The 70,594-nt window shown below is 48.8% G+C and overlaps 1 protein-coding gene and 1 long non-coding RNA gene across 5 annotated transcripts; one reads left to right on the forward strand and one right to left on the reverse strand.

Moving 5' to 3' along the window:
• Positions 1-1,164: 1,164 nt before the first annotated feature.
• On the reverse strand, positions 1,165-34,130 carry LOC142030379 (uncharacterized). 2 transcript variants are annotated; one of them, XR_012650176.1, is made up of 4 exons: positions 33,959-34,130; positions 10,268-10,926; positions 3,337-3,419; positions 1,165-2,012 (listed from the first exon to the last, which is right to left on the reverse strand). It is a non-coding gene; the product is annotated as an uncharacterized LOC142030379 (long non-coding RNA). The 2 variants fall into 2 exon arrangements; XR_012650175.1 differs by having other exon boundaries at positions 1,165-3,419.
• A 2,242-nt stretch (positions 34,131-36,372) lies between these two features.
• Positions 36,373-42,986, forward strand: EMX2 (empty spiracles homeobox 2). 3 transcript variants are annotated; one of them, XM_075026995.1, is made up of 4 exons: positions 36,373-36,557; positions 37,359-37,839; positions 39,849-40,033; positions 42,748-42,986. In XM_075026995.1, exons 2-4 carry the CDS (start codon positions 37,449-37,451, stop codon positions 42,913-42,915), a joined length of 744 nt encoding a protein of 247 aa, XP_074883096.1. In that variant the 5' UTR covers positions 36,373-36,557; positions 37,359-37,448; the 3' UTR covers positions 42,916-42,986. The 3 variants fall into 3 exon arrangements, with proteins under 3 accessions (XP_074883096.1, XP_074883097.1, XP_074883095.1); XM_075026994.1 differs by lacking the exon at positions 36,373-36,557 and having other exon boundaries at positions 37,128-37,839; XM_075026996.1 differs by lacking the exons at positions 36,373-36,557; positions 39,849-40,033 and having other exon boundaries at positions 37,113-37,839; positions 42,748-42,980.
• Positions 42,987-70,594: the final 27,608 nt, after the last annotated feature.

Genomic DNA, 70,594 nt, shown 5'->3' on the forward strand with positions numbered 1-70,594 from the left:
ACCCTGCTCAGCCAGGAAAGCCTGGTTGTGTCGGGTATAAGTCTAACGTAAGAGCCCAAGAGTCTGCAAGCTTCATTTCCATTCAATGCAGGGGCTAGTGCTTGATCACCCCACCGAGAGATGCTCTTGAATCCCAGCCTCGCACAGCAGCTCTCCTGGCCACGTCCAAACCGTGCTCTGGCCATACCCTTGTATTAAATCCAGGCATCCCAAACGCCTGCCTCTGCCCCTTGTACATCTTTGCTGTACCCCAGTGAACCCCGGTGCACACAGAGCAGGGGCAGACCCCTGCCTGGATGGCTGGAGGTCCAGAGCCGCTCCACGCGTGCCCACGTGCCCCTGGGATTCAGCTCCAAGGAAAACACTTACTGTCTCCACAGGGAGTCCCTTCCCTAAAAGATGGAGAGAAACGGTTTTGCTTTTCTGCTTCCTGAGGGCTGTGGAAAGACTCGAATGAGCCATGCTCCGAAGCATTTGAAACAAGAACTGGTTTTTAATCCAGATTTGCTTTCGGCAGGGACAGCTCTGCACCCACAATTACCAGCCAGCAAGATTTTTGTGACGTTAAGAGTACATCCAGCAAGGCTCAGGGGTATCAATGGCACATTTAAATGACTTCTATGAGTTGGAACTCTTTGGTATTTTCAGTCCCACCATTTTTAAGCACAAAAAGGAGACTGGATTTTACTTAAAAGGCCTTTACTCCAATGGCTCTGTGTGCTAGCAGCCTCTGGGATCCCTTTTGCCCCCTGAGTATTACAAAGGGATTCAGTTTGGGACCATAGCCCATGTCAGGGATGTGTCTGGGAAACAGAACTCACCCTGTTTCACCTTGAGCATGACACAGGGTTTTTTGCATTAATGCCATGCCCAAAAGAGTGGATTCTCCCCAAAGCCCCATTGGCAATAGGCTATTGGCGTCAGCTGATCTGAAAATACGCTCCCGTTACCTACCAAACCTAACTGCCCTCTTCCTGTTGGACTGTGAATTGCTGCATGCCCATGTGTTCTTCCTCTTGATGCACGGGAACATTTTCTTCATTGCGCTCCAGTCAAATGCCTACAGGACTCTTGCACTGAAATCCCAAAGAAACCTGCCCTCATGGATCATCTTCTTAACTTTTTTTGCAGGGCTGTACAAGCAATAACTCATCAGAGGGAAGTAAGAGGTGCTTGAAAGTAAAAGAGTCATCCAAGAGTACAGAGTAAGTCAGTAGCAGAGCCCACATGCTGGCTTGAAAGCTCCTTCAACATTTTTATTATTTTCATAATATCATATATTAACAGTTACTTAGGAAGAAGTTTATGAGTGTTAATATTCATAAGGTTAATACAAAAATAATCATTTCATCAAGTAATGCAGTTGGCTTGATAATGTTAAGGAATTCCTAAGACTGACTGTCAGCATCCATAAAGCTATAAAACCCCTAAGTTTACCAAGGCTCACGTGCCAGGACTGCTGCGTGGTGTTACCATGCCACTGGAGCAGTTCTCATTCTGCCATAACAGCTATTACTTCATCACTGCTGCCTTCCCCTTCCTCCTGCCCATCTAAAAGTGACAACCCCTGCTAGGTCCCTAAAGACCTTGGCCATAATCAGCCCATAGCCTGGAGGGAGGGCAGAGGCAGACGCCTCCGTGCAAGTGCTGACCTGAAGGTATTTCCCTTGACAGCCTATAAGACATTTCACCAGCTTGCCAGGAGGATCCACTGACCCACAGGACCAAACCTTGTTGGAGAGGGAAGTTTTTCAGAGTTCTGGAAAGAATATACATCAATGAAACCGCAAGCAAGAATTCACAACTTTTCCTTTGAAGTATCACAAAAATGTGTCCTAAGGGTGAGATGCTCCTTTGCCTGATGCTCCACCCTTCTGAAAAGATTTCACTCAAAAGTACAGATTTCAACAAAGAGGTTTTGCCCAACTCAGATCTTTTCCATCTGGTGTGGTCTGTGCAGGATCCATTAATGTTTTAACCTTCTTGGCTATTAGCCCATTGAAGTGATCTGCCTAGGATAAAAGAAAATGGTGAGCTTTTCCCCTTCTGGCATCCTCACACTCTTCTATTTTTTAGTAATAATCCTGTTTACAGCAGACAGATTCCTAAGCAGCTACTATGTGTTAGACATAGCCAAAAAATTAGCCCTAGGCAAAAAATTGCCTTGAAATATATTTCAGTAGAAACGTATTTTTTATTGAACTCAAAAGCTTCTAAAAAAATACCTGCTTTCCTCTACTTGGGGGGTAGGGATCACTTTGGGAAAAAAATTAATTTCAGCTAAAATATTTTTTTGTTTTCTGCTAAAAAAAAAAAATCTGGATTTGGCCAAAAGAGAAATATATTTTCAACAGAATGTTAGTGAGCTCTCCTGTACATGGATAAGTAATGAAAGGATGGCGCATGGCCCAAACAGTGTGCAATCGAAGTGATCTTTAGGCATTTTTAAAGCATTAGCTACCACAGAAGTCAGCATTGATTCAAGCTCCCTTTTATCTTTTCTTTTTTCTATGCCTTCAGCCCCCAGCTAAAGGATTATTGTGGACGATTCAGGGTAGAGGAAGGAGAGGTACGGCTCACTGGGGTTTGGCAGTGGCCTCCACCGTTGCCCCGAGAAGAGCTTTTGTGGAATGTCACATTCCTGCAGGAGATTAAGAACAACCAGGCAGGAGATGGGGTCGAGCCCTCCCCGCCTTCTCCTCGAGACTTCAAGGCTCATGTGAAGGCTCGTGGTCTTCCTTCTGTCTTCTGCAAAGACGCCAGCTTTGGGTCTGAGTTCAGCACGTGGACCTCTCCAAGATCTGGAAACGTGAGGATCCTGTGTTTTGGCTGGGTCTCTCCCTGTTTAAAACTTCCTGTCACTGCCTTTGGTAAATTGTAATCGATGTAGATTTTACAGACCACAGGGAATCGTGCAGCTACCCAGTACTTTTCACCAGAGGCTCTCAAAGTACATCACAAATAAATAGACAAGTTTTACAATAACTTCATATTCCAGGTTTTCTAGATAGTGGGAAAGCTGACGTCCAAGTGGCTTTCCCACAGCCACACAACAAAACTGCACCAGCTTATGAACAGAACTTACAAGTCTCAATTCCAGCTCTAGTTTCATCTCTCAAGCAAGATTTGTTATTTCTGCACTTCTTATTCATGCAAGGTTCCCATCGCTGCTAGCCAGAGATAGACACGATCATTTACACCGCTGCACTTTTTTTTTCCTCAAAACTTCTCCCCCTCTTTAACGTGAATAAATTAAAAGCATAAATTTGAGCAATCAGAAGAGAAGCTGCGTGAGGGCAACCAAGAGCGACAGGTTCAAACACCAACTGCACTTACCAAATCAGCGCTAGCTGCTCCTGAGCGGGTGCATCGCCTCTGAGAGCTCCCTTGGAGGTCACCTGCAGGCACTCGCCTCCTTCCTATGTAATATAAATATATAGGTATGTATACCTATATGCATTTGGTTATTTTTATCACTAACTGCCACAGGGTATTTGCTGAGTGATGGCTACTGCCATGTTGATGGTAAAGCTGAGAAGAGCAGCAAGAATGGTGGAAAACAATAGGCTGCATCTGGAAAAAAAGGCGACAAATCCAGTCCTGGTCAAAGCAGATGTAATTTGGAGTGAGAGGAGCAAAGCTGAGCCCTTTCACAGCAAAGCTGAGCCCTTTCACAGCAAAGCTGAGCCCTTTCACAGCAAAGCCATTTTGTTGGTGGTGTTTGGGTGGTGTCCTGAATTCCTGCCCTGCCGTGGCAGGACGAGGTCCAAGGCCAGCTGCTTATTAATAATACTTATTAATTAATAGTAACAATAGCGCTAGTGGAAAATTTCAGGTCCCATGCTCACCATTCACTGCCAAGCTAGTCACTTCCCAAAATTACTTCTAAAATTAGAAACAAACAGGGACCTTCTAAAGGCAATAAACAGCATTTTAATTGGACTAAAACCTATAAATCTGTCAGCAACTCGTTACTCTGGCTCCCTTGTGTGATCAGCAGCTTAGAACGCCCTTCTGGGTCTTTCCCAGAGGGTAACGATGCGATCTGATGTCATCGCAACAAAGGTGTGATTGAACAAGGTGGCATGGCATAGCAGCTCGGGGCTGGGCTGCTGGGACCAGTGCACCCAACTGGGTGTGCTGGAGGGAGGGTGATCCTCCAGCCCAGGGTGGACATCATCAACAGGGCAGGAGGGAGACTTGTGCTGCAGACCTCTGTGTGGCCTGTGAATTTATCAACATGAACTAATTACCCTAGGTACCTCTCAAATCAGGGCCACATGAAACGTGTGATACAATGCATTTCCCTTTGTTAAACCAGCATATCTTCATCACTGGTTTTTGTGTGATGAAAGACTTTTAAAGTAAATCCCACTTGGCTCAAAAAGATGCCAAGTATTAACATCATGATGCAGGAGATCCCATTCAGAGAACGAGTACTGATGCCCTGGTAGCATCGCCCCTGGCAAGAACATGCTTATAGGAAGAAAGAGCAAATACAGTAGCTGGTATTTCAGATACCCCAGTCGTTTGGAGGGAAGGGGGAGGTGGCAGCCTTGTGGCAAAGGGCAGGACCTGGACCTTCAGGTTTTTCTCCAGTTCAAGAAGAATTCGTGCCCTGATCCCTAACGGGGAGTGTGTGATGGACAGAGATGTGTCCCAGGCGACGCAGGGCTGCCTCTGCGGTCAAGGCTGCAGCACTCTTGGGCTTAGGTGACCTTCAGGGACCCGAATGGCCTTAATGTATCATCCAGCAGAAACAAAACTGCACCAGAGACAAAATCAGCCCTACAGTCAGCAAGTGGGGGAATGAGGATAGGACACCCAGGTGACCACATTTCTTCCTGCCCCTTCATGCAAGACTAGCTTCAGGGTGAAAAATAAAAATATTGCTCTAAAAAAGGGCTTGAGGGAAGGGAAAGAAAGAGCTATTTTTAGTACCACCTTGAGAAGAAATCATAAAAACTTGCAGACGGTTATTATTAAGTGAAAAACACAAGATGCTCACAATGCAAGAACAGAGTGTTCTTCCCTCACGAGGAGGACATGAACGTCGTACGGGCAGGGCTTCTGAAGCTGTGGGAATAATCCCCAGGTCTGAGAGGACCTGCAGATGGTCTGCGACTCCACGCTGTCATGTGAGACACCTTCGTTCACCACCATCTCCCTGGAGACATCTGCCCAGTCCTCCACGGTGGGGGCTTACAGGGAGCATGAGCATCCTAAGTGGATTTGGGAAACAGGTGAGTGGTGACCAGTATCACCCAGAACCACCCTCTGGATGCCCAAAGTACCAAGACCTGAGGCACGGATGCGGTGGGGCTGAAGAGGACAAGACAGAGCAGTATCTTCCTTGTCCCCTTCCCTCTCGCATGTGGCTTGGGTAGGACTTAGGAGGCTTCTTGTCCCCAGTAGCAGAGGGCGCGATCGCGTCCCAACTAGTGCGAGCATTTCACGTAAACAGGGAACATGACAAATGAGAGTCGGCATAGCAGTAACTGTTCAGTGCCATTTAGCCTTCCCCAAATAAATACCAGGAATCAGCAATAAATACACATTAGAAAAAAATATATATATGCACACACACACCATACATATACACTCTCTAAATGTATATAATGCTATCTCCCCTAAGAAGAAATTGCTGGCAGCCTTTCAGCAAGCTACCCTTAACTGCTGGTGATAAGCAGGTACTGCCTTTCTTGAGGTGTGTGGTGCTTTGCAAATATGTCCAAGCCGTTCTTGTGGAGTGATTACTCTTAAAATGCTTCAGACATCTTTCTACCCGGATAAAATATTACCACAAACTTCACATGCCAAGGGTAGGGAAGAGTAGTCAATGCCACCACTGTAACAGCTGTGGTGATTTTAGCTCTAGAAATAAAGAACTGCCTATTAAAATAAAAAGTCTGGCTTAAATAATCATGAGATTTTAAAAGAAATCATACATGCAAGACTTTCTCCTTTTTTGTTGTTGTTCTGGTTTTGGCCTTATTTGCATCTGCAAGTATTTTCTCTATTTTTCCTGCTACTGTGGCCATTAGTGCAGTTTCCAAAAGCTCAGAATTTCCAAAACACACACAAAAAAGGAGGGTAATATTGTCATTCTCTCCCACCCCTTAACTCTCAGACCTTTATAAAATAACCTAGTATCCATCCCAGGAGACCTGGGATAAAATCGGGAGCCAGCAAGATTGCAGTTTTCCTTTGGATGGCAGTGAGCACCCCAAGGAGCCACTCAGTCCGCTGCAGGACGGATCAGGCCCACCTTCCCTATGGAAAACCTAAAGGAAGAGAAAACGGAACAGGACATGCTGGGAAAGATCTTGTAGAGGAGGCTTCCCCACCCTGTCGATCCTTTAGAGACTCATTTTTCTTTCCCATTTCAGGAATTGGGGGGGGGGGGGGCAGAAGCTGGACAAGTTCTGTAGCTGCTCCAGGTCCCACCATGGTGCCGGGATTTCCAGGACAGCCCGACTGCTGCTTCCCGGGAGAGGGGCTGCTCCGGAGGTGGAGGAGCTCCTGGTGGGCTGCAAGAGCTCACGTGGGGGCTGGCGAGTCAGGCGGTGGGAGAAGAGGAGCCAGGCCACCTCCATCCCTGGATCCCAGGAAGGGTGGGGGTGTGGGTGAACTGTTCAGCCTTTAAAACACAAACCTGAAGGGAGGAGGGAACGACCCCTTTCTGCTAGAGCAAAACTGGGAAAAATCATCGTATAATCTCAAGGACACTAGAAATAATCCGCGGTAGCTATAGATCCTTGCTACCGTTTACGCTTTGCTCACTTTTTATTGCTTTAATTTTCACTCTTGAAAGAAAAAAAAAAAATCGCTACACGAAACTGAGTATTTTACTCTACACTATCTTGCTTTGAGGCTTTCACACAGTGCAGGAGGAGATGGCCTTTTTCGTGCTTCCCAGCAGGCACGCAGCATCACCCATCACAACCCCGGGACGTGCTGGGGGGGGGACGGGGTAACGTCCACCAAGCTGGGGCCGTTCGCACCGCTGCGAAGCTGATCTCTAACTGCAGAGGTGCTCAATGCCTGGCTCGAAAGAAAAATAATAATAAATTTCAGCAGCGTGCCTGTGAAAACAGCTGATTCTCTGGACTGTTAAAATATCCTGTATTTATAAACAAAAGAGGGTTTTAGTTTTTCTTGTCCTAGAAAAACACGCTGGAACATTTCACCACCGTTTTCTTTCACTTTAATTAGCAAGGAAAGGGGGAATGTCAAAGAGCAATTATACAAAATATATACTGTGCTGATTAGGGATTTCTTTTCTGTAGCGTGGAGAAGGCAGCTTGAGGTTCACATCAAATCTCTCTCCCCCTCTAATGAGATATGCCTTATCCAACCCAGAAAGATACAATTAACTCAGGAAAGAATGCAGCCACTTTCTCAGGGGAAAAAAAATAGAGGGGAGGAAGGAAGAATTCATGTTAAAATGTGATGTATGAAGGGCTGATCCTGCAGACTTTGAGTATGAACCTGACTCAAAGAAACAACCTGGTCAGCTCCAGAGCTTTAAACGAGCCCACAGCCTAACGAGGCCCAGTCCTGGCCCCAAACACTTGTGGGATCCAGCCTGAAACCAGTTTTCCTTCCCCGCTGGAAGGGCTGAGCCCATTTGCCTCCCCTCGCCCAGGCGACTGTCATTTTGGGACAGGGAAATCGAAGGATGACGAGTCTGGGGGTCAGGCTGGGGGGGCTTAAAAGCACCCTAAAGGCGCCCACCACTGCGGGCTGTGCTCTCGGAGGGCTGCGGAGCCGGGATCGGTCCCCGCTGACCGGCCAGTCCCGGTCGGACCTTGGCCACCGCACTCCCCACGGGGATGTATGAGCGTGGGGAGCACCGCCACCCGGCCTCGCTGCTCATTCCTATTACGTCGGGGTGTTTGGTTGGGTTTTTTTCCCTGACGTTTGTTATTATTTTTGCTTGAAGAGAGGCAAGCCATCCCCCTCCTCCCCTTAACCCCCCGTCCCCTCTGCGCAGCCCAGGGCTGAAGCTCCTCCGAATCCCGACGTATAGCGGGGGTCACGGGGAGGAAAAAAAAAAAAAAAAAACCACCAAAAAAAAAAAAACCCAACCCAGGAACATAAATTGGACCCAGAAGGGCAGATGCAGACTGAACAGGAAGCGCTGGCCCGGGGCGAAATGAAACAGCTGTTGCCATTGTTCTGCCTTCGCAAACTCCGCACGGCTCGGGCTCCGGGAGCAGATGTTAGCAATTACCGCACATGAAAAGAAGGGCACAGGATTAGGCAAGTGACGAAAAAGCGAGGGGACCGCTAGATTTATCACTGGTGGAGCGAGGCAGCCCCTCTCCGGAGGGTTTTGGCAGCCCCCGGCGGGATGGGGGGCAGCGCTGGGACCCCAAGGCAAAGCCACCCCACTACCATCACCTCCCCAAAAAAACATCCTGGGAAAAGCCAGGGCCGCCTGGGGATGCTTTTCCCAGGGGATGGGTTTTTTTGCAAAGGAGGTGGAGGGGAATGGAGCTGGCGGCAGGGGGTCCCTTCCCGGGGATCCCACCCAGAGTGGGCTGGGGGGGAACCGGGAGAGCCGGGCTAAGCCAAGGGCCGCGTTTTGTCTCTTCGTCTCTTTGTACGAGCCGGCAAAAAAAAAAAAAAAAAGCAAAGGAGACACAAGTTTTACATTCCTCGTGAAATTTCTTCGGCTCTTCCATATAATCAGAGTTGTAAAATAAAAAAAAAATAAAATAAAATAAAGCCCTCGCAGCTTTCTTTTTTCAAGGAGTGGTGAGTATAAGAAAGGTTTGTCAGAAGGTAAAGCATGTGTTTGCCATCTTAGCTCCTGATATGGAAACCATATGCTTAAATACACCACCAAACATACTCAATATAACACTCTTTTTTATTAAAGGTGGTTTTATAAAAGCTATCCACCTTCCATCCACTGGTGACTCCCAAAGAGGTCACATATTCCTCACTGCAACTATCAATACATATTTGGGGTAAATTAAACTCCAAATAGACTGTTTCTGATTATTATTGCGAAGGGAGCAAGAGGCCATCTTATTTTCCCTCACTGATAAATTAAAAGAACTGTAATGGGTGATTTCTGCAACCTGTAAAAGGGCAATACCATCTGTGACTCATTTAGTGTTGCTTTAAAGAAAATTTATTTGATTAATTCGGGCAGAGTATAGCAAGAATATAGATTTATTTTTTCTTTAACTCTGCTGCTAAAGAGAAAGAAGCAGCGGCAGAAGAAAACTCTGACCCAGAATAAACATTTGGGGAATGAAAAATGCCTAAAGTCTTATTAGAAGCGCAGAGGCTGCTGCCTTGCTATTGAGATAGCTGGGGTTTGCCCTGCCAACTAGAAGACCTCAACAGGAGACGCCTCTAACAGGGCCCATGTCACGGAAGAAAGAATAGGCCAGACGCAAAACATGAAAAAAATGCAGAACTGAGATTTGGGCTGCTCCATTCCTCCTCTCTTTTGGAGTCAAAAGGAGCCAGCCAGCCATCCCACTGAAGCGACACTTGCGAAGATGCACGCAAGATTATTTCCTTCAGGTTGCACAGCCAGGAACAGCACCCTTCTGTCAAATGGGCTGTTAGTCAATGCAGCATCTGAAAACACCAACGCAGAAGAGTAGGGAGAAAGAAGAGGGAGAAAGGATGGCAATTTCCCATTCTTCAAACCTTGGGTGATGGGAGCAGCCACAACGTTACCACCTTTGTCTGGCCTGCCGAGCAGGAAGTGGAGAAAAGATCAAAAGCAAGTGGAAATCAAAAGGATTAAGACACTGAAATTCTTCTGTTTTGCCACAGGCTGTCACCCTAGCTCCACGTATCGCTCAGCCAGACAGGAATACTCTCTGCAAAGCAAAGAGAAATACCTCCAGAAGTCCAGAAGTTTGCTCCTCCCGAAATTTAATTGGCCTGCAGGTTACCCACAACCTCAACTCCCCTGCTTGCAATTTGGAGAATAATATTAAATAGTAACGATAATAAATATTAATAGATTAATCTTTATAAGCGATGCCAAATTCTACGGGGCCTGGGCTTGGCAAGAGTGGCCTGCCTCAGATGTGGAGTATCTAATGACATCTTTACTGTTGCAGGGTTTGCACATAGCAGACGGCGATGTCGTTTGCACTTTGACACAGGCTAAGTTACTTACAACTGTTGATATAACCAGAGGCTCGCTTTGGGCCAGCCTGGGCCCTGGCCAAACCTTGTTTAAATCAAAGGATTCATTTGCCTTAACGTCTCTGGACTGCTTTTCACTCACCCTGGGAAGAGGCAGGAGACAGGCAGTGTTCCAACCCGCTCAGCTGAAGAGTAAAGCACCGGGGCTGATCTACCGAAATTGTGAAGGAACTTTTCATTGACTTCAGTGAGCCATACCGCAGCACCTTAAAAGACTGGTGCTCTGCTTGGTTATTTGTACTTCATGACCCCATACCATTCCTTGTTCTTCTCTTCTGGGCTATCCTAAAGTCACCCATTTTGTTTTATAGAGGTCGGAGTCTGAGATCTCTGCTCAGTTCTCAAATCCATAGAGAAGGGTGTTAAACTGCTTAACCCCTCTGCAATCAATGGGCCTTATATACCTGTACCGCTCCAAGGATCTGGGCCCAATAGAGTTAGGTACCTCTGAGGATCTGGATCTTCCTTCCAAGTTGTGACTCGTCCAATTGCATTTTTGTCACCACTAACATCAACCCTGGGACCATCCCATGGGAAGGTCTCCATCACCCGTATCTAGCATGTGCCGCCTCTTCCTCTGCTGCACTCTTCATGAGTCGGTTGGACTGGATCCCTAAAGGTACTCGAGTGGCTCACTCCCCTTTGAAGATCTTGGACGAAACCACCCTTTCCAGATGGAAAGAGGATAAGGACGGTGCCAGTTTCATAACTTGCTGTGGAAAACATAGATGGACCTTCAAGCTGTAAATGAGAAGAGAGGAAAACGTGTGAATTTTTTCAGGGCATTTTGGGAACAAAGCAGTAAGGGTTTCTAAAACGTGATAATGCAATGTTTGCTTTTCTGAGAAAAGGGCAGAAACCTGAGAAATACTCATCAGGATGGTTTATTGTTGAAGGTCTATTTTGTTAAAATACTGCTTGTCACATATGTTGGTTTTCCTGGTTATTAGTAGCTTAATTTGTGCCTAGTTGACTAACAACCGGAGCCATCCTAACTTATCCAAATATCCTTATTTGACTTAACGGTCAAATCTTCACAAATCTCTGGCCTTGCTGTAATTTAGGCAAAGAAATATTTGATGATCCCATCATGCCCTTCAGTTCCTTTTGCCACAGAGGAACTTCAATGTCAGGCCTGAAGCTGCTCAAACCATTCAGCTCTGGTTTTCATACACAGGCTCTTCAGGTTTGTTTTGTTTTTCTCACTGGCTCTTTAGTCTGAACTGGTCTGGTTTTGTCAAGTGGAAGTTGGGGGATAGGGAGCTGGGATTGTTACTGGACATGTTTCTCTAAACCTGATATTTAAAAAGGGGGTCCGTTGGTGCAGGAGAAAACAATACTTTTCATAGTGCTCAGCTAACCAGGCTTTTCCAAAGTAACACTGGAGCTACAAAAAAAAAAAAAAAAAGGAATTAAATTTGACTTTTTGGTAAATTGCTTTCATTTGGGAACTACATATTGTTAAGTATGTACATGGTACCAGTACAGGCTCCTGACCTGTTAGACAACTATGATGTGTATTTCTTTGTGCTATTGCATCACAGCACACCCAGGGAAACCTCCTGTCTAATTTTTGCCCAGTGCTGTTGATGTCTGAATTTGCAGGTGAAGGAGTGGCTTGGGGAATTAAGTCTTAGTATTTTCCTTTCTCTTCACCTCTCTCTCCTTTCTTCTATTTGCTTTATTTTGTTTTCTGCTATGGAGCCTTTAGTCAAATATCCCACATACACACTCATCACTTGGACAGCTGTAAGCACAACACATGGGCATGTCTGGGCACTGCATTAATATATCTTGTTGTTGTCTCTCTGTAGATTATCCTCTGTTACTGTAATTCATAACTCCAGCCCTTTGTGTACATGCTTCCATTCTGAAAATGTAATATCATTGCTAATTAAACAGTGTTTTAAGAAGTCAGCTGATAGCTCCTCGCAGCATCTAGGAATTAACCTCACCTGGGAGCAAGCTGCTGGTTGAGGCTCAAGTGAAGCTTAGATAAAGGCGGGGAAAGGAAAAGACATCAAAGAACTAGTCACCACCAAAACCTCATCCTCCACAAATTCTAGGTGTGGAAATGTTTTTCAGCCATAGGGATCCTCCCTCCACTGGATTTCCAAATAACTATAATCACCAGAACTCCCTCTTTCACCTCCCCCTGGCCTGATTATCTCATTTTTCTCATTTGACCTTGCTTGTTATGAGCAATACGTTCATGTCCTCCACGCTTTACTACCTTGATCCCAAAAAAGGCTTAATTTGGTTCAGAGGGTGCTAATTTAGCAATGCAGGGCTTAGGGACAGCATTGTCCCAGTGGTCTGCTTTTACCCGTGACCAAGGTTTTGCTCCTAATCTAAAAGGTCTCCTCGGGATTTGTTTCGTGTGTCTTTTCCTAGAGCTCCCTCAGAGACCATGGGTCGATACTGGTGTCTGCAGAGGACAGGGTTGTCTTGGTAGCTGACCAGTGCTTGAAACTCATGTCAGCTTTGAGAATCTAATGTTCAGCAGCCTCCAGTTATTTTTTTCCCCACAATTAAATATGCTTCTTAGCAGAAGGCATGGAATAAACAAAGAAATCACAACCTGAATTAGGCGCTCTCTGAGGAGCCTCCTGTCAAAATCCAGACACCAAAATCACTAATCATTCTGGCCATAACTTTCAGGATGTTGACTGAGCATGTATTCTGTGATAAAGAGTACAGTATGGATATACAGCTGAGATAAGGAGATGATTTAATCCTGAAACAGATAAGAGGGGTAGATTTCAAGGGCTACAAAGGGAATTCATCCAGCTCTGAGGGTGGAACAATATCACTCCTGAGTATTATTAATGCACCTCGATTCTTTGTTCTTTCACCTTTTTTTTTTCCTTTTTTTTTGTCCACAATCCTTAATAATATGTTTGGAAACTTATTAAACTTACAAATCAAGACTTGGGGTTAAAGGCAACTCTGTCTAACTATCTTATTATTTATAAAAAGATTATCATTAAACATCTTGCAGAGGAATTCTGAACCAGTGCAGAATCTGAACAAAAGTGCAGAAAAAATGGCTAATGTGTCTACTTTTTAATTAAATGTAAATATAATTTGTAAGGCTTATGGGTTTTAAACAGAGAAAATTTACTCTGCATAATTTCCTTTCTGGTTAACCTTATAGACAGACGTGTAAGTAGGGTTATTCAGAAGAATTTTGTAACTATTAAGCCAGTCACCGCCTCCGGATCCATTGTCACAGATGACTTCGACGCATCCAAGGTTTCATTCACCTGAAGTTTCTAATTTACAATGACAACATAGCGGTTTCAAGCATTAAAATTAACCTTGTTAAATGACCTAGTTTACAGCTTGTTTGGGATGTCAGTAGATTTTTCATCTTTATTACTGCAGACAGGTAACAAAGCTCTTACCCGTACATACCTCATCAGAACGGCTCTAACACACAAAAGTGAATTCTTGGTTATTTTAATGTGACAAGTAAATATAAACCAGTTACAAATACAAAGGCAGGATAAATATGCCTGACAATACAGCAATGCCTAAATTACTGCCAGCTTAGTATTAAAAGTTCTGTCGTGGTTTCTGGTTCAAAGAGTCCCATAAAAATCAGAGTTAATTTAAAACTTAGCCATCCATGGGAATATTTCTCATTCGCACAAAACGGGCTCTCTTGTACAGGTCTGTTTACGTGTTTCAGCTATGGAGCAATTTTCAGTTTCAGTTCGGGAAAGTACCCATATTCAGGCCAGAAAAGTAATTAAGCACGTGCTTAGCTATGTGCTTTAGTTAGGCATGTGCCCATAACTTGTCATCACTTCACCTGTCGCAGCTTTTTGAGCGGGTTACTTTATTACTTGCATTGGTTTTTTTAAAAGGCAACTAATTCCTAACAAGACTGTGATACCAGGTTAGGGTAGATTAAATGCTGTAGCACACTACTGGTTGTTGTACCAGATCATGGTCCAGCCAGTATGAAGAATCCACTAAGCATCACTGCCCAGAGAGACTTGAAAGTCCTGACCCACCTATGGAAAGCCGTGGAAATCTTTCCCTAATTTCATCAGGACAGTCACCCACAGGCAAGAGGAAGGAAGGAAGGTATGCCACCAGCAGGCTGATGGTCCCCAAACCTACAGAGGCACTGTAGGAGATCAAATGCAAAGGACTACCAAGCTGATCTACAGGTTTGCAGGCTGGTTGTCTGGTGAGCACGGACCCAGCGGCACCCCGGGGACAATACCCTCCAGCACGGGCAGGTTTCTCCGAACAATGGAAGTAATGGAAGAAATTTTTTTTTTTTTTTTTTAATTATTATTTTTCCAGTAATGGAAGAAATTCTTTGATCAACGCTGTCAGAAATGAAGGGTGCTTTCACCAAATGGAGAGAGCAAAATAGCTGTTCCCAACCCATATTCAGTCATGCAATTACTGTCCAAAGGCACCTCTGGAGATCTCCAGCCTAAGCTCCTGCTCAAAGTAGGGTCAACGCTGAATTTAGACCAGGTTGCTCAGGGCTTTGCTCCTCTGAGTCCTGAGAACCTCCAAGGATGGGGATTTCACAACCTTTCTGGTCCACCGCCCAGCACCTTTGTGCCGCAGGTACCACCGTTCTCCTCTAAGAGCAGCAGGACAGATCCCGGCCAAACCTTCAGGCAGTTTGGGCCCGGCTTTCGGTTGCCTGCTATCCTACAGCTGCCTGCTGTTACCATCTACTTCCACAGCTTTTCCCAAAGCCCTGCTGCTGCTGCTGCTGCTGCTTACACGTAGCTCCCAGCTCACCCTCCAGAGCCCTCCAGAAGCCAAATAGTTCCTAAGTAGGAACTGCTGGCCCTTCCCTTTCCCACACCAGAGAGACCTTTCCTGGCGCGCCGTCATACGGCTAACACATGCTGTGTCTACACTGCCAGCAAGCTGTGATCCAGAGCGCTGCTCCCAGCTTGATCCCGGTGGCGGGGAAGCGGCTGGAGTATGTCTCGGGTCCCCGCAGCCCACCTGCCGGGTTTCCTTCCCACCCGCCGTGGGGTGGGAAGGGGCAGAAGGTGCAGGCTCGCGTCCAGCCCCGGCGCAGAGCAGGGTGCGACCGAGGCGCATACCCAGACCGAAAAGCAGGAAACCTTTCCTACGTTGCGCATTTTACTGTAGCCTCCGTGCCCAGAAAGAGGACAGGGCTGGCACCAGATTAGTCAGAGAAGGAGGAAGGGAGGTCTGGCAGGGATGAATGCTTGTGGCCCTCTCTCTTCTCTCCAAATATCTCGTGCTGCTCCTTCTCCTAACCTAACGAGCTGGGGCTCCAGGCAATGGTTTTGGACGTCTTTCCCCGAGACCAGTGTCTTTCACAACGGGATGTTTCCTCCTCAGCCCGCACCCAGTAGTAAGCCAGGTCCTCCAGGCTTGGTGCACCCTTGCCCAACTGGAACTTAACCCATGGGGGGAAACCAGGACCCACCAGCCTGGCTGAGCTCTCCAAGGGCTGTGCTCCAGCCCTCCCCATGGCATGAGGGACTCCGCAGTGGGTCCTCTTTCTCTGGACCTCCTTCTACCAGGGGAAGAAAGGAAAATCTCTGTCCCAGGTTGCAGCGAATTCTTGAAGAAGCCCTTTCCCATATCCTCCCCTCTGAAGGAGGCAAGCAGGATCCCGCCGTGAGGAGTCACCGATAGTCTCTGTCAGGCTCGTGGAGGCTCTGCCGCAAAAGAAAACACCTTTTCTCTGCAAGGAGCTGGGAGCCAGGACACAGAAAGGCATGTTCCCGGCTGCGTGTCTGGAGAGACCAGCAGGGCTGTGAGGAGGAGGAGGAGGAGGGTGTGGGAGAGACGGAGGCTAGCCTGTGATCTGGGTGTGAAAGAATCCACAGTTGAGCAGGATCAATAAAACGGTGCCGAGGCTTGCGACGAAGGGAGCAGAGAATAGGATGGTGGAGAGTAAAAGAGAAGGAGCCCCCCTACGGCTCCTGAGAAGAGAGGGGTAGGTAAAAAGGGAGCTCCGATACCACCAGGCCCACAGGAGACTCAATGGGTTGTCTCATTATTATGGTGAACAGAGAGAGCTCATGAGCTGGGAAAGATAGGAAGCTTTTATTTATTTTTTCTTTTTAAAGAGCGCAGCCTCTAGGAGGGTTTTTGCAGCTCAAACGCTTTTATTTTGTGCCAATTACTTATACAGGGTCTGCATTATTCCCGTAATCAGTCTAAATGAAAGTCAAACATGAAAGATTCCTAACAATGAGCTAATTGGAATGCCATTACCATTTAGATTTAATAAGGTATTTGTAATAATAAACTTGCCTCAGTCTATAGAGCTGTCTTATTCCTGCTCAGATCTTGCAAGAGTGTAAGAGTTGACATTTGTCATTCGTTCTGCAGGACATTGGATATAACCTTCAAAATGTTTTAGTCTTGCAGTGCTTAGTAAATGTCAGGGACGGAAACAAAATCTATAGCCTGCTATTGTTCTGGCTGTGTCGAGCTCAGAATTAGCAGGAATTGTGTTAAAACTCAACAGCAGATTATATCCCACATATCTTTCTTTATTTGCAGTCCAAACATCTTGTGGTTTAGAATGAGTCACTCAATGTCCTCTTATGTAGCTGCATTCATTATTTGCATTGAGGTCTTGCGGAGGAACTTCAGTCTGGTTCCAGCGCTGCTAGGTACTACACAAGCACAGAGGGTCTTTGCCTTGCATAGCTTAAGATCTAAGCAATTAAGTCAACGCGAGCTCTATCTTGAAGCCAAGATGTCCCATCCACAGAGGTAAAAGCTAATTAGAGCTCCATGCGTACTTACTTTTGAGAACAGTTCACAAAAAAAAAAAAAAAAAAATTCTTGCTTTACCTTTATGGGCGAGCTGTTTTCACATAAAGCATATGTGGGCTCAAAGACCTGGTCTCACTGTGCAGCCGGGGAAGTTTTATTCAACTGTAGTTCATACCACAAAAGCGAGGCGTAATCTTGGTGGGTATTTCCTCTATTATGAAGGCAAAGAGCTTGGTATGAGCACTTTGTGCAGGCTGAGGGAATTCCCCTAGGAACAGACTGAAAAGGCAGAGGTCAAGCAGGTGTGTGTGTACATGTAGGAAGCAGAAAGATAAAGCTGAATCAGCCAAAAAGCCAACAAAGACCTAAGGCAGCACGGATGATACAGAAAACAGGGTGCTGGAGGCATTCTTTAAAATCAATATATTGCTTCTCCCTCCCTCTTCTCACCCCAGAAAGATGCTCCAGAAATTTCTCCTCCTAAAGAGATCCGACAAGCAACCGAAGGGGCAACGGAATGCTTAATTCCTGTCTTAATGGAAAAAAAGAAACCCCACCAAATTTCCTAGTGGCGTATCTCGGCATGAAGCAGCCTTACCTATCCGATAAACTGTGCTGCCATTAGCTGCAGATGAATTATGTTCTGCTGACACTCTGTGGTCCCAGCAGCTAGTCCTGAATGATCTGACTCAACAGAAAACTTTGCACAATGGCTCAAATAAACGTCAAATCATTGGAAACTGGCAAAGATCATGGAAATTTGGAATGTTCCTTTTTGAGGACAGTCTTTTAATGCAATCTGACACTGGGGATTCAGCTGAACATTCATAACGTCCAGGAAATTCTAGGCACAGTTGGTAAAATGACCAATGCTCTTATAAACCTACTTTTTTGCTCAAAACTGTACGTACTTCACGCCAAAAGGTTTTTCAGAAACACAGGCCAACAATCAATGGCCTTAAGTTAACCATATGCCTGAGCACTGTGCTGGATTGCTGGAGAAGGGCAGGGAAGCATGAAAATCAATAGCTTCCCTGGATATTTTCACAGAAGACAGTTTGTCTAAGAGTTAAAATGTGAGCCTAAAATTCAGACATTCTTGCTCTTGATCGTCTGGTTAAACTAGCTCGTCTTTTTCTGATTCACTTCGCATATTAGAAAAAATGATGCTTGCTACTTAGATCACAGCAAAGTTGTGAAGCTTAATTTTTTGAGAGGTGTTTTGGGATCCTTGTATGAAAAGTGCTATAAATATATACATTCTTAGTAGTATTTAATTTACTTCCTTTACAATTCCTTTGAGCCAGCACATGTTGCCAAAAATGCAATATTCTCTAAGATGTCTTTTATTCTTATATCTGTCTGGAGTCCAGGACATATCCCAGCCTAATAAAGCATCCGATATTGATGCATCCGCATACAGTGTGTATATATATAGCTAATACGATCAGACGCTTTTTTTTTTCCCCCCCTGCAGGAACCCAGGCTTGCTCAATGTACAAGATGGACGTGCTTAGCAAATGAGGCAGCTGTTCAATTTTTATTTTTATGCTCATTGTTTGCTGTGTGGCCACATGTCTCGTAGAGTGCATACCATCCAACCTTTGTAGTGAATCAGACGAGGCTCCATCATAACTCACTCGCTTGGAGTATCCAGCTCCGCCTTGCTCCCTGTTCAACATACATATGTGATCACGTCATCAGGGACTGGATCGTAAGAAAGCTTTGACTTTGTCGTTTCCAAACTCCATTTTCCAGCCTCAGATTTTCTTTCCATGGAAGTTTTTATTTAGAATACCTAGGGATGTAAAGCTTTCTAATAACAAAATAATCCCCTGAAGAACCGCATCACGTTGTGCAATTAAACAGCACCACTGTCCTGCAGAAACAAGGAGAGCTGTACCTGAGCACCAGCCAGTCCCTTTTCTTGCCTTACTGAAAGAACCAGCATGCCTCCAGGGCTGCTCCTGTTTTTCTCTTCTGCATTGTGTCATGGAGCACATGCCAAATATACTTTCCTTAATTCTCCTAATGAAGTTTGCAGCAGATCTGCCTGTGCAATTGACTTTTCAGAGTTTGATAATAACAAGATAAGCCTATTATCACCCGTGCTTCCCCCTGTCTGGGAGAGTTGGGGGGAGATGTATGAAGCATCACCATTTTTTATATTCCCCAGTTTTTGAAGTAATGGATTTTCACCCATCGTACAAAAGGACTTTGTTCCTACTTAAGCTAGTATAGGCACCTTTTAAGTTAATTAAGTTAGACTGCCTCACAACTCATAGCTGAATCTGTCCTGTAGTCTCTAAATAGAATAATCCTGATAGCTTTGACTGGTTAACCAAGCAACTTGGGACAAGACTAGAAGAACAAAGAAATGTCAGTTTAGGAGCAAACTGGAGAAGAACACAGAAATTACAGCACTGGATGCAGAACTCCCTACCTTTTGCATCTTCAAAGCCAGACACGTACAAGGAGGCGGCAAGAAAGCAGCAATTTACGTATAGGCAGAACAAAAGGCCAAAGGCTTAATCTTGCAAAAGCTTACACACACTTATCTTTACACTTAGGCCCGGTAATTGTGGTAGTACCTTGGCTTCAGGAGGCTTCTGAGCATGCAACATTAGACTATTGCATTAGCATGCACCGTGTTAAACTGCTGCAGAGAGCAAACTCCAGGAGTGAACAAAGTGTGCTGCGGAGGGTCACGGGCTCAGCAATTACTGCAGGCAGTGCCTAGGCAGACAAGATAGACTGTTGTCCCCTGCTCGGCAGAAGTTATGGTATAATATGATATAATGAACATTTTACACAAGCACAGGTGGTATTTTTGCATCTGAGAGTCCCAAGTTTAAATCATGTAGATGATGGGGAGGCAGTGCTGGAGAAGAGAGGGGAGAAGGGGGTAAGTCCCTCACGAGCCAAGGCAGGAAAACACCTAGAGAAGTACGAAGTACATCTACACGAGCTGACTGGGCGAGAATAGTCTGATGGGTTGGAAACCGCTGTAGTTAGGCAGTGCTTGTCACAGTACCCCATCTCGCCCAAGCACGAGGTTGGCACGAAGCGGAGCACCAGGAGACGCGTAGAAGCAGACACTATTTTTGCAAACGTTGCAGCCGCAGGTCCCTTCTCTAAGCTGTAACTGTCACTTTTTGGGTTTCCCCCGTCATTGTCCCATTGCCATTCCCTGGGCTATCGTCCACCTTTTGACACGCGGTGCCTGACAGGACTGCACGTCTCCATTCTCACCCGGCGTGGTGCTTCACCGCCGTACGGATAATGCATTCAGCAAACGTGGTGCTCAGATCTGAAGGATCTGGGTCCTCGACCACGGTCCCAGTGTCATTACGGTGCCCGTAGTCATCTCTCCTTACCATGTGAAGCACAATGGGGACCACTATTCTGACTGGGGCCTCTAGGATCTCTTCTAATATAAATAGTAATGACTATAATTATTAATCATTACTGTGATTATATGATTATAATTAATAATCATAATAATGAATCATTATAATTACTCTGCTAAATGACAAGCCCTGCTTCCTCCAGCGAGCTTCAGAAGCACAAAGAATGAGCTGTTGTGTATATTTAGAGGATCTCGAACACTCCTGTACTTAAAAGTCCAAGCATCTCTGTTTGTTTTAAGGACTTCCATATTGTATTGCCTTTAGAAATCTGCAGCTGCCTTGAATTGTGACCAGTGGAGTGCTGCTACCATATGCAAGGTCCTTTGCTTAAAATCCAGCAGAATCATGAGCAAACAGAGATTGGCAACGGGAAGGAATGCGCATATGGATATTGCTCGAGGGATGCCAAGCCAGATATGCCTAATATTGCATTTTTCCATCTTAGATTTACAACTGAAAGCAATTCAGTTCATTGAAGAGCATTTTCAGAAAGCCCAAATAAAAGCAAAGGTAGAGTCTGCAGACGCTTGAAAGAGAGACGATTCATCATGCTCCTCCACTTGGCTCTTGCAGTCCTTGGGCATTGGTGCTGTTAGCTCAGGACAAGGGAGGGGTGTGTTTAAAAAACATTAATCTGATTTTTAAATTGCACTTAAGGTGCAGGGATTTTCTCCCTTGATGTTGTGCATGTCCCAAGCCCAGGTGGCTAAGACATGCTAACTGTGAGGCTCAGTATTTTATATGAAAAATCTGAAATCTGGTCAGCAGCACATGGCTGCTTTGTGACTCGTGGCAGAGGGTGTGGAACAAATGCCCTTGGGGAACCTGCTGGAGTCACTCTATATATTGCATAGTTACCTTCAGTTACCTGGCTGGTGTGAGTCACCAAACTCCTTCCCAGCAATAAAGAAACTGATCTTGCAGACTGTAAAATCCACCCAGGAGATGTCATTGTTTAGGATTAACATTTCATTCTGGCATGCTCAGAAGGGGGACCACACAAGCATAATGACAAAGTAGAGGAATCCTGTCAGGTTTTTAAGACAAAATGTTTGCTAAGGGTTAGTTGGTATGATTAGATTCAGTGCCGGTGACTCTAAAATGTTATTATCTATTGGTATAGCTGGGCGCGTGTATTGGAGATGCTGTATTTCTGAGTTACTGTAGCAATTACTGTAATAAGAAGGGTGCAGTTAGCAAAAGAGCTGCTGTTGCCATTTCCACGTTACTGCGTACAATGATAGTATAGGAAAACTTCCGCATTGCTTTCTAAGTTGTTGACCTCTTCATATTTTTGATATATTTTAGAAGGAAAGGAGTAGGAAAAGAGCCTGTCTCTGTTTCTGTATCAGGAATGAGCCTGCACACAGCTTTCCAATTTTAGTTACACTAACAGAAAGTGAGAACATCCGTGCAGCAGCTCCTCTGTAAACAAAGTAAAGAAAGAAAACAAAGCTGATACTTAAGAACATTAAAGTGTGATCATCTGGGCCACTCATAATCAACAAAGTCTACTTTAGGTATGCACTCTTTTAACATCAATATGTGGGTCTAGAATTAGGTAAGCAGAAAGACGAAGGATTGATTTTATTTATAATATCTTTGCTATGTAAATATTGACAGGTTAGACTCTCCAGAGAGTGTATGTGCAGGACATTCTGTGACACTGAGCAGTCTGATGCTGACTGTAAAGTCCTCCCAGTGGTAACCTGCCCAGTGGCAGCGGGACGCGTGGGGGCAGAGTGCAAGTGCATCCTCAGCCACTCTGTGCAGTGGTTCCAGCCGTTACCCCACGTGAGGCAGGGCCATTCCTGCTGTTGTTTAGGCCTCTTTTCAGAGAAGATAAAAACTTGCGAGCTTCAAAAAAGAAACTAAAAAGATAAGTAACTAGTATGGCTTAATTATAACGGCTGCTCTCACGTCTGAACTTGGAGCAGAATTTAGCCATTATTCCTATTTGCAATGGTTGATAGGTGCTAGATATTATATGCAAGGAACAAAAAGATGAAGGCGTAAATCCTGAAGGTTTTTTTAGTGTCTAATTGCATCAACTGCTGGCTAGAGTCGGGCACCAAAATAACTCCCTGGGTCTGGGCTCAGGAGTCTCCCTTGAGAAAGCAGTATTCCTTCAGGGAGAGGTCCTGAGAAATCCCAAATGAACAGCCCATAGCGGGACTGACACCCAATGTCTTCAGGCAGGATGGGGTTTTTATACTACATGCTCTGAGGTGGTGGGAGCACCGAGGAGACGGGGCCTACGGCAGTCAGAGCTTCTTCAACCAAATATGTGGATGTATAGATGATTTAATTACCAGACTGTTTAGGAGAATTTCTAATCTCTCTTCAACCACTCATACTGACATCTCTGATGTGTGATACCATTTAGATTGAAAAGAGAATCCATTTAAAGCCTAAATACTCCAATTACTTTTTTAGATGCCTGGGAGCAGCTCAGAGTTCAAGCACATGATGCTCTTAAAACCCTACTAAATTAGAGGCCATGGGGCGGGGGGGAGCGAAAGAATGTTAAAGTACATTATGTTTTGAAGGATGTGGTTTTCAAACTGACATGAACGATTTTTTAACTAGAAGTGTAACCTAATATGGGTCAAGGTTTCCAAACTGAGGTGCGTATTGTGCCAGATACATGCAAGCAAAAAAAAAAAAAAAAACCTGGGGCAGTTCAGCTCCTACCCTGACCGTGTGACAGCCTCCTGTGAACATCTGGCAGTTCCTTGCAGGAACCAGGAGCTCCCAAAAGCTGCTCCCAGCCTCCCTTCAAAAACTAGGCTTGCAGAGCGCTGTGTGGGCTGCTAATCAACGCGAGGTGACTTAGCCTGCAGTCGCAGTTTGATAGATTGGGGAGGGGGGGAAGACTTTCAAACTGATTCTTCCAAATCACTTGAGGCTGCCAGTTAGGTTTTGTGATTCACAAATTTGCTCTCTTGTTATAAATAAACATTTGTTTTCATGATAGTGTCACAGGGGCTGGGCTTGAGAGCCTTGCTAATTTTTTTTTCTTTATTCTTGGCATATCAGTACAGTTGAAAGACACACACTCTTGCCTCCTTATACCTTTTGCCAAGCCACAACCACAAACCATCCTTACAACCCCAAAGCGCTTTTGGCAGTTGTGACACAGAACGTATGGCTCATGTGGTAAAATGTGCTGGCAAGTTCCCTATAGGCCCCATCCAGCCATCACTTATGCAAAGAATTTGATGCCAGATAGCAGCTGTTGTGTTGAGGCCGCTCGGTATCACACTAATCAGTCCTGTCTCATCCTTTCTTTTCTCTTCCCTGTCTCCACCTGCTGTTTTCTTTTCTTTTTTTTTTTTTTTTCGCTCTCTTTTTTGCATCTTAGATTAAGACTGGAAGTGCTCTGGGGCAGGGACCATCCTTTTGTTCTGTGTTTCTGTCTCTTGCCGCGGAGTCTGCTTGCCTGGCGCAACACTAATGCAAACAGTAATGCCAAATAATACAGCTGGCGCCCAATGATCTCTGGCAGGTTGCATGGCGAGTGACCTGAAAACTGACTGCTGTGGGTAAAAAACACAGCTCCGGGGAAACTTTTAATGAACTTTTTGAAGGTAACGTAGAACTGCTTTACCTAACTGAAAGTATTTGCATAGCAGAGGCCTGACCAGTTATTTATTCTATTTTGGCTGCCTGCGTGTGTTGTATGGTTTTGTTTGGTAGTTGTTAATGTTTCTGATCTAAATTGCAGAACATGTTTATGGCTCAGAAAATTTGCCCGACAGACAGCCTTAAGGCAATAGTTTGCTCAGCAACAATGACAGTCTGCATCTTCTCCAGAACATGTCTGACAGCAAGAAACGTGCTCAGAGCTGAAGGTGGATTTCATCGTTGGTTAAGGCACAGTCTCCAGTCTGACGAGGAAGGCTGAAGAGGAAGGCTACGTTCGAGCGGGTATGTATCTGCAAGCACTTTACCTTTCCCATTCATTTCAGCGAGCTTCCCTGGCTACTGGCAGGTTTTGATTAAGGAGAAGTAGGAAGCTGGAGCTGGAGCTATAGTTCCTTACCCCTTGTCTGAGACTCTCCAATCTAAGGATAACAGATGAGGAATCGGTGTCTATTGAAACAGTTGGAAAAACCAGGAAAAAAATACAAAACTAAATAAATCTGATGTGATTGATTCCCTCTGAGGCTTCAGTTTCCTTCCTTCATTTTGACCGCAGGTACAGGCTATATAGCATCATTGTCAGAAAGGGAATTTGGTAGTAAGATCCCTCCTCTGAGCTCACATGGCCACTTTTTGATGACTTGCTAACTATTTAATTGTTCTAAGTATGAAAGGAGATTTTCTATAGGAAGTATTAATGAAGCATTGCTCATAGTGACGCAGCAGCTCAGAGAGTGTCGCAATGTAATTCCTAAATTGTGTACGCGAGACACCTTCACTGTGACTGCACGTCCTGTGATTTGCTTTTTGACTTTCTTGATGGTTCTGTCTCTATACCAAATAATGTATAGTGCTGCATGATGATGCACTTGTTTAAGACTGTAGAAAAAACCAAGATGAGAAATACTATTTGAGGGCTAACTGTGATCATTAAATCATCACGCAGTAAGGTTTTATCTTGTACTCTGAGTATCAAAAGACATTTTACCGCAGACTTTAGCCAGAGCAGAAAACAGTTCATAATCAGCACACTGGAGTTAGGAGTGTCCTTTTGTCCTCAGCTTCACTATTTCTCACCTATTGCTTACTGTAGTTTTGACGCTTTCTCTTCTTGCTTTGTTTGAGACACAGAGACTTACTTTGCCCTCTTTCTTAGACCCCTGTGCCGGGAATACCATCTGCGCACTTAAGAGGAGCCTGGCATAATTGAGCCCTAATCCTTGACAGGGTCTGTTAAATGTTATTGCAAGGCAAATGAAAAATCCACAACCAAACGCTCCTCCAGGAAGGCTTCTAAATGCCAGAGTCTGAAAGTTCCATTGAACTGTACATGGCTCCAGTGAACAGTGCAGTGATGGGATTCATGAGAGCTGGGGTTCCTCCGCGGTCCTGGATGTTCACATGCAGCCCTAACGCGGAGTGGATACGCAGATGCCTGTAATTCCCTTCGTCCTCCCTCCCTGTCCATTTTGGGGTGCCCAAAGCAAGCAAGAATCAGCTTTGGACAAGTCAAGCACTGCGTGTTCCAAGTCTTCTAGCTGCCCCGCCCCATGCAGGGACTTTTTGCATCTTCTGCTTCAAACAAGGTCAGCCACAAGTGGGCACTGTCCAACTGCGGCATCCCCGCAGACCTGGGCTGAGAGCAGGCCCGGGAACTCGGGGGTTTGCTCCCAGCCTTGGGAGCAAAGCTCTCCACAAGAAGTGAAACAAGGCTCTGGGGGCGATTCCAGGGTGGCCAGCTCCACTCGTGCTTTACGAAGGATATTTTTATATGAACAGTTCCGTCCATGGCAGCAGCGACAATGAAAAGGTATTTAAACCTAAAGGATGCTCATTTCTTTGTCAGCGTCAGTTTGAAAAGCAGTTGTTTCTGGATGTGCTCGTCTTGAGCGCACACCCTGCGTGCGGCGCTGGACGGCTCTGCTTTTATCCTGACTTCCTTCCAAGTGCTCATTCTTCCGCGCTTCCAAGTGTGCCACTTGAAGCTAATGCTTCCGTTGGTTTCTGTCCATATAGGCTATACCATTCACCATCCATGGGAAGTCTCCCATTTACCAAAACCGTAATATTTTAGCCATTACTAACATTTCTAGCAATTAAAGCTGCTGCATAGTTTAGTCAAAGACATGATTGTGCTGTTTGCTGCTGTCTCCCATTAGGAATTTAGTTGCCTAAAACTTTCCGTGCTGTCCAGCAGAGCGGAATGGGCTGTTGACGGCTATGTGCTATTTTTTCAACTACACTGGAATAGAAATGGGTTTGGTAGAATATTTTCACACTGAATTGCAAATGATCCCATGCAGCTATTCTTTTCTTCTCGGCAAATATTTTCCATCTCTGGTCTCCAAACAGTTAAATGAAAGACAGCCAGTAAAATGGAGATCTCTTTAATCCTGGGATAGGCAATTGCAAACAGAATAGAGGACACCAACCTCTTTTTATTTCCCATTTAGGACCTGGAGGTGAAAAGCCAATATTCCTCTGTGAGATGCAGCTAGCTAAACAGATGCTGAACCGCATGCGTTCATTTTAGTCCACTCTGCCAGTTTATGGAGAGCAGAAATATTTACACGCCAAAATAAGTCTCTCGCCCCCTCCAAACCCACAAACTTGACTTCCAAACCAGGCGGCTCCAGTGCAAAGTGCCTGTACCACTGGTTTTAAAGCATGTTTACCTGGCGGGCCGGAGGTCCCTGTGCCTCTCGGTAGAGCGGAGTGCGACCTGTGGCCCATGGGGCCAAGCCCCACCGTTGTGAGAGACCCCGGCCCCGCTCCCTGGCTTGGGGAACGGCTGCATGGGGGAGCAGCAGCCCGGTCCTGGGGGATGCTGAGGCTGGAGGGGGTGCAAATCGCACTGCTAGGGGAAGGAGTTGGGGGGAAGAAGGCGCAATTCTGCAAAATGGCCTCCTCAGATGGAGGGAGACTCCTGGGGGGGGTGGGGGGGGCAAAGACTCTGGCTGAAGGTATTTGCAAACGGGCTCAGCCCAAAAAGAAAGTGGCGGTGGTATTTCTATATAAGGAGCAGAGCTGAGGGTGCTGGGGAGCTGCAGGGGACGGCGCTGCGGAGGGGCAGGATCAGCCCCTGGCCCTGAGAGCCCTCGGCACCCAACGGAGGGGATCCCCCCCCCCTCCACACATGCCATAAATCACGGCTGGGCCACGCAGCCCCCAGCCCCGCAGCAGGGACTGAGGTCCCCGCCCGGCCGGCCCGGACCCCCCCGAAGCCCCGCAAGGGCTGGAGGTGTCTGCAGCCACCCTGGCACCGACACCCTCCCTGTCGCGGGGGGGACGAGAGATGCGTTTGGCCTCGGGAACTCGTAAATCACCGTGGGGTTGGCGGCTGCGTTTAACACGGAAGGTTTTATCCACGACCACTAGTTCTTCAGTTTCTTCGCTCTATGGCTTTGCCCGGCTGCGCCAGAAAGAGCCTCTCCTGCTCCCTCCCGCACTCCGCGCCCGAGTTTTGTTCCAGCCGGTCCCGCGGAGCGGGGCGGGTTCAGAGCCGGGGGGGCGCCGGCTCCGCGCCCGCGGAGCGGGAGGAGCAGCCCCGGGCCCGGCGCTGCCCGGCGGCCTCGGTGAGGGGCGCGGGGGACAACGGTGACCCCTTCTAGCGGCGCTCGTACGAGGGGCTGTTTGCCACCCGTCGCGCAAAGAACGGTTAGCCGACGGCTTGGAAATTCAGTCGAATACCTGCACGGACCTAAGTATAAATATTATTTTTGAAAAGAACAATGTGTAATTAAAAACTAATATTTAACAACTTAAACGCCTATCCTTTAGGAAATAACAGCCTTTCTTCGCAAAACCTCGAGATTGACTTCGCTTCCTCCTGTAAAATGAGGCCAGATTTAATTCTCCAAAGATCAGTGAGATCAAGTATTTCAGCGCTCACTTTACAGCTCCGGGGTATGTGGGACCCTTTCCCAGCTATCTGGGGAGGCTAGGGAATAACTCCGGGAAGGAGGAGGGGGGAGAAGGAAGGAGAATTAATTCCCAAACACCGCAGTAACACCTGTAGTATTTCCTTAACTCAACGTCACGGCGGCGATCGCCGGGAGCGGAGTTCTCTGCAGCAGCGCGCAGTTCAATTACAAGCGGGAAAACGGCGCAACCGTTACAAACAAACAAATAAACAAACAAACAAACCCATCAGGTTTGCTCGTTTGTAAGGAACCGCCCCAATTTTGGAAAATCGCTTGGTGGAGCAATTCGGTCCCGGCGTGATACAAGCGGGGAAGGAGGCGAGGTACCATCTACCATCTCCGTAAACATCCTCGCCTGTTGATGCGGGGGTTTGTTCTCTGGGCTGGAAGGAGCGAACTACAAATAAATCTGTTAGTTTCACTGATACCTTACAAAAAAAAAAAATTATAGGGACTGCGAGGGTCCCTGCTGCCCACGGGGGGGTCACGCACTGCGCCCCGCTCCGCTCCCCCCCGCAGCGGCTCGGCTCCTCTCTGCAATGACACACCGCGGCCCGGCTGCAACCTTCCCCAAACCCTCCGCAAGCTTCTCCTCTTCCTCCCCCGCTCCCTTCTCCTGAAATAACAGCGAAAGGGGAAACAAGTCTTCCCGTCCTAAACCTCCCGGGGAGGTGGGAAGCGGAGACCGGGCGGCCCTTCTCCCTGTCGCCGGGGCCCCCCCCAACTCCTTCGGCGGCCCGGACGGTGCAACGATGCCTCCGCTACCCATTTTTTGCTCTACCTATGCGGGGAGCTGGGGGCAGCCCTACCCGGGGCTCGGTTACCCTTGCTCTGGGGTGCGGGGAAGCTGCAGAGCAGATTTGCAAGAGCGAGGCTCTGCTGCGGCACTGCGTGTGGAGCAGAGCCCTCGCAGCCTCACGCATTCCTTCCTACAAGGAGTAGGAAGGAACTCTGCCTTCAGCATCCCTTGCCTTTGGCCGTGCGGAGCTCTCCCTCCCCGGGACCCCCGCGGCCCCTGGCCGGTGCCCTCGGAGGGGCGCGGAGCGTGGTGCAGCTCTCCTGCTCCGCCTGGAGCTCCGGCTGCCTTCTCCGACCTGTGATCAAAAAGCCACTTTCTTTACGGTATCATCTCTTTTTTTTTTTTTTTTTTTCCTCCCAACTGTAACTGCCTGTGAAAAGTGAAAAACAATCGGAGGTAGGCGATTTCTGGAGAGAACCGCCGTGTGCGCGCTCGCTTGCCCATATGGAGAAAATTATCCCTCGAGTTCAGACTTTCGTTGGATCGCAGCATCAAACAGCCCAGACCTAGCGGGAGTCGGGAGAGGGGGTCACTTTCCATTCCCGGCTGCTACTTCTCCGTCTGAACGGCCGGAGAGGGGAGCGAGGAGCCGCTGCAACCCCCCCAAAGCTCCCTGCCTGCCTCCGGCAGCCGAGCCGGCAGCCCCGCACCGTGCCCGGCTGAGCTCGGTGCCGCCGTCCCGCTCGCTGTTCGTCCCCATTGCTCCCGGGTACCGGCTATTCCAGCACGGCCCTGCACCGGATCGGTGTGGCGAAGTGTTTACAGGGAGGGCTGGCGGCTGGGAAGGGGTGGACCGAGCACCGCGGTCCGTGTCCCCTCGCAGCCCGGTGCTCGCTGCACTGCGGGAGCCGCACGGCTGCGGTGACTCCCCGTGGTGGCCTGACCTTCCCCGTTGTTGCTGCGGCGAAAAGAGCCGGACCAGCGGTGGGAGAGCTGCGTCCCCCCCGAGGGAAACGGCCAGCCAAGCGACCCCGGGAAAGGCAGGCACCTCTGCCCCAGGTATCCCCTCGTTTGTGCACTGCACCGAGGTGAAGTTTTCTAAAACTCCGAAACAAGCTTTTTCCTATTTTTTTCCCTTCCAGGAAAGAAAAAAAAAAAAAAAATTAGACCGTAAAAGCGCTCTTAGTTCGGAACTACTCTAGGGCTGAACGCAGTTGTTGGATGGGAGCATCCACCACAACGTAACGGAGAGGTAGTCCGACGGAATCACACACCGTTTAAGCAAAAGCCCCCACGTATATGTTCGACATACATTATGCATATAGAAAAAGCCACCCCGGGCCTCGGGAGTCTGAAATATCCACGGAAAGCGCTGATTTTGCTTTAGGAGCTCTGTTTTATTACACTCTGTGTGACTTCCACAGCGCGCACATCCCTGCGAGCTTGAATGTTTGGGAACACACATCAGCTAGGGAAGGAATTCAGCGAGGTTATGCGTGTCAAAGCGGGATACTTATGTTCCTATTCCAAGATGCCACTGCAAGCAATTATGTACTTCAAGTCCTCGAAAAAATGCATGATTTAAAATGAAATACGTATTAATTAGTATCCTAAACGACACTTTAATGTGCTAATATTGAACCGCTATACTTCAGAAGCTTGGAGAATTCTTGGAGAGTTGTTCGTCTCTTTCACCGCAAACTCCTTCTGCCTCATGCGGGTCACCGGGAGATAGATGTCTCGGGTGGATGGAGGGGCTGGTGGGGGGATGCAGAGTGAATCCCCCCGAAAAAAATCCTCTGCTCTTTGCAAGCTCGAATTTCCCCAAACGATGGGCGATAGTGAACACACACACGAAAAAAAAAAGAAAAAAAACAAACAAACAAATAAAACCAAACCCGGTCCGACCATTGAGCAGGAGAGGGAGCTGACTCCCAGCAGAGCTCACTTAACTTTCCTGCAGGCTCGATCCGAGCGCCCGGGTCCGCAGCTGCCAGGTGAAGCAGCACCGGCCGCCCCGCAGCTTTTTGCGGTTTCCCGGGGACTCGCCCCCGGCAGGGCCAGGCAGGAGCTTGCCGCTGCGGGAGGCCAGCACGGGAATTCAGGACATGGCACCATCTGTTGCAGGAAAAGTCCTCGATCCTATAGAAAATAGCGACGACCCTCTCCGCTGCCCAGTAAAACGCTTCGGGAAACGAAAAGCAAACGTGCCTTGGCGGGATGGCAGGATCGGGCCCTCTAGGAGCACGTTCAAAAGGAATAGTTAACAAAATCGAATGACTGAATGAGAAACTAAAAGTACGCCGGTAGTAACAAAAAGTGCCCAACAGAACTAGGGGTAAATAGTGTGGTTTTCTATTTTTCCTTAGAAACAAAGCTTTTGAAGTAATGTTTTAGTTTGCTCCCCACCCACCCACCCCCCTCCCTCCCCGTACGGACAGTGGTACGCTCAGCCCAGAGGAAAGTTTAGGAAAGTTTGTAACTACAGCCGTGACCCCTCCCGCCGGGATTCCCTCTGCCACCTCGGGCCTCTCCGGCCCCCGCCGCTGCCGGGGGCTCCGGTGCGGGACCTGCCGGGTGCTCCGGTGCGGGACCTGCCGGTACCCGGGCAAGGCGGCAGCTCCGCGCCTTCTTCCCGGTTGCAGAAGAAAAACCCGAGCGGCACTGATGAAGGAACACTAATTGGGGGTCGGGGGACGGGGAGGGAGACGGAGGGAAGAGCGAGGAGACCAGACCCGGTGAGTTAAGGCAGCTCCGCGCAGCACGGCGCAGGGCGGTGGATGGTGCGCACCCCCAGGGTCCACCCGTGTCCCATCCCCACCACCACTCGGGGCAGTTAACGTCCCGCCCAGGTGCAGAGTTGGGGTTTTATGTCGTGGACTGTGAGTTTCTGGTTTGGGATGCATCGTCTTCCACCAAGAAAAAATAAGCACCAGGTGCAGGAGCTTCCCCCGCACGTTCTTCCCACGCAAACGCAATCTCGGCCCCGTCGGTGGAGGCTGGGACACCTTTTCTCTCGCGTACGAGACGACGAGCGGTTTCCCGTGGGATGGCGGGAGCCCGGACACCTGCAGCCCCCCGCTGGCCTGCAGCTCTGACTCTGGTTTAGTTTCTTTTTTTTTTATTTTTTGAGCCTGACGAGTTTTCATCCAGGGAGAGCCTTCGTGGCAGACACGGGCTTTTACGGAGGAGGTATGGTCAGAAACCCGCGGTTTCACGGGCTGCTCGGGTAGCCGGTGCCGGGCAAAACCAGTTTATCTGCGAGTTCAGCACCCGGCTGCTGGGAACGGGCCGTAACTCCCCGGTGTGCGGTACCGCCGGGCACCCCGAGCCGTTCCGAGCCCACGGGAACCCCCACGGGACGGTCCCCGGCAGGTCAACCAACCGGCCGGGAAGGCAAGGCACGTTTCAAAACGCCTCTCGCCCAATCTCGCACCACGGCACGACTGCGTGAAGTCGCCTTACGTGGCGTGTAGCAAGCCACGATTTCGAACGAGGTGTGAAAAGAAGCGCAGGGGCTGAATCCACGGGTCGGAAGCCGTGACGGCGGCTTCCCCGCAAGTTAACAGTTTTTTAGACGTGCAGCTTGCTCCCTTGGGGGGGGGGGGGTATCTAAAACCCAGGGCTTAAAATAGGCGCTGTGCCAACAGGAGGATTTAAAGTGCGTGTGCGTGGACGGGTGCGCACACACACGCGTGGGTGCGTGCGTCCACGCTCGGCGCCTTTCCCCCTAAATCCCCCCCCCCCCCCGAAAGCCCTTATGGACTTAACACAGATATCTGTCAGGCGGCCCTAAGGCTCCTTGCGGCTTTTCCTCGCCGTCGGCCAGCCCGGGTCTCCCACGGGCCGCTGCCTCCGCGCCCCGCGGCGGTCGCCCGTGTCCTGCCCAAAGCCGCTGCCGCCGGCGGGGCCGCGGGCGGGCGGGTGTTGAGCGGCGGCCGGCAGGGGGCGCTGCCGCCCCGCGGATGCGCGCCCGCGGCTGCCGCCACCGCGCCCCGCGGAGCGGGCGGGGAGCGGGCGGGGACCGGGAAAGGACCGGGAAAGGACCGGGAAAGGACCGGGATGGGGCCAAGCAGGGTGCCGGGCAGGAGACGGTGTGCCGGGATGAGCCTCCGGGCCGAGCGGTCCGTCCCGGGGAAGTGCGCTGTCGTTACCGCGCTGCTCACTGCGCCCCGCACGCAGCTCCCGTATTTTCTCCCTCTTCCTCCGCACATGTTGATATTTAAAATGAGCCGGAGTCTGGCACGGATGGGTGCAGATTACGGCTTCGTGTGTAAAGCCGGGGATTTGCTCTTTTTTTTTTTTTTTTTTTTTTTTCCCCCTGATGTCCCGCGTTACTAACGTCATTTCGGAACCGCAAGCCCGACCTTCCCGAGACGAAAATAGATGTGCGAAACAAAGCCGGGGCTGCCCGCCGCCGCCGAGCGCCGGGCCGGGCTTGTGCAGCGCCGAGCGCAGGCAGCCGGGCGCCCAGGTGGGGGGTTTCTGGAGCGAGGGAGGGAGGATGCTCTGAATTAGCGTCCAAAAGAAAAAAAAAAAACTAAAAGCGACGGTCCCGGATTGCTGTTTCCCGGGGCCGGCGGGAGGGAGCCCGGGCAAGCGAGGCCGTTTCCCGGTCCCCCACGGCCGCCGCAGCCCCCGCCCGCCGGTGAGACGGGTCCCCGGTGGCACCAGCGCTGGCCCGGCTTTGCAGGACCGAAATAGGGGGGTGAGGATTTCAGGGCTGGTCTCCTCGGCGGGGAGACCCGTGGAAAGCACCCCGTGTGTCCGCCCCACTCGAGAGCCCCGGCTGCGAGGCCCTGTTCACGCGGGGCTCCGGGTGCTCGGGGAGGGAGCCAGGGTGGGTAGCGATACACCCTCGGACGAAATCCACCTGCTCGGCGGAGGACCCCCGGGGGGGGTAGGAGCCCGGGCTCTCCCGGAGCCCCGGAGCCCGTCCCGGCTCGGCTCCGTACCGGGCTGCGCTTCGCGGCCCGGGCTGCCGTCGCTCCCGCCACGTATTGCGCTTTTGTGAAAGGCTCGCAGCAGCACGCTGCGAGATACTGAGTGGGATTTAGGACGTCCCGAAACGAATTAAATTAGGTATTTCACCCGCTCCTTTAACTGACGCGGCCCCCCGCCAGACACGACCTGCCTGGGCCACCTCTGCTCCCCGCTGTGGGCACGGATCCCTGGGGCCGGAGAGGGAAGGGGGAGACGGATCCCGCCTGGAAAAGAAAGTTCGGGGGAGGCTGAAACTTCCCTCCCCGCCATCCCCCCCAGCCGCGAAAGTTCAGCCTGGATCAGCCCGTAAACAACCGTCTTACCCCGAGGTCTCCCGCATCTGAGGCCTTCCTCGCATTTTCTTCTTGGCTCGGCTTTTAAGAGATGAGTATTAGTTTGGAAATCCGAAGCTAGTGCCTTTGAGGCCAGCCATGTAATTTGACTGCGAATGTAGCGCACCCCTCCCTCCGAGAGAGGCTGCCTCTAAGTGCGCTTGGAGCAGATCGGGGATTGCTGGGAAGGGAGCCCCTGCCAGATTTTCTCCTTGTAGACGCCAAGAAGACAGCGAGAGCAGCCTGTCAAGACGCTGGGTAGGAAAAGTTCAAGAGAGGAGCTTCGGGAGATGCTCCCGGGGCAGCCCCAGCTGGAAGGCAGCGGCCCCGGCCGGGGGAACACGGACACCACGGGCCGTGGGCTGCGCGGGAGGTGCCCACGAGAAACGGCCACGGCGACGAGCGGGAAAGTGATACAGAAATGTAGGGGGAAGCGGAAAATCCTGGGAAATCTCATCCCGAGTCCCCCTGGGTTTTGTTCTGCCTGTCCCCGGCCTGTTTTCTCTCCGACAACACCCAGAGAGAGCTGGTGCTTCCCAGGCTCTACTTGCGGTTTCTCCGCTTGTATGTATCCACGCACGCACACACATATATATACACACACATATACAGATAGATACGTATATGTATGCATGTAGCACAGAGAGCGAGCAGGGCTCGGTGCGGAGCGGGGACCTCCAGGTTGCTGCGGCCGAGATCACCCGCTTTCCCGGGCGAAATCGGGCTTGGCAGGGGAGAGCTCCCCGCTGCAGCTGCAGCCTCCTCCGCTGAGCTCCAGAGCAACGGGACCCCCCGCTTCGGGAAGGGATTTTAGGCTAGAGCATATTTCCCCGGCGGTAAAGAGGGTCGAGGGAAAATTAGCGAGCGTTTTGGAGGGTTATCCCCGCTCTGCGTGGGTGACGGGTTTTTCACACGGATATAATTCCTCCCTCCCCAACTGCTAAATTACTTGATGCAGTTTTCAAGGAAGCCCTGTGATTATGTCAGGATGTCTGGAGGAGAAAAAAAAAAAAAGGAAAAAAAAAAAAGGAGTTGAAGTTTTTCCAATTCAGATTCATTCTGCAGTCCCGGAGAAGTGTAAATACACAGATGCAGAGCACGGCTTTTCCTAGGTGAAGGAGAAGTTTCTCTTTTTTCCCTTTTCAGTGCTCAGGAAGCAAGAGCCCAGTCGAAATCAGCACGTCAAGCACCCGGCGTATTTAGGGCACTTTCCCAGCCTCGCTCGGGTCAATAATCCCAGATCTCCGCGAGAAGAGCGTTGAGGGGGGAAAAGTTGCACGGAAAAGGGGCGAGAGGACTTAAAAAGTTAAAATGCTAGAGATTCACGAGGGACACGAGTGGGGTTGGAGGCAAATCCGGCTCTCCCCTCCGCAGCAAGCCCGGCTTAGCGGGGCCGGAGCCCTGCGCCCGTGTCTGCCGGGGTGTCTGCGGGCAGGAGAGGTTTTCCCAAAAGTGTGAGACCTGGGAGGATGGCACCTCGCTGCAAAATCTGTCAGAAGACGAGTTGCGCCGTCCAAACATCTCTCTCACTTTGTCTCCGCAATCGTCTGCACGTGTGGCTACGGATGGCCTATACGTACAGCCGCCCAACGCCTGGAGAACAGATTTCCATTTCAGAAGGAAAAGTGAACTTCTCCCTCCCCAAAGAGCACACGGCGCGGGGGACACAAAAGCAACCGCGTCCCCAAACAAAAGGCGCACAAACACGGGCATCCTTGCGTGCCCGGCACTGGTTTGTCACCCGTATTTAGTCCGGCGTTTTGGTATCGCGTTCAAAATATCGGCTAGCTGCAAACAGGCGCTTTTGGGAGAGAGCGGGGAAGGCGGAGAGAGTTCAGCTCGCCCTTTACTGGAAAGAAGCGAGGACCGTTTAGACAGCGATTTTTTTTTAGCACGTTTTAATGCAGCGGAGTAACGGACTCTTTGTGTGTAAAGTGGCAAGAAAATAGAAAACAAAGTCCGGGAACGAAGGAAAGGAACGCTAGACTGGTTTTAAGACTCCCCCCATCCCTTGGTTCAACAGAAACATTAATTTACATTAGCAATTCCGCATCTTTAAGATAAATTACACAGCGGCGTAATAGATTTAAAGTACGCCAGATTTTTTATCATTAATTGTAAATGTGCAAAATACCTGCTGGTACTTCACTTTAGAAGAATGTAATTGGCAAAAATGGGAGGCTGATGAATAGATAATAGATCCTTAACTACCAATAAACAGTAAGCACCAGCCAAGAGTATTAGGATGTGATCATAATTATTCTGCAGCCCCAGCCAATGGGAGGAGGAGAACTCAGCCCTAAAATCATCCCCGGACCCAAAGGTAATCGCGAAAATACGGACAAGGCTGGAACCGGAGACTTTGCTCCCCTGTCCCGTCTGCGAGAGCCCGGCGCGTCCCAGCTTTGCATAATGCAGCTGCCCTCCGCTTTGTTTTCCGCGCCGCGCGGTGCGGGGAGTGCGAAGGAGCGAAGGGGGGAATAAATAAGTTCCGAGGAGGAGGAGGAGGAGGAGGGCGACCCGTTCTCTCACCGGCACGAAACCTTTCCCAAGCGGGGCATCTCTCCCGGACGCCCCGGGGCTGATCAAGGTAACCTCGCCGGGCTGAGAGCACCCGAGAGGTGGCAGGGAGAGGGGGTGTCACGCTGGCGGAGGGGCCCTAACTCTCTCCCCCCTGACCCCACACCCCCCCAGAGGAGATGCGGCCCCCCCCGCCCCACGCACCCCCTCTGAGCTCCCCCCCCCCCCAAGGTCCCGTCCCGTCCCCCTACCTTGGTCGCCGGGCGGCGGCAGGGGAGGGAGGGCAGCGCGGCGGCGGAGCGGAGGGGAGCGGAGGGGAGCGGGGGCGGCGGCGGGGCGGGCGAGAGGCTGCGCGGGGCTCCGCGCTCCCCCCCGCGCTGGCGGGCGCGCTCCCGCCGCACTCCGATCCGCGCCGCGCCGCGGCTCCATCCCTCCCGATGGCGCTGCCCGGCGCTCGCCTCCCCTCTGACGCACTTTAAAGAGTCTCCCCCTTCAACCTCAAGGCGAGTAATAGCGACCAATCATCAAGCCATTTACCAGGCTTCAGAGGAAGCTGTTTATGTGATCCCAGCACTAATTAGGCTCATGAACTAACAAATCGTTTGCACAACTTGTGAAGGGGCCGATCACATCCATGGATTGTCTTTGGACTTAGGGAGGGAGGGGGGGGGGGCGACCGCCTTTTCCTTGCAGGAGGGAAACTTCTCCCAGCAACTTTTTTTTTTTTTTTTTTTTTTTTGGTGTGTGTGTGTGTGTGTGTGTGTGCGTGCGTGGTGCGTGTGTGTGTCTCCCTTTTGGGTACCGCTGGCTGCCGCTGCCTCCTTTTCCTCCAGCCCCTGTCTATTTATGTGTGTATCTATCCCTCCTCAAGTCACTCCCTGCTGCAAACTTCCCCGGATCGTCTCCCGCGCACCAGAGAGAGCCAGGCAGAGATTTGGTCGGGGACTCTCGCCGCGGCAGCATGTTTCAGCCCACACCCAAGCGGTGTTTCACCATCGAGTCGCTGGTGGCCAAAGACAGCCCCTTGCCCGCGTCTCGCTCCGAGGATCCTATCCGGCCGGCGGCGCTCAGCTATGCCAATTCCAGCCCGATGAACCCTTTTCTCAACGGCTTCCACTCCACTGGCAGGGGGGTCTACTCCAACCCGGACTTGGTCTTTGCGGAGGCCGTCTCCCACCCGCCTAACCCGGCCGTGCCGGTCCATCCCGTGCCCCCTCCCCACGCCCTGGCCGCCCACCCGCTGCCCGCTTCGCACTCCACGCACCCGCTCTTCGCCTCGCAGCAAAGGGACCCCTCCACCTTCTACCCCTGGCTAATACACCGCTACCGGTATCTGGGCCACAGGTTCCAAGGTACGTGCAACTTTTCTTCTCCCTCCCATCCGCCCCTCCATCCTCCGGCGGCCCCCGGCCGGTCCCCGCGGCGCGGATGCGGGGGGACGGCGGGTGGGCGGGCGGCCGCTGCCCGGAGCCGCGGGCTCGGCTGGGCCGAGGGGTTTTTGTGCCCTGCCTCCCCCCCTCCGCCAAACTTGAGGAGCTGTCAGAGGAGCCGAGGGGCTCGGGCTTGGTTTTGCTTCGCTGCTTTTCCCGGTTTGTTTTGCTTTCCCTGCCAGGAGGGGGGCAGGCGGGAAGGCAAGGCCGGCTGGGACTTCTTGCCGCTTTCTCGCCCCGATTAAAAGCTGGGGGGGGGGAAAGGTGGATGTTTTTTTGTGGGCCGGTGGGTTAAAAGCGACGGAGGAGCCTCCGAAGGAAGCCGCCCCGCAGAGAGGGGAACCGAGGGGTGGCGAGGTTTAGGTTCCCCCGGGAAGGCTGCCGGGGCCGAGGGGAACGACCGCCGCCGCCCCGAATCCGCTCCCCCTGTTAACGGGGCCGGGGCCGGGGCCGAAACGAACCCCAGAGAAAGGAGAAGGGGAAAAAAAAAAACCAAAATAATCCTAGCACCGGAGCAGAGCGGGGAGAGGGGGCTGCGGAGGAGAGCCGGGGCTGGGGGCCGAGAGGGCGATTCCGTCCGTACGGGCAGGGAAGGGCTCCCAGCTGCCAAGAGATTAATAACCGGTTGGAGGAAAATAACCAAATCCAATGGCGCACAATCAATAAAATCCCCCTTGTTTAACCCTTTGCAACCGGCAGCGTCTTCTCCGAAGGGTGAGACGATTTCTCCCCTAATGGGTCCAGCTCCTGCCTCTTTCGTTATACACACACAGAGACACACGAAAAAAAAAAAAAAATCAGCCTCCGCTCGGAGGGATCCATCTACCTTTTTTTTTTTTCCCTTCGGTATTTTTATTTATTAATTCCGAACGAAAACAAACCACCTGCAATATTCATTTCCCGGGCCTTCTGCAGCCGAGCCGTTGCAACCGGGTTGGAAAAGGAGTCGCTCTTTCCGAAGCCAGGCGGACAGAGATACAAAATGGATTATTACCCTCTCAGAATAAAATTACAGGTTTCGCTCACCAAATTATTTGTCGCAGTCATCAGGCGATTGGTAAAGAGCGGTAGATGAAAGGCGGAAATGTCCTGGTGTTGAGCCACAGCCTGATTTCAAACACACCCTCCTCCTGCAACGATTTTTAACGCACTTACGGAGACAGACCCTCGGTGGCTTCCCCACCTTGGAAGGACCGACCCGGAGAAGCGGCACAGGGCCAAGCCGGAGGGAGAGACCCACCAAAAATCCTCGGCTGACACCCCCTCACCCCCCCCCCCGCAGGCCGGCTTGGGATGTGCCCTCCCCGAAGTTTGTTTCTTTATTTCCCCGCCGGTTCCCTCCGCCGCCGGGGCAGCGGCGGGGAGCACCCCGGTAAAACGAAGGGGAGCTGGGGGAGAAAGGCCCCAGCCGGAATTTTGGGCGAGGGAAGAGGGGAGAAGCCCGGGGGAACCGGGCTGCCGGCTCCCGGAGCGCGGCGGCCGACCGGGGAAAGGGGGGGTCGGCAGGGACCGCACCGAGAGCCGCTGCCCCGCTGGCCGCACCGGGAGGATGGAAATAACAAATAAACAAGGAAAGATGTGAGGCTGCCGGGGGGCGAGGGGAAGGGGGGCAGCTGCGGGATGAAGCCGCAGAGACCGCAGCCGGGCTCTGGCCAATTCTTTTTTTTTTTTTTTTTTCCTTGCCGTAGTGTTCCCCTGGTTGTGTTTTAGTTTTTAAATTTCTCCCCCTTCTCTCCTTCCCCTGCTCATTTCCTCCACCTATTTAGCGAAGGAAAATTTAATACAAAAAAGGCGCTGAAAAGAAAAAAGAAACTATAGTCAGATTTCTCCTGCGGGTAATGGTGGGAGAGAAAAATTCTTGCGCTAAGAAGTCCTCTCGAGTACGTTTGGGGAAGGCGTTTTGTTAATCTCTGTTTTACCCTGTTGCCCAGGGAATGAAACCAGCCCGGAGAGCTTCCTATTGCACAACGCACTGGCCAGGAAACCCAAACGGATCCGTACAGCTTTCTCCCCATCCCAATTACTGAGACTGGAACATGCCTTTGAGAAGAACCATTATGTAGTAGGAGCAGAGAGAAAACAGCTGGCACACAGCCTCAGCCTCACGGAAACTCAGGTAAGGGGGAAGCAGGCAGCGGGCAACTGGGAAAGCGAAAGTACTGGGATCTCCTTGGGAAAAACCCACCCGGCCGGCCCGGAGATGCGAGGAAAAAATACGGTCAAATTCTGGGGGTATTTAGGCCTCCAGACCAGAGCCGGTGGAGGGGAGTGAGGGTTCCCCCCGCGTCTCTTGCGTGTTATAAAAGCTTCTCCCGTTGCTGAGAGCCGTGGCCGGGGGTGGCGGGGCCTTGGCCGGGCGTGGGGAGCCGCGGGACTGGGGGCACGGGTGGGTTCTCCCCGGAGAGCCCCGGTCCCAGCGGGAAGGGGAGAGGAGAGATCTCGGATCTGCAAATGAAAGGCGGCCCCGGTCATTCTGCTGCGGGACTGGTGTGAGCCTCGAGGAGTTGAATGTTAGGGGAAAAGCCCCCAAAACAAAAGGCGGAGGGGAGACACCCCCTCCCCCCCTTTTTGGAGCCTACGGCAGAAATACGGTTTCTCGGATGATTTTTCACTCCTTTCTAGTCCGGCGTCCGGCACCCGGGGTTATGAGGAGCCGGTTCGGGAAGGCATAAAGATGAAAAATAAAAGCAGAGAAATTATTAACTACAAGGAATCCCGCCCCCCCCCCCCCCCGTCGCCCCCCCCCCCCCCGGCTGGCTGCGGGCCAGAACCGCACCGGAGACTATTTCGGTCGTCGATCTGGAGGGACCATTAGCGACGTTTCTGCTCCGGTTGTCCCGGGGAGAGGGTCTCGGTGGGTACCGAGGCCGAACACCCGTGGGGAGGGCGCGGAGGCGGCGGGGGACGGGGGTGGGAGCGGGTTCCCCCCCCCCCCCGACGGCGGGGACCCACGGCCGGCGGGCCCGCTGCGAGGGCGTTTTTTTCACGCGGTTTTCTCTTCGCCGGAAGAAAGGCTGGGGTTTTGGGGGGGTTGTTTGTTGTTGTTGTTGTGTCGGGCTTTTGTTTTGTGCCCTTCCAGGAGACTGGTGGAGAGAGGGCTCCAGATGGGGATTGTCTCTGCTACAGTATGTGGCACTGTACTTTAAAAAAAAAAAAAAAAAAAAAAAGCCAAAATACCCAGCCGGAGCCTAGTTCAAAGTTCCCAGTAAACACAGCGTTCTCTGGGAGGATTAAGTTGTAACACTTTTTTTTTTTTTTTTTTTTTTAACTCCTTTTCGTGGGGGAAGCAATAAAGAGGTTGGAGCTTTTGTTTTAAAATGTCTCCCTAACAAAACAATAAAAAGGGATCGCCACTTTTATGAGGTTCTCCGAACAAGGGACCGGTCACAGGCTTATTTCCACTGGAAAGCTGTATTTAAGGTGGTCTTTGTGCTGCTTGATTCCGAAGCTGGTTGGGGTCTTTTGTCCGGATGTCAAACCCCCAGTCCCCTACAAATGAGCTCCCTTTTGGGAGATCAGCGTGCAGAAATGAACCGTCCTCCCCTTCAATTAGCAAACTAAAAGCAAATTAAACTCACCCCTTGTTCCCCGCTCAGCTTTTTAATGGGGGACTTTTGGAGAATATGAAAATGGAGCAGAGATGTGTGTCCGGCCAGGCAGGTCTCTGTTCTGAAGAGGCAGCGAAGCGGGTTAAACCAGCTTATTAAAATGCTCCAGTTCCCTTTCCCCCCCTTGCTGGGGCCTTTATCAGGCACTTTCAGACAGAACCAGAGTTTAAACTGCTTTAAAAAAAAAAAAAAATGTTTACCTTTGGCCGCTACAAGGAGTGTGGCCAGCCCTGGAGATAGCTCCCAGATCAATACTATCTGTAATTAAAGCACTGAAGTCAGCTGGCGGATGGCTAAGTCAGATTTATTCGGCGCTGAACAAATTCAGAGGGATATTTACGGTGGCACTTACAGGTTTCGCCTCGCTACGATCGCTCCTGGACGGCGCGTCCCGGGGACACGCTGCGGGGAGCGCCGGGCGGTTTTCTTTTCGTTGTTGTTTTTTTTTTTTTTTTTTTTCAATTTATTCGCTTTTCCAGGAGGAAAAGCTCTGGTCCCGCCGTCCCCCGGCCCCGTCCCGCCGCCCCCTCGAGGGACAAGGCCCTCGCTCTGCTTGACCGGGCCGGGCCGGGTCCGGGGGTGCCGGTGGGATCCGGTCGACCCCGCCGCAGCCCCCGGGTCGCTTTTCCCGGTGTCGGGACACCTCGGCGGGCGCGGATAACGAGACCCGCCCCGGTGGCTGCCCCGACGGCGGGACCGGCTTGCTGACAGCCCACCGCCACGCTTTGTTTTCCCCGCGTGGGGGGGGGGGGGGTGCCAGGCATTGCGCGGAGCTAGTCGTGCGCGGAAAATCCGCGCGTCCCTGCGCCAGGTGCGTCCCTGCCCGCTCCGCGCCCGGCTGCGGGGAGCGGAGCCGCGCACCCCGCACCGGTGCGGTTGCCCAAATCCTGCACGCGTGGGTCCTCTGGAGGTGCCTGGGCCGGCGTGGGCCGGCGTGTCTGTGACTTTCCCGGAGAGGGGTAGGTGGCACACACGGGCTCCGGCTCCGCTCGCCCCGCTCCAGGCTGGGTAGCCGTGCGGGCACGACACCGGGCAGGCAGGGCAGGGAGCAGGCAGGGCAGGGAGCAGGCAGGGCATGGAGCAGGCAGGGCAGGGAGCAGGCAGGGCACGATGCAAGGCAGGGCATGGAGCAGGCAGAGCCCCTCGGCAGGGCAGCGGGCGGCGGAGAGCACCGGCGTCCGGGCAGGCGTCGGACTAACGGCCGGTGCCTTTCCTCCCGCAGGTAAAAGTATGGTTTCAGAACAGACGGACAAAGTTCAAGCGGCAAAAGTTGGAAGAGGAAGGTTCAGACTCACAACAGAAGAAAAAAGGGACACATCACATTAACCGGTGGAGAATCGCCACCAAACAAGCCAGTCCAGAGGAAATCGACGTCACGTCGGACGATTAAAAACTGGCACTTTTCGGACTTTTCAAAGCCAGGCACCCCACCAACAGAAAGTGTTAAAGGCTCACATCCCCCCCCCCCCGACCCCCCCCACCCCCCGGCGTGGCGGTGCGGGGAAGGGACACGGAGATCTTCATCAAAACTGCGATTCCCGTCTGGGAGGGCAGCTGGGAGCGAGCGAGGGCGAGACCGCGAGAGGGCCGAACTGTGGCACTGCCGGCACCGCTCTGGCAAGGGGGGATCTGTCAATCAAAGCCAAAACACCGGGACGAGGTGATTGACAGGTATTCCGTTTCTCACAGTCCACTTTTAAAAGCGTAACGTCAAAAAATTGAAAAAAAAAAATTTGAAAAAAAAACTTAAAAAAAAACACCCCCCCCCCCAAACCAGAAAAATTACCACCTTACAGGACATTTTGCACTTCACAGTTTTTTCCGTCTTTGAAAGAGAAATTTCCATAAGCAGCCAAAACCCACACCTGTTTCAGAAACTTGAATTGCATGTGTAAAGCCGTCTGGGCAAAAAAAAAAAAAAAAAAAAAAAAAGGAAAAAAAAAGAAAAAACGGAAAAAAATTACCCCGGTTCCTAAAGACAGAAATGAATTGTAATTTTTTTCCCTTTAAGACAGGTTCTGTGTGCTTTTTAATTTTATTTTACGAGAAATGTGCAGTCTGTAAACATTTTATGATAACTTCTGGCGTCAAAGTGTTTGTGAAAGCTAAATGAAGTAGCAGTAACAAAGCATAGTGTTCCTTCCGGATGGACAAACACGGTGGGGCAGGGGAGGGATGGGAGGGAAAGGTGGGGGGGGAGGGAGGTTGGGGCTGGTCATAACTTTTGCTGCCAAAAAAAAAAATCAAATCAAATTATTCCCCCCCCCCCAAATTGTATCCCCATTGCAAAACCGGATGATGATTATTTTTTAAGATTAATAAAGCGCAAACCCAGCGACCAGGTTCGGCGGTGGGGACACCTCCCAGGCTGGGAGGATCCAGAGAAAAGGGACTTAAAATCGCGGTTTGATTTTTTTTTTTTTTTTTTTTTCTAATGGCCATTTCCATTGGGGCAATTTTCAAGCACTGACCTTATAATATTCCGAGATCATAGAGCTACTAAAAGAAGTGACAAATGTTTCCTTCATGTCTCCTATACCAGAATGTAAATATTTTTGTGTTTTGTGTTTAATTTGTTAGAATTCTAACACACTATATACTTCCAAGAAGTATGTCATTGTCAATATTTTGTCAATAAAGATTTATCAATATGCCCTAAATTTTTAAGCAATATATTTTCCCCTTCCCCCCAAATTTCTCGGAAACCCGTAGTTTCCCCCCCTCCCCTTGTTTTTAGCTGCTGAGCCCCCGCGGTCGGAGCCTGCGCTCCCCCGGCCGCCCCGCGCATTCCTGCGGCCAGAGCCGCGTTTTCTTAATGAATTCGCTGGCTGGTTAATAGACCTCTAAAAATAAGCCGCAGAGACCCACTTGCTGTAAATAAATACCTTTTTTTTAGAAAAAAACCAAAAAAACCAACAACAAACCCAACCCCTTCCCTGGTTAGAAACTGAAGCGCGAACCGGCTCGTAATGGGAGGGTGAAACTGGTCCGCAGCAGCCGCGCTCCGCTCAGAGGAAGAGGGCAAAAATATGTATTTTATTTAGCGGGAGAGGATTTTTTTTTTTTTCCCCCCTCCCGTCTTTTAAATTCCCTCTCCAGGTCGTTTTGCGGTGAGGAGCAGGTCCTGGGAGGCAGGGACCCAGCTGCCTGTCTCCCCGCCGCTCTAAGGGAGCGATCCTGGGCATAGGGTAAAACTCTGACATTAAAGACGTGGAGGGGGAAAAAAAAAAAAAAAAAAGTTGCTCTGGGTCCTTGAGGAAACTAGCTGGTTTTCTGGGGGTACACAGTTGTTTTTTCATGCTTCATTTGCTCCTTAGCCTGATAGACTGCATTAATCAGTTTTATTTCCATTGATAGAGAAACCTCGTCTGCTCTGTTCGAGCTACAAAGAATCCTGCAAGCTTTTGTGAAAGTGCAAATCAGTTTAGGCAATTATCATACCAGGAATATGAAGGGGAAAGAGGAGGCATTGCCCAGTGGTCTCCTTTAATCTCTTAATCCGTGGATCCAGGGGGGCTAGTTGGACATAATTTAGGACAATCTGACTACCCTTTACACTGTGATAAGGCGAAGTTACAATGCATCGCGAAAATACGAGCTTTGTTAAACATCCTGCCTTGAAAAGTTAAGATTAGACATTCTGTGCACGTGTTGGCTCTATCGGGTACTATGTAAATTTTATTTTTTTTTTTAAAATCCCATCTTATTTTTTTTAAAACATTGCTCCTTTCACAATCCCGGTGACTTTCCATTCACTAGTGCTACAAATATGAGAGAGGCCCAGGCAGGGTTAGGACGCATGTCGCAATGCAGTCCCTTCCATTTAAACCTAGGCTAATTATTTAGTAGAGCTATTCCCAAGGTAAACTTCTCGTTGCGTTTCCCCCCTCCTCGAACAGCTGATGGTGCAGATCGTGAAAGCAAGCAGGGCGCACATTTCACCTTAACTCGCCCAAGTTGGCTTGCGCTCCACTTCAAACCCATGCAAATGGGCAAACATTAAACGGATCGCGGCTGAACAGCAGACTTGGGCCTTTCTAGAAATTGTTTCCCATCTTGATAAAAGGCTTATTTCTGCAGGAACCATATACTTTTTTTTTCCTCCTTTTTTTTTTTTTTTTTTTTTTTTAAACCGTGAGGGAAGAGAGGGAGAGAGGGAAAAAATTAAGCGTCCTATGTAGCGTAACAGCAATAAAATCTTCAGAGAATGCCATTAGCTTTGAAAAAAACCCCTAAAAGCTTTATTACAAACCAAGCTTTGAAAATAGGGGGGATTAGGAGTCTGAAAGGGTCCCACAATGGTTAGAAGAAAAGGTTTCATGCTAATGAGGTTAATGCCCTTTGTATCTCAGGACTCCACAACTTCATTACTCCCTATCTCCGGCTGCACCAAGCGGCTCAGAACACTGCAATCCACTCCAGCTCTCCCCTGCCTTGCCTAGAGAAGGATTTGATAGCAGCTCTGTTCAAACTAGATAATTATATCTTTTCAAGTCGGAATTAAGATAAAGAAAGTGAAGCAAAGGCGGCTAGCCTTGATCCACTGCAAACAAATTTGGCGCACTTTCTAGTCTCTCTCCCCCTGCCTCAATAGGCAGGACAGTCAGCTTATTAGACCCTCATTTGCTTTATTAATTCATCTATTTAAAGTGGCAGGATTAGAGAGAGGGAGAGAGAGGCAGAGTCTAATGTGGGACAGTGGATGCCAGGCAACGTGGAAATATAAATATTGGCGAGATGCTATCCGAGCGGGTGTTTAAAAATACATTTTATATTAAATAACTGGAAGGGGTGGGGGAGGGGAGGGGGTGTATTTCGGGTGGCGAATTGCAGACTCGGGCGGATTTTTTACTGCTCTTTCGAAGGAAATCTCGGTGCCGGCTGCCGGAGGCCTGCTGCCCGCCCCCCCCCCCCAAACCTCCCGGAGGACGGACGGCCCCGCGGAAAACCCGCTGCTCTCCGCGCCTCGCCGGGGATTTAGCCAGGTGGACCCACGGGCTGGGCAGGGGGGGCTGCAGGCCGAGGGGAGACCCCCCCCACACCCCACCCGTGGCCGCCCCTCCGGCCCTGCCCGGCGGCAGCGCTGCGCGGGGGCGGCCCGCGGGCGCGGTGCGGTGCGGAGCGGTGCGCGCTCCGCCGCAACTCCTTCCCGGCTCCGCTCCGCGGCCAGGATCTGGCCCTTCTGGCTTTGCATTTTTAACCCTTTCCCTTCGAACAAAGCCGGCGCCTCCCGGCCCCTCCGTGGCCACTTCCCACCGGCTGCCCCGGCGTGTGATTTGCACCTCCCACGCTGGCGCAAACACGCACCCACGCAGCTCTCCCTTTGCCGCTGGACCACGAGGCCAGAGGTCTTTGGAGTCCTCGCTTTGTTGTGTTTCGAAATGCTGTTTATTTACCTGTCCGCCCCCCCCCCCCCCTTTTGATGGATTGCGCTGTTACTTAGGAGGGCTTGGCGGAAATTAGCGGTCCCCCCTAATTAGCACACAGCCTATCTACCCGCCTCGTAGGAAATAGGGAAAAGAGCTCCGGCCGGACCGGATTCCCTGATAACCAGGATTCTCCCAGCCCCTGCTCCCGTGTCCATCAGCGGTTCAGAACTGCTCGGAGCTAACACTGCAACTGATTTACTTCTCCAAAGGGTCCCGCTGCGAGGGGGACGCGGGAGTTTAGAGAACCTCCTGACCCCGAGCCGTAACCTCTCTCCTCGCCATCCCTTCTCCTGGTGGGACACGCTCTCAGGCCGTGGGCCACGCTTGAAAGCGAAAGGGCCATTAATCACCTTCCTCCGCTCGCTTTTAATTGGCCTTTTGCAATTAGCGCCTGTTGCAGGGAAGGCGACCCGTCGGTTGTGACCGAGCCCTGCCGGTAGCCCCCTCGGTCCCCTCTTCCACCCGTGGGGGGGTGTGTGTGTGTGTGGAAGAATGGGGGGTCCGTGGCCGCCCCAGCTCCGTGGGTCCCCCTGCTGCGGGCAACATCTCTCCCGCCGGGGCTCAACCCTTCTCGCAAGGTGCCTTCCCCGGCCCGGGAGCAAGGCAAAACGGTCTCTGCCTTTGCTTCTGCCTCCTCCTCCTCCTCCTCCTCCTTCTCCTTCTCCATCCACCTCGGCCCCTGCCGCCCCGGCGAGCCCCTTCTCCCCCGCACGGCCCGGTAGGAGCCCTGGATGCTGCGGGGGCTCCGGGCGAGCATTTATAGACCCGCTCTCCATCGCCCACGGCTGGACCTGACGTCAGGAAGAACTTGATCTCGCCCGCTTTGCTCCTGCTTCTGAAACTGATCCTTGAAATGAGAGAACAGACTCTACACAATTCCCATGGCCTTGACATAAGGTACAGCGATAAATATACACCACTAATGAGCAATTACCATATAATCACCTTCCAATTAGCTCGCATAATGATGAATTAAACATTCTAGCCTGCTGGATTAGGTTTCTTACTTTGTATATTATTTACGAAGGCTAGCTTCTGCTGAGCACCAAATATCAAATTAGATAGGGAATTTCAGTTGGGGGTAATTATGCATTCAGTGCATGCCCGGAGTTTTTGTCACCAGCTAACTAAAGTGTATTGGAAGGTAGTGTCCATCCTTTTCTGTCTTTCCTTTTTGATGTCTTGAAACAAAGTCCACGCTTTTCCACCAACGCTCCGCACGTCGCCTCGCCTGTATTAATCCTTCTTCCTTCCCTAAGGCTGGACAGACAGAAAAACTGACCGATTTTTTTTTTTTTTTCTCTGGGACGGTTAAATAATGAGGAGCAGGCAGAGGTAGGAGCTGGGGAAAGCCAAGGAGCTCTCAGGCACACACACACACACACACACACACAAAAGTCTTCTCGCTCCTGGTTGCACCATCCCTGGGAGATGGGAAGAAACCCGGCCCGTTAACCCGGACAGGTAGAAACGTCCTGGTCCTCCGCTCGGGGTGGTGGGCACCGGCCGGGCAGAGGCGGGGGCATCACCCCACACCCCCCCCCGCGATGCTCTCCCCACAGATCCGGTGACACCCTCCCGCGGGTGGCTGTTTTCTATGCCATTCTGGGGAGAGTGCTCCAAAAAAACCCCTAAAACTATCGAGTCCCGGCTGAGTTTGGTCCGGGGCGGGGGTGGGCGAGGGAGGCAGCGGGGAAGAATTTGGGCACTGGGTACCGGTTGCCCCGGGAAGGGAAAGGAAGGAGAGGAGAAGCAGGAGCCCCCTGAGAGGAAAGAAGGAGGAGAAGGGCTCGCAGGAGGGGGTCAGACACTCGGGAGGTCCCAAATTCAGGAGGGGATGGAGGGACGGAGGCTCCGGGGCAGGGAGGGCGGCTTGCAGCCACCGTGTTGCTCGAGCTGCCTGGCTTTTGTCGGTTTAAGCTGGACCCTTTAATATTTTCTTAATTAACCGTTTGAGTGTGAGTAAACCTCCGCGAGGCGTTTACAACCTGGCCATAAAGTGGGAGCGAAGGCTCTCCCTGCCTCCCGCATTGCCCCAAAACAGGCGTTGGGGACTGGAAGGGGGGCAGAAAGCCCACCCTCCTCAGCCCCCCCAGGAAACCATGGGCTTAGCCAGCCTCTTGCTTGCGATTACCTTTTTACAAGTGGGGGTCTTTTCCTGGAAAGGAGAGGAGGCACTGCTGGCCCCCTCTTTCCCAGCTCCGCTCTCCCCCGTCTGACCCCCGGAGCTCTGGAAAGTCTCAGCGATTCCCAGGCAGGAAAGGAACAGCACAAGAGAGCAGCGATGCTCTGCTTCACCACCTTTTCCCCCCCCCCCCCCCCCCCTATATAATTGTGTTTTTTAGTTAAAAAGTTAAAAAAAAAAAAAAAGCGCAGGAGGAATTCAAAACAATTTCGGTCCCCGAGTGAAAGTGTTGACTGAATGAGTGTTGGTGACCTGGCCCCAAACAAACTCAGATAAGATGTGGAAACTCATCTGTCAAGTCCCGAACGTCTGGAAGCAGCAGCTGATCCAAGCCTCTACGTAGTAAGAAGTTGCTGAATTCCCGTGTTTTTGTGGGTTTCACTCATCGCTTTATCAGTATTTGAACAACCTTTTTGCGGTTTTGCTGTGTTCCCAGAAAGCGCGAAGTCCTGACTTTCTCCGTAAGGCCGGAGAATACAGCCAGGGCTCTTATTTTATCTTTAGATCAGCAAGTTGGTATCAGAGGCAGGGAAGAAAGTGCATTCTTGTGGGTTGCGAGAGTGAGAGATTCCCAGATAAACTCTTCTGTGATCTCATTTATAATCCGCCCGATCACGGCTATTTTATTTGGCATACATATGTCGAGAGGCGGCGTTTGCCGGGATGGGATGTTTAGGATCCAAATTATTATACAGCCTTCTTTAGAGAGTTATCTCCTGGGTCACCCTCTTGTCCCGGCAAACACGTTGCCTTTTTGAAGCGGTCTGTAAGCCCGAACCGTACCTGCTTCCCCGTGGGCTGCCAAATGTCACTGCTCAGAGTCATGGAAAAGGGACGAAAGGGGAAGACGGGATTTGGAAGAGTAACGGCTGTTCCAATAAAACGTGAAAAGGTCTTTACGTAAGAATAACGTTATTTTATTTTAATTCCCGGGGAATGCAAAATAATAGGAAGCCAGGTCCTTGCAAAAGCACTGACTAAAATCTGTAAGGAAGAAAGAGAGAGAAAAAGGAAGAGAAAAAGAAATAAAGAGCGAAAGAATGAGAAAGAGAGAGGTAGGGGAAACAGAGAAAAGAGAGACAGAGGAAAAGGAAGGAAAAAAGGAAGGAAGAAAAAAGAAAAGGAAAGGGAGGAAACAGAAAAAAGAAAAAGATAGAAACAAGAAAAGAGAAAGGAAAAAGAAAAAAGAAAGGAAAAGCAGAAAGAAAGGAAGAGAAGGAAGGAAGGAGGGAAGAGAGGGAAATGTCATGTGTGGAAGGGGAAGCCAAGGTCGCCGTGTGGGACTGAATGACAGTGTCGCAGGGACATTGTCAGAAGGAGTGTGGGGAAGGGTCGTGAGTTCAGCGTCGGACCGGCTGGGAAATTCACGCCAATTTGCCTTGGGGAGAGTCAAGGGCTTTCGGAAATCCGCTTTCTTTTCACCATTGTGGCAAAGTCCTGAGAGGTTGGGGTCGGTCTGTTCTGTCGGTTTTCCCTGGCAAATCAAGGCCGACCCCCAAAGGGCCCCGCTCGGTAAAGCGGAGAGTCCCGGCCGGGCGGCAGGAGCGGTCGCTCCTGTGCAGCGCCGAGCACCGGCGGCGGGCACGGCACGGCAGGGCGGGCAGGGTGACCCCACGGCGAGGGGGGCTCTTTCCTCACCCGGGTGGGTGTTTTACTTACCCAGGGGCCCTATCCTGGCCTCGGCAGGGCAGGAAGGGAGCCGGGGGGGCTGCCCGGGGTGGGCAGCCCTGTCCTCCGTGGCGGGGACCACCCTCCCGCTGCCACCCCGCTCATTGCCATGGAAACCGCTGCAGCTGCAGCTCAAAGTTTCCCGGTGGCTCAGCCCCGGGTGTCCGTGTCCCCACCCCCCCCCACACCCCCCCAGGGACCCTCCAGCCGCCCCCGCCGCCCCGCAGCTGCCGGGAGAGCCCCGAAACGACCCTCCCCGGCCTCGGCCGTCGGTGGGCAGAAAAGCAACTTTGAGGCCATTCTGGTGCCTTTTTTCCGCCGTGGGCACGGGGGTAAAAGATGGGCAGGGGGGTGGGACACCGGCCACTAACCTTCTCTCGCCCCCCCCCCGCTCCCCAACACTTGCGGGGAAAGGATGGAGATTGTCGGCGGTGGGATGCGGGGCCGGCAGATGCCAGAGCGGAGCCGGTCCCTGCCCTCCCCGGAGCTTCGCCGGTCCCGGCCACCGGCTCCCGCATCTCCCCGGGCTCCGCGTCCCTGCGCCCACCCCCGCGGATGCGGCCAGAGCTGCGGGACCCGCAGCCCCGGCCGGGTCACCCCTTCGCGGGATGCGGGGCCGCTTCTGCTTTTTCGGGTATAAGGGTAAAAGTCGGGCGGTTTCCCCGCTCGTCCCCGTGACCTAAATGAAAAAGGAGTAAAAGGCAACGTTTACACCAGTTTAATTAAGGAGTGCTCCTGTACCTTCGGGGGGGGGGGAAATCGCATCATTTCACATCAAATATTCATACAGGAGGTTTCCCGAGCTGCTCCGTTTAATCATCCCTGCTGCCAACGAAGGGCTCTGTCTTTATGCGTGTATGTAATTTGATTTTAATGTCCCCGCTATTCCATCTGCACATGTCCGGAAGGTAAGGCCCCGTAAGGAAACCAGGGGCTGGGAAACACTGCTCAGCCCGGTCGGGACCCGGCCTTTCCCCCCTCCAACCCCGGCTCCTGCCCGGCCGGGGATGCTCGGGGTCCTCCGCACCTGCGGAGCCCTCCGCAGCCTCCCGCGGAAGGTGAGGAGCGCTCGGCCGCGGGTGCGCAGCTCCCTCCAGCCGTGCCCTCGGCTTCTTTCTCTTCTCCCCCCTCCCCACCGCTCCCCCACTGAACTGTTTCGCATTCAGCTGGGTGAATTACTGCAATTATATATTCCTATTTAAAAGAGGGGGGTGAAAAAAAAAAAAAAACCCAGGCAGAAAACAAAACACACAGGAGGAAAAGAATGTGGCGTCGACTAATTTAAACCAGTTCAAGTGGAAGGGCTGTCAATTCTTTAAGTAAATGATGCTGTGTTGATTCAGATGTTTCTCGCCGTAATTGCTGTCTGAGGGGGGAACAGCGGAGGCTCAAACTCAGCGACTCGCAGCCGGTGCGGGAGGGAAGCGCCGGGTCGGGGCCGGTTTCCCCGGGGGGGGCTCGGCCACGCTTCTCCCTTCTCTCCCTGGCGAGCCGGCTGAATGGCCGGAGGGCTTGATCCCCCCCTTTCCCACAGCAAGGAGTCTTTGCAGGCTCCTGGTCAGGCTGTCTGGATGGGGAAGAAGCTAAAAGGAAGGGGAAAGGGCATTTACCCCTGAAATGATGAGCCGCGCTCCCCCCCCCCCCCCGGATGGACCCAGGCAGACTTATCTATCAATCACACTTTTTATTGGGTGTCACCAGCTGGGGTGTTGGGAGAGAAGTGCATGTTAAATGATGCCATTAGACTGTAGTGCAACAAGCAGAGACGAGGTAATTGGCAGCAATTCTCAGACCCAGTCCGGTGACCTGTTAATCTGTTGCCACCAGCGCTCAGCCAGGGGAAAAAAAAAACCCACAAGCAAAAAAAAAAAAAAGCTGCGGAATGGAGGAAAAAGTCTTTGACTTATCTCAGACCCGGTCAGCTTGTTAATGTTCAACTCATCAAGAAAGAAGGGCTTCTGAGGGAACCCTGTCTCAGTTCAGTTTCGATCAGACTGTTGTTCCATTCGCTGAGTGTAATATATTGTCCGTGGTTTAATTTGTTCTCCCAGTTTTGGGGGATTTTTTTCTTCCCTTCCTTCATTTGGATCACATAAGGTTTGGCACCAGACTGTTGGAAGGACGAAGCAGAGGGTCTCTGCAGAGCTGTGAGTGCCGTTCAGCAGCTCTGCCTCTGCACTTCCCAGCCAGAAAGCAGCTGTGCGATGGGAAAGTTTGGGAGGTACACGCAGGCCTTTACCCCTCCAGAAACTTGGCTCGCAGAAGCCTCCCTCCTTCATTCATAATAAAGGGTGGAAGGAGTTGCCGTCCCGCTCCCGCAGGCAGGACTGTTTGGGTGGAAGGCTTTGTACAACCCTTGGATCCTGGAACAAATATCCACAGTGGCTGGAGGTGTAAAAAAGAAACTTAAACAGGCTGAAACCAACTGTTTAAAAACAATTCCTTCACAAGGTTACTTTGCGTCTGAAAGAAGAGATAGGCCCTTGGGTGGCTTGAAGGGAAACATTTTTAACAGGTGACTTGGAATCAGCAGTGTTTTGAAAAGCTCAGGATAGAAACCACAACTCCCCCCAGATTAAAATTGTTTTACAGAAAGTGGCAATCAGAAGGCACCCACAGAGCTACCATCATGATGTATTTTTCCAGCACGAAGCGGGGGACATAAAGTGTGTTTGAGTTTGCTTTATTTTATTGCAGCTTTCCAGCCTTCCTCGATTTTTTTTTTTAAACTGAAAGGATTATCAGGAGACGTCCCTAAAAAATGATCTTCTGATCTTACCACAAATGTAGGACTGAGACCGGTGGTCCTTATTCAACAGTAAACCATTTCTGAAATGGCTGCTGGGTCACACACAAGGAGATTCAGGGTATTTTCCATTATTCATAAATATTTCAAGCAGGTAAGTTTAGGACTTTTTCGTTGCCGATGAGCTATTCTCTCTCTCTCACACATATGCACGCAGACAAGAGCTACTTAGAACACACTTGGATTCGAGTCCAAATCAATGAATAAATTACACAGATGGGTTTCATTGCTTCTATATTTGCTACATATAACAAATCAGCAAAAATGTTCAGCTCATTAGCAGGGACAATACAATGTTGGAGAGGTCAAAAGCGAGAATGAAAGAAGTGTTCATTTTTTCCTGTAATGTGACTGATGGCTGGCTGTACAACTGTGATTTATACCAGACCTTTCCCTTAATATAACATACTTCTGCAAATCTTGTGAGAAAGCCCAAAATATTAATACATGGCAGAATTAAAAATAACTCCCTTAAAAAGACTAAATTACATGTTTTGGAAAGTTCCAGCTATGTGCATCTCATGACACTATTTTAATGCTGAAGAACTGTCTGTTTTTACAAGAAATAACTGCAATCCAGTAGCAGCTAAACCATTCCAGTGGGTATATGTAGCATGTTTGGGCTATACATTAAGGACCAGTAAATCTACATGCTCTAAAATAAAGGTTTTACATTTTATCTTACAAATGAAGACCAGTAAATTGTGAAAGAGCTGTGCACATATTTATAGCCCTTGTTCCACACTGGCATTTTTCCTTAGTTTTTTAGGGTGACACAAAATATCTGTCTTTTCCTGCCTATCCATTGTCACCGCAGGGCTATTAATTCAACATAAGATTGCTCTTCTGAATGGAGCCATCAGGTCGAACGTTGGAAACTGTTCCTCTTCTGGCCCAGGGATGAGGTACGATTGAAAGGCAGCAAGTGAGCTTTTAGCTCTCATGCTAAGACTGCTGGAAGAAGTTGCCTTTTTTGATTTTTCAATGAACAGGACAGACATCATTGTGATAAATGAGGCTGCCTTGTGTCACGACCGGTCTCAGAAGCCTTTACATTCACTGCTGGGATGCCATGCAGGTGACCATAGAGTGAGAACCCTTTCAGCTAACGGCACAGCAGGCATGCCACTGGTGAGTTTAAGGTGCTCAGGGTACACGTATGTCCTCCTGATACTACATTCCTGTGGCTATTTGAGTCCAGGTCTCTTTTTGTGCTGCTGACTGATACAGACTCTGTGATGCATACATGGCCCAGAAAATCTTCCGTATACCACAAAGACCATTACCAATTATGCATCTCTTGGACCATTTCTATTTAAGGACAACAGCTTCCAGAGATACTAATCCACTCCTGATTTGTACAGATAGTGATTTACCATGCGAAGGTTGGTGTGGCTCCTTTGTTTCTCTGTACATGACCATTCCTAAAACTTGCCACTGTCTCAGGGACACACACTCACTCCGGTGCACTGCTTTTGCAGAACGCACAGTCTGGTATTAAACTCATGTCCTCAGCGCATGCAAAGCTCCTTTCAGAACCTGAAATTTCAGATCTTTTCCTTCCTTAAACTCTGTTTAGCATCAAAGTGAGATGTAGATAGCAAGTCGGCAGGCTGGAACTAAAATGACCTTTCTTCCAATGAGTAACAACTGTGTGTAATGGGAAAGGCAAGGGTTTTCCATAGGAACCTGAGTCACAGCCCACTGAAGAAAACATGAAAATATTTTCTCGTGTTCTGGATCAACCCAGAGGATTGCAAGGACAACATGAGCACTGGCCCCCGTGTGTGCAGTCTATTTTGACGTGGCCTGCGATACAGATCTGAGCGGCAGCTGAAGACCCACCGCGGCACTGAGCCCTGCTGGGGGTGATGCTCCCAGGGACTGCTACTGAGCTGGCCAAATCCCCAACTGCCAGCCTCAGTCTGGTTGGGAAATTCGGCTTATGCCAGCTGAAAATCTGGCCCCAGGGTATAAAAACTGGGAATATGAACTTCGGAGTTAGAATACCCCTTAATGAAAAGAACCCCGTTAGCCTCCAAGAAGAGGGGACCAAGTCGACCACCCTGCTAATGCCTGCCCTCCGGTACCCTCTGGCAGAGACTGTTGCTCTCTCATTCAAGTAAGATAAGTAGGGGAGATGAGTATCTGCTCACAGGTATTTTCGAGCTAGTTTGGCAAACCAGAAAGAAAAATCCTTTTGCTCTGTATTTGTACAGCACCTAGCATGGTGAAGTCCTGGTCCATTACTAGAGCTGCCAAGGACTTCTATAGTACAAATAACAAGTACATAATGCATCTGCTAGAGAGCTCACAAACCTTTCATGTTATTTATGTACTAATCTGAACAGTGTGGGCCAGATTTTGATCTTAGTTATTCTGGAGTAAATGAGATACGGGTTTGGCCTTACATCCATAAGATCTATAGTCAATCAGTGTTTCTAATGTGCTCATCATGGAAATATCTTGGCATTGTGCGGCTGGCCCACTTCAGTGTGACTAGAATAGCAAAGCATTATATTAAGCAAACAGAACAGTTTGATTTATAGATTTGTGGTAAGAATAGTTCAGTTTTCCAGGGTGTTCAATTTAATTAACATTCTCCAGGGGAAAAACTGCTATTGTTTCCCTAACCACATGCCTTCCAATACAAAATAAACTCTTGCTGGTGTGTATGTGCTGCTTAATTATCCTAAATGGTTCCTTTTGAAAGTTGTCTATTGACCTGCTTCTACACTTCACAAGTGGAGCATATCCTATTCACTCAAGAGCGTGTATCTACCTGCACTTAGCAAGAAAGAGATACGAGATGAATTTTAACGCTACTAAAACAAGAACACAACCTGCTGCATGCAGCCTTCCCAAGTGGTATGTGTGAATAAGGCTGCAAGGAGAATTTATAAAGCCAAGTAAATTGCAACAGTACCTGTTAAGTCCCAATTCCAGCCACTGTTAGATATTTGCAGATGTCTGGGGATAAGTCTACAGCGAGGGGCTGCGCCTGGAGCACAAAGCAGGAGAGTAGGGGACGGTCTATCTGTTCGGCCCACTAGACACCAAATCCTGCTGCCAATATTCACTTCGAGCTACGCCATGGTTTTGATGTGCTGGTGTTTAGAGGGGCGAGCTGCAGTAAAAGCGGATCCTAGGGACTCAGGTCCCCCCTTGCTCACGGGGCTGTGTAAATCACACTGCCTTCGCACCAAGGTAGTGTCTGATCCGCCGTCTCCATCTTCCAGGCGCTCTTGTTGCTTTTCAAGAGCGCTGGGGTTCGGAAGAAGGAGATGGTGGAGCTGTCTTGACTCCATTTATTCCAGCACTTAAGTGGAAACAGAACTGGGCCCAGTGAGCATTGCAGTGTGGGATGACAGGAGGGCGAGTTTTCATGTAGTTGAGTCAGTAGTGAGAGCTGGCTGTAGCCGGCTCTGACTGAACACAATAAACAATTCCACTTGCAACATACTGTACTATTTAAGGGCTCATAGATGCCAGTGGGAGTTTTGCCTGAATAGCAGGCAAATAACAGGTCCTTATTCTCTATCATGTCTCATGAAATATCACAGCCCCACATGTGTTGCAGAGGCAGATAACGAAGTGGCGGCGATAAGAGGGAGGTGGGGAGAGGTGCGCGGAGCCACTGCCTCCCCGCTGCCGGAGGGTCCGGCTCCCTCCGGCTGGCGAGTTCCCATCCGCGCCGGGGCCGTCCGGAAGATGCTCTACGGCCGGCGTCGCGCGGGCCAGGGAAACTACGCAATTAGGGCCTGGAAACCGTGGATTAACTCTGTACGGTAAATGACATGATTGCAGCAATTCCCTTTAGAGTTAACATCTATTCATCTCTGCCGCTGTCTCTCCGTTAGTTTTGCTTTCCGATGACACGTTCCCATTTTTTTCTCCTTTTGTGTAAAAAAAAGGAATCCAAATTTTAGGGAAAGATTAGAAATGTTTTTCTCTGCTGCGCAATGTGCAAGCAATTTGTTGAATGGTCTCAGAAGACAAGCTATGTTGCTCTCCCTCTGCAGTATCGCTGATTCAAACGTAAAGCAACAGGTTAAAATCTATTCATATGCTCATTCGTAAGATATTAAAAAATAAAGCTTGTCAAAACAAGTGGCAGATTTCTTCCTAATATTATTGTATATAGTTTTCACAAATGTGGAGGCAACTTTTCTGAGAAGCACATTTTAAACACATCTCAATTATATTAAGAGTCAAGGCCCGATTTGGTAACAAGCTGCGAGACATCACGGGTTCTCTTAATGAAGAATTCACGCTGGAAAAATGTATGTCACAAGACATATGAATAGATGCCTCTATGATTACTAACCCTTTGCTCCCCGTGCATTGATTTGTGGTTAAATGCAAATCCACAGAAAGCGATTCAGATGAGGTCCTTGACTCCAAATAGCCATTTGGGTCTCTTCGCTAGTACGCAGCGCTCCGAAACAAAGCGGCATCAGCAAAGATGCCTGAGGTTTGATTTGAATTTTGCTCTAGTTGACTGATACTATTTATACCCTGGGCTAATCAGAACCAGGGCTGTTTCATCATACTAAATGTCAGGAAAAATATATCATGTGCATCAAGGGAGAAATCTTGGCCCCACTGAAGTCAATGGCAAAACTCCCATTGATTTCACTGGGGCCAAGATTTCACCCTGAATAAAAACTCATGTTTTATACACAGTTTAAATGGCAATGGGTTTATCTGCGAGTGTTTTCGAGAATTGTTTTGGCGAAAAATATATTACTGAAATGCAATTACGTATTTATTTAGCCTTTACAGAGCAACTGATGTTTTCGCAAGCAGTGCGAAGGCATTTAAGCAGAGTACCTCAAGGCTGGACTTGTTTGACATGCAATCGGGCAACTATTAGAAGACGTAACTGAATGTGATTCAGTGTCTTCAAACACAAGTTCACTAATAAGCTCCTGGGTTTGCATCTGGATGATCCAAATGTGAATATTTTTCCTTCTGGATGACGTAATAGCTCACCAGGACTTCAGTGCAACGGATGTAACATATTTGATTTGATGAGCCTGTTGGACATGAGAAGGAGCTTGCAGTTGTCTCTCTGTCTTGCTCTCACACTAATTGAACACAGCCCCATGGCCTGCCAAGGCTTGGAGGGCTTGAGCAGCCCCGGAGAAGACCTGTTTTTGGTACTGTCCCTGGCTCAGGAGGTGGACAGAGTGTCACTGCGGGCTTTGAGCATCATCAGAAAGGTCTGGGGAAGCCCTCGGCTCCAGCCTTCTTCTTCTTTTAAATCAAAGGAGTCTTGCCTTTCCTTGTTAGCACAGTGTGAGGATTTGTAAACTTCCATAGTTGTAGAAGTTGCATTCTGCTGGGGCGATTCACAAGTAGAAAAATAGGCTTGTTTTCACTGGCTAATTAGTTCATGGTGCATATTTCTTCAGCTGTGTACTTAATACTTCGAAAAGTATCATGGGATCAAGAAATTAGCTTTGCATGTCAGTCAAAAGAAGAGACAGTGGAAAAAAAAAGTACGTGAACAACTTTCAGTGACTGGAAAGCACCACGTCCCCACTCAGAAGTGCTTTGAAAAGATATGTTGCAGTCAATGAATCTCACTTCTTCTAACCCAACCCATAAATCTGGTGTACAAAATGTTCCCTCATTTTGACTGGATCTATTCAAACTGATTAATTTTTCACAATTTTGTCTGAAAACCACACTGTGGCATCGCTTCAACACTGACTGCCCGTCTTGCACAGACACTACCAGTTCCTGAAATACTTAGATTTCCTGTGAGTTAGAATACGTCCCTTCCAAGTATTCACTTAGTCTGATCTTGTTTAAATTATGTGAATGGACAAAATTATAGCCTTTGATGCTATGTTGCGAAAATATTTAATCTATTTTGTTTTTAGCTTCCCTTTGACTGGTACAAGAAACAAAGCATGGGAAAATAGGCAAATCATGACTTATGGGTGAATGGCTAGTCACATTTGGAGCTAATTTGTTTTCCAAACATTTATACTTCCTAAGAAACAGCTTCTCCCAAAGAATAGCTCCTGGAAGTGGGTACAGCACTGGTCAGAGAAGAGGAAAACATGACATTTGATGTAGTCACCTCGATTAAGGTCCTGTCCAATTATGTTTAACAAGACAGGGTTAGAGAACTGGCCTAAAATATACTGAGGAGAGGAAAATATTAAAGAACAAAGAAGCCTCTGGTCTCAAAGGACCAAGGAAAAGAATTTCAAACCATCTTGACGAATCAGTATAACCACAGCTTGATGGAGAGACAAAAATGGGGTAACTCTGGCTCCGAGGATTGGTGTTGAGATTAAAAAAGCAAACAAACAAAAAAACCCTTTCACTTCTAGACCACTGACTTGACTCCATAAACCAGTTAGTCATCATCACCTGACAGTTATTGAACACATCCTCTCCTGAACAAACTGGTGGTCTCAATACCAGCTTTAGGAGACATATGACAGTTTCAAACAAAACAACAGTTTTCTGCTTGGCATTGCTGTTGGTCATCTCCATAGGAGGGTCAAAGGACTGATGGAGCAAGCAATTAATAACAGTAAAAAATCCCAACAATAGTTCACATTAATTATTATTATTATTATTATTATTATTATTATTATTATTATTAATTCACAAGAGGAAATTGTCTGAGGATGGCAGCAATTATACAGCCAAATGGGATTCCTGTAAAGCAGGGCTGAGATGCGGGATGCAAGCCGTGGCTGGATTAGGAAAGCATCTGTGGCCGCTGCTGAATTGGCTAGCAGAGCAGGGATTGAACCAGGGCTGTCCATGCTTTAGAGCTAAAAGCGCCAGCTCCTATTGCATGAACGAAAAAAGTCCTACCTTTGCAGCCAGGGGCTGCGGCAGCTCTCACCCTGCCCGGAGATGCAGCGTGGTGGGGAGGATCGGTGACATACGCTCACCCATGGGTTGTGTCCTTCCTTCTGGCTTGCCCGCAGCAGTTCAAATCCCTTTTGAGTGACGACTCCTCCAGAGGATGACCCACCAGCTAGGAAACCCATGTCTTTTCCAGGCAAAAGCGTAAGTTGCACCGAGGCTGAGCAAACGCCATGTAGCGTGCAGTGGTCCCAGCTCCTCTCCTCTGCCCTGGCCCTGGCAGGGACTGATAACGCACCCTCACCAGAGAGCTGCTTTTTGCACCGGGTCTGCCTTTGCTTTCCTGTCTTCTCTGGATGAGCAGAAAGAAACTGTCACAAAGTCCGTCGCTCCTAACTCCCTTGCGATCACTTCGCCAATGTTTAAAAAGAGGATTGTCACCAAATCCGTGGTAAGGGTTGGAACATAACACTTCATCATTCCTATGTTGCCCCTAAGGTGGTAATTTAAATGAGTTTTGTATTCTGTGCTGATTTATGGTGGCTAAATTAATGTAATAAAACTTCCCAGGCCCTTTTCATGTGTATTATTGATAAAAACACTCACTAAAAGAAATGTGAAAATCCATCTTTGTGAGCTTTAATACTTGATGGTGGCATCTGTTTTTCATTTAACAAGATGACTGAAATGAATGTAACTACAAAAATCTCAAACAGCCAAATGTGTACATATCATTGCGCAAAAACGGCAATTTCATCACTCACTGATAATCAGCCCTGATTTATTTGAACAGACTTTGAGGGTCTGACTTCACTTCTCACCCAGGGCTTGAGTTCAGCAGGAGTTTTCCTTAGGCAGGGTCTTCAAGATCTGACCCAGACATATCCATTTGCAACAACACCCACTGGAAAGGGCTTTATACGTTGCAATAGCAGAGTGAATCAGAAGAATTTAAGTTTCCATTCAGTCACAGTCTTCTGTGCTTTCACATACCTTTAGGACATTTACTAAGTGAGTACAAATATCTTCTGCACTATCTTATGACAAAATGACCTGTTTATGGAATGACACCATTTATGGATATGGAAAAACTACCTTTTATCATACATCATGTGTAAAGACTGCATAAAAGATTAAAGAATGAAGATATCTGAAAACAAGAGAGTGTGCAGTGCATTATTCAGCACCACAGAAATACAGTCTATAGGAAAAGAGGAGAGTCTCTTCAGATTGGCTTGATTGTTAGTATCGTAAGAACAATTGAGATGTGATGCTGAAGCTGGCGGGACCGATGTCTGTGGTCAGGAAAGACTTACAAGAGATGCTGCACTTACTGTGTACTGCACACAGTACACAGCTCTGTATAAAAATCCATAACTGACACTCAAATAGGACAGCACAAGCGTAAGGTAAATAATGTCTCTCTGTGCACGGTGATGGAATACTTACAGTTCAATAAAGAGGGGATCAGATTGAAAGCATGGGCAGGTAAGGGCAAGACAAATATGACTGCTAGCCCTTTTTCCCTGGCATGACACTCCAGGTATGCTACAGCTCAAGCTGAGTCTAGAGACTTTGCTATTGCACTGATTTCCCCTCGCTTTCCTGCATGAGTGCCTTTCCAGCATAAAACTACCTAAATGCCCAACAACATGGGCTCAACGGTTTCTTGAAACAATTTCTTGGTGGAATTTGCACAGCGTTGTGCTGACTTTGTCCTCACGAATAATGGGACAACAATAATGGTGCAACCAGGACAAACTTCATGCCAAATTCATCAGTTGGGCAATGGCAGTAACACCGACTCTGGGTGCCGCGATGAGCTGTTCGCCATCTCAAAAGAGGGGTAGGAAGCCCGGGCCAACGACTAAATGTTTGGTTAGGATGTGCGCCTCAGTGATTCCCCAGCTATTCCAGCAGCTTTTCCTTAATGATGTTTCTTTCAGGTACCTGCCATTTCCAGTTCTGCTTCATGTGCAAAATCAGAGCTGTATGGCTGTGGAATGTAATAAGGAAAGGGCCAGGTCCTTAGGAATTTTGGACCTGCAGCCTTCAAATGAGCCTTGGGGGAGTTGTCCAGGCTCAGAAGACAACCATCAGGTCCTTACCTCGAACAAATCCTGCACCATCTGCCTCATTCCACACCCTGTGAAGCCGGTGGGAGTCCAACCAGATAATTCAATAGAAATTGGCCCAGGACTCACCTAAAAACGCACCTGTTCCTTACTGCATAAAGTGATAAGCTGCAAAGGTTTGTTTTTTAATTGGACACTTAATACCAGCTTTGGCAGGTGATTAAACTGTGATTTACTTCCAAGGGAGATAAGAAGTAAATTTCTAAGGAATTCCGGATAGGTGGTTTAACAGCACAGTAATTATACAGAGACATTTTTGGAAGAACTGGGCAAGTTAAGGGAGAATCAGACATAAATAAGGGAGTTATTTTTCTTCCTACACTCAGAAGACTACATGAGATTAGAAAACGACCAAAAATTAGAGCAGCGTTTAAGTAGTTAGAAAATAAGAGATTCTGAGTGGACATAAAAATTGCCTAACAAATGTTTAATAAGGAGCCAACAAGGAATGTATTTCCACTCCAACTGAAATAGAAGTGGCCAGTGCTATCAGAACATCAATGTATACAAATCAAACAATACAGCTTAACTATCATCTCCCATGGGTAAAATAAAGAGGCATGAAGTAGGGACTTGTCAGTCATTGAGACCTTTATTAATAACAACTGCAGTTTAAAGAGCATGGGTTCTAGTACTTGCAAACAGGAAGCTGCAGCACTCCAATAAGAAAGCAAACATTTCATTGCCTGTAAAGCAAGATTGTACTTCAGAGGCTAAAAGAAAAAAAAGAATTTTTTTTTTAAACAAATTAAACTACAGGACTGCAATGAGATCTGGGACAGCAATTAAACATTTTTGCATTTTGTATAATAAAAATATAATATTCTCAAGTATTGTATTAAAATTCTATAATTGGTGTTGTGGCAAATATGCAATGGGGAGAGAGAACAACAGTTCAGGCTGGTCAAAGAATGGATTTCATCTGCCACACTTGCCTGGCTTGGCAACAAGTTTTTGGTATTTTGCAAGGACAAACTAAAGTAATTTTTCAGCTGTATGCTTCTGTTTGACCGAGGGAGATTATTTCAGGCCTCTTTGTGTTGATGTCAACCATAGTCCTCTATGCAGAAGGCATTTTAAGTGCTGGAGTTTGGATAACTCTATGAAGACAAGATGGGGACCGGAATCGTTCATCCTCAGCATTGGTACATGGACTGTATGTACTGCTTTGGGCATTCATAAAAGTGGCTGAATGTGGCTACTGTTTTGGGCTAGACTATCCCCACTGAACCTTCCTTTTCCTCTGGTTTGCTTGTCTTCCCACAAAGCCAACAGGAAAGATCTACTCTGGTGGATGGTTCTGCTTCTGCCCCTTCAGCACTGTATACTGGCTGAGAATGGAAGACAGTGGTCTTGAGCCCACTCAAGACCTCCTCAACCCAACTCAATCCACTCAACCCACCTCTGTTGCACGTGTGTTGCACCAGAGCTCACAGGCAGTAGAAAGTGTCTTATCGGTCTGTGAAACCCTGGTACCGTTTCAAGCAACTCCTTTGTCACCTTGTGATCTGATGAGTTTTCTGGTAATTGGATCATTTCTACTGTGTTTTTCGCAATGCCTTGCTAACAGGGGTGTTCACTGGGGCTACAAAGTAGATACTGACTCAGAGACAACTCAGAGGGGTTTTGTACCTGTCTCCTGGTAGTTCAAAGTTAACCATTTTTCACCTGAAAAATAAATATTTCTTCTTTGTCCTTTCCTTGGGAATACTGAAGAGAAAAGAACAGCATCCTGTATGTTTTGTGTAACTAGGTCAAAAGCTGGAGTAATTATATAATAATGGCTTGGGAAGGCAGTATTTCAGGACAAGGTGTTTCAAGGCAACAACTTCAGTCGTAAGAATGACAATGGTATTTATTGCAGGAAATCCCTTGCAAGAAAAATATCTGCCTATTACAGACAGCAATAAAGTAAAAATTTTGCCTCAAGCATATTTCTTCCTAGGGCAGATCAGTAAATATCTGAGCTGCAGAAACATTAAAATACCTGTAACGAGTAAGAATTTACAGTTCTACAGAAACATTGTCAACAATGTGTATAGGTGCTTTAGAGATAAGTAGGTATTTACCAAAGATTTATGGATTATGGTATTCTGTGACATCATAAAATGTGGGGAATCTGAGTGCACGACTATTTGACTGGTCAGCAAAAGACTCTTCTTAGACTATTAGGCTGTGCCATACATCATTCCTAAGGTTATTTCCTTGAAAGGTCTTGGAAAAGATGTTGTATATCACAAATAGCCTATGACCTTAGAAGTCAGACTGGGAGCACCTTTTACTCCATTAGCAGTTGAAGTTAATACCATTTATTTTTTTCAAAACCGAGTAATTATCTTGAGGTTTAAAATACCTTTTCCAGATTGAAACCATGACCTCAACATTATGATAATGTTGGTGTTGGTAATCAACCTTATTTCTGAGATTGATGATTCATCATGCACTCATTATACGTGATTTTCTTGTGCATTGGTACAACACATTAAAAGGAAACAGAGTTACGTATACTAATTTAAAATTATTTGAAAGGAAAATCAGCCACACTCATCTGCTGCTTTCCTGCAATGTGCTTCTACTGTTCACTGACCTTGCTGAAGTCAGCGTTTTACCTTTACATTTCATAGCTATGTAACGTACAGTGGTATTAAATGGGATACGTGAGGGACATTGGTATTGTGGAGCTCATGTTAGCTGCTTGTATATATTGCGTTGCCCTGAAAACACGTTAGACTCAATGGTCCAGGATCAGAAAGGCCAGAAATAGCAGTAGAAATTACATAGATTAGGTACAATAAGGTAATTGGGACGTGTATCTCTGGAGGTGACCTGTCCATTCGTAGGTTTTCCTGTGTTCCCCTCTGCCTCCTCTCATTTCCCTTTCTCCTTCCCAAAGGACCTGGCCTGGCTGTACCTGTCATCTTGCAAATCTCGAGTGGAAAATGGGACATGGATCTTCTGGTGGAGCCGCAACCAGGACAGATTGCCTGGGAGCCTTGCCGTGGGTGGGATGATGGGACAGGGAAGATCAAAAGGGAATGGAAGAAGAAGTTGCTGGAGACACCAATCTGCGTGGAGAGTTCAGTGTGGTTTCTCTTTTCATGGAAAAGGGCGTCAGGAGCAAAAGAAATGTCTTTACTGTTGGAAAACATCTGAAAAATAAGCAGCAGAGAAACCAATCGGCACAGAGGAATCTCAGCAGCCAACGAGAATGGAAGGATTTGCATATCCAGAGTGAAGCTGCTGGGAAAGAGCTGCAAAGGGATTATGCAAATCCCTGATTGGGTGAGCGGTGGCTGATTGCCAGAGCAGGGGGATGCACACACTGCTCTGTACCTGGGCAATGATTATGCAAATTACCCACCCACAGCCAGAGTGCAGGGCAATTGGCTAAATGAGAAAAACTCTGGTTATGCATGAGTAAATGTGCAGTGCTCAGCACTCAGACGATCACACCTCGCTGCGGTACGGAATAAACATGAGCGTACGCCTCTGCCACCCCTCGCAAAGCTCCGCGGGATCCCTCTGACGTTTGGCTGCTGGGGTGGCAACGGAACAGCCCCGTCGAGCAGAAGTGAATGTTCGGATGGCCATTTTCATTCCCTGTGAGTCTGACATCAAAGGCATAAGAAAATGGAAGCTCGGATGAGAACTTCTCCATGTTGCCTGCAGTTTTCTGATCCCAGGGAAATTCTACTGTTTGTCAAAGAAGGGATGCGCCTGCAGAGTGGATGGGTGCAACCCTTAACTTTGCACTATGCATGGGAAAAATCTGGAGGGATGGGAGATGTAATTAAAATGTCTGATTTTTGGTATTTATTCCATGATTTTTTAGGGGTTCAATGACATCTAGATTTGTAAGAAGATAAAGGCATTGCCCTGACATGCTTACAAGCAAAGTTTAATATTCAGAAGTTTCTTTTTATTCTTTTTTTATTCCAGTTTGTACAATTCTGTGCCTATATGTGTGCAATTCAGCATCAGTTCTCAAATCCAGTATAATAATATCTCACTGTAATTTAATTTTGTTCTGAATAGTCTTTAACGTTTTCAGGAGCTTCTCACAAAAGGGATCTGATTCCAATGGACACCTAAGCCTGAAACACCTCTATAATTCTCACTGCAGACTGTTGGAAAGACATGACTCAGAAATCCTGGAAAATGCACTAATTATATTGTACAACTAATTGCAGGGTGGCATTACCACTCTGCAGTTTTCATAGCTTACTGGCAGATGGGTGATTCAGAATTCAAGGTGATGGGGCCAGTTTAAAAACAGAATATAACTAAGGAATAGCTGGACACATTGGAAGAAAAGGAGAAAATTGTCCATCTTGTACTGTGGCACAATATAAGATCTCACTGAACTCACTGGCAATGAGTTCAAATACGCAGTGACAGCCGTTCAGTCATATGAATCAGTTCATCAGTATGTCAGGACTATAAGCCAATTTCATAGTAAAGCCCACGCCAGTGAGGAAAAGAGGAAAAAAATCTCCATAAAGTTTGCCGCACTGAATTTTCTCCCTAATTATTCCCCTGGGTGAGCAGAATCCGCTTCTGTATGTAACAGGTTATTGGCGATATCGACAAATGTTGTTGGTCCTGGAGGACCAATTAATTTTAACAGAGGCTCCACTGAAAATCAAGGAACGAGGCCAAATATTATTCCAGTGAAAATCAGTGAGCGATTACATCTGGGAAAAAGAAAGGGGAAATATATAAACATATGAGGCAGAAAGAGAAACTTAAGCATGGTCTGTAGACAGGACAGGGTGCATAAGCCTGGCTGGGGGAAGCCCAAGGTTCATTAGTTCCTCCACTCACAAACCATCTAGTTTATTTTCCCATGTTTACTCTCAAAATTAGCTGCCTGCTGCCAAAAGATGGATATTTGAAACCCAAGGGTAAGATGTGGGCAGTTATTCCCAGTCGCCACAGGGTACGGTTAGTGATACAACACGGGGAGCTGTGGAGAGTAGAAGCTTACAGGAGATGGTTTCTGGTTAACACTCCACTCTTTTTTTAATAAGCTAAGAAACATTTGAAGAATGGTAAATTACAATAATTGATAACGCCTTGAATATTTCTAGCCCGCTTTTGTGGAGGTATAGAACAAACACTACTTAAATAACTTGCATCTGGCACAACAGTTATTCTGTAAAGAAGTGAGATTTGAAGAGAAATAGATATAAGTTGCATTTCATTTGTGAATTCACTTTCCAAAGAAGTTGCCATGCCAAATGTTATATAAACACATGCACGCATACATAAACATATATTATCTGTTGATACCAGAGTTGGTTAAAACATTTTGCTTTTCTGAAAGCCTAAGTGAGATTTCCCACAGACTTTTTACATTTTTAATTAAATAGTTAATTCCCTCCTCTTTTTTTTTTTCTTTGATGATTTCTTTTTCAAATTTTTTTTTGGTGACAGAATGGAAAAAAAAAAGGCCACAGTAACGCTGAAAAAAGAAACAGCTAGTAAAGGGGAAGAAAAAAATCCTACTGTCAATCACAAAATATATTTTTCATGGAAAAAGGGAATATTTTCATAGAAAAAAATTAAGTGGTGAGAACTTTATGAAAAATACTTCAGATTCAGACAACTTAAAATGCCTTCTTTACCCAGTGCTAGGTTTGCATCGTGAATTATGGCTTCTGGTCAAGAGAACTCCATGCACCTTCTTAATCTGCGCAGTTATCAGACCATTTTCTCCACTGCTGAAATCCACCTAGGTTTGGGCTGAAATGAATTCTGCAAGTCTAGCCTCCTATGGCACTGCTATGTGATGTCTAGGGACAGAAAGTTGATGGTAGTTATAAACACGGGGAAATTTTTCTAAGATTGATTCATTTTGTGACGTCAGAATGGGACTATGACATTGGAACTGGTTTCTATCTTCTGTAAGGAATACAGAAGGAATTTTTTATAGGCCTTGCTAACAGGTAAGAACAAATACTGGCAAGGAAAGGGAGTTGTGAGATCTTCTAAGCATTTTTTTTTTAGAACTGTTTGGACCAGCCCTTTGTGCCAGCAAACTGGCTTCAGTTTCCTCTCGGTGTTCTTGCACGATGGAGGATAACACAGCGGTACCAATGGGAAACTCCATCCCCCGTGGAAATGCTGATCTTGCTGACAACGCCATCTCTGGGTTGACCCGCAGTCTGAGGATCCTGTGGGATGCACACGTTAGCTCAGATTTTCTCTCCTTCACTCTGCTAGTGCCAGTTTCATTCATGTAATTCAAGGTAGGATTTGGTCTCGCAGTTTTTATCCAACCGCTGTGATTCCGTCCTGCCTTTCTCGTGGCGGCTGTGCAAGCAAGTGGAGACCAAGGTGAGGAGAGGAGCCTGTACTCTGAAGGCAGATTGAAGTCTGATATGTCTGCCCTGCCTGATACAATTCTGCCGTGGGGTTTGGTGTGCTCAGCTGGGGAACCTGGCGCACCGAGAGACACAGAGATGACACTATTGATACTGAGACTTTTTGTCTTATGGACACGGCTACCCATTTCGCACCTATCACAAATGTGTCCTGAGGGAAAAAAGACCCCCACCATTACATACTTGTCAAAATCCAGTCTAAATATACGACTGTCCTTAAAATACACTGTGATTCATTTTTTAATCTGTTCCATAGTTTTTTAGTGGACTCGGTCTACCAGTATAGCTCCCAGAAAGTCAGGAAGGGACAAAAAGATAGGGATATCCTAGCAAACTCTGTTAATTTTTCCTTTCTGCTGTCCTGCCAGAGTAGCTGATGCCTGGGTGGGCAATCTAGTTTCTGGACCGAGCAATCTGAGAACTTTGTAAATGCCTTGTGCATCTCTTAAGTGTTACACTACCTTAATTAAAAAATTGAAAGTATTTCTACCTTCTCTCCTCAGATTGCGACAGTAACAGTGGTGCTGCCCCACACAAGTATCTCTCCATCGGCCGCAGCCTCCGGCGGGCTGAGCAGGAGACGCTGAGCAGGAGATGCTGAGCAGGTTGTTTCTCAAGGCACTGTGGAAGGTGTCAGCTACCAGCCCGCTGTGGAGTTGCTGCAGGGTTTTGGGGACCTGCCGTGGAACTAGGCTGGCCTTGCTGACTTGAGGGGCTTTTTTTCTAAAAAATGTAATTCTGCAGTGCGAGGAAAAGCTAATCTATGGTGATGGGAAGGGCATCACCTACTCCTTGCTGTATGGGGTGGTGTTGGGCAGTAAGCATTTTTTTAAGGAAGTTTCAGTCTAAATAATTTGGCCTTGTCATCATGAATGCCTAACAAGCTTGAGGCAAAAAGCCAGATGTTTCACTTGTTGCAGAACTTGTTTTTTAGCGGCTTTTACACAGAATAGAAGTATTTTTTCTTTCTTCTTCTTTTTCACAAGTTTGGTCTATACCTGCCAGACTGCAAAGCTGTGTAAGCAGCAGCTATCAATGAAGCATTGATTCTTGTCAGTTTGCAAAGAAGAAAATAGAGAACGTCAGCCCCGCTGCAAGAGGGAGGTCATGGAAAGAGGAGACAACCGCAGCAGAACTGAGCCGTGCTACAGAGCCTTCCGCTCTGGTCGAACTCCACTCATGTTGGTCATGAACGACGCTTGTGATGAGTCAAGACTGCTTCATCACCTGTGAAATTACTTATATGCTGGTGCATCACAGACCAGGGCTGCACCGTCTCAGCCGGTGATCTCTGTTCAGCTCCTCGTGGGCAGGTGTCCCAGTCACATAAACCACCACGACAATTGACATTAATTGGCACCCTTGTTGCAGTCTCAAAGGGGAGGCTAAAGATTTAATGGGCATTGAGAGTGAATTATTCCCATATGCCTCAAGGTGGTCCCTCCAGAGCTGTGCTGAGACATACAGGCAGGCCTGAACTGCCACCCCTTGTGATGGATTTGCTTTACTGATATTTTTAAAGAGGACAATGACAAAAGGGAGAAATGAGAAACCTAGAATAACAGGTGAAGCAAAAGAACAGCGTTTCTCAAGGACACCTCGGAATTGAAGCAAATATTT

The sequence above is a fragment of the Buteo buteo genome, chromosome 4 (genome assembly GCF_964188355.1).
Source record: "Buteo buteo chromosome 4, bButBut1.hap1.1, whole genome shotgun sequence".
NCBI lineage: Eukaryota > Metazoa > Chordata > Aves > Accipitriformes > Accipitridae > Buteo > Buteo buteo.

Coding starts and splice junctions, on each gene's coding strand:
- EMX2 (XM_075026995.1), top strand. CDS start 37,449: ATGTTTCAGCCCACACCCAAGCGGTGTTTCACCATCGAGTCGCTGGTG. Junction 37,840..39,848: donor TCTGGGCCACAGGTTCCAAG/GTACGTGCAACT, acceptor CCTGTTGCCCAG/GGAATGAAACCAGCCCGGAG. Junction 40,034..42,747: donor TCAGCCTCACGGAAACTCAG/GTAAGGGGGAAG, acceptor TTCCTCCCGCAG/GTAAAAGTATGGTTTCAGAA.